At 35.7% G+C, this 72,089-nt stretch overlaps 1 protein-coding gene and 1 pseudogene across 1 annotated transcript; one reads left to right on the top strand and one right to left on the bottom strand.

The window, feature by feature from the left end:
* Positions 1-27,375: 27,375 nt before the first annotated feature.
* Positions 27,376-61,233, bottom strand: LOC149528225 (uncharacterized). Its single transcript, XM_089808572.1, has 2 exons — positions 61,040-61,233; positions 27,376-27,750 (listed from the first exon to the last, which is right to left on the bottom strand). Exon 2 carries the CDS (start codon positions 27,713-27,715, stop codon positions 27,542-27,544), a length of 174 nt encoding a protein of 57 aa, XP_089664698.1. The 5' UTR covers positions 27,716-27,750; positions 61,040-61,233; the 3' UTR covers positions 27,376-27,541.
* On the top strand, positions 51,983-53,277 carry LOC149528226 (prolycopene isomerase, chloroplastic pseudogene; annotated as a pseudogene).
* Positions 61,234-72,089: the final 10,856 nt, after the last annotated feature.

Below are 72,089 nucleotides of genomic sequence, written 5' to 3'. Positions count from 1 at the left end.
GACCACCTATTATTTCGGGAATTCTTTTTTAATATTTAATTTGGAAGTTTGTAACCGCTCCCAATTCTTTTTTATTGACGGAGAATCTTTTTTGACATATTGTCGTGCTGGGTATTTGTGCTGTGATTGTATAGAACGCCTTTCAGCGTAATAAAAAAAATGGTCATAAGACAGTAGATTGTAAGATGAGAAAAGAGAAAAAGATTCAATGGTTTAATTGTCATAACAATGGTCATAAAGCTAGTCAGTGCAAGAATTTAATTGTCTTAGCAATGTTCATAAAGCAAGTCAGTGCAAGAATCAAATTTCAGATCAAGATCAAAAGAATGTTATGGTTAATATCTTTTATGGAACTTGTCAATGTGGATCACACTTTTGATCATTAAACTAGTCAATGCAAACCTAGAGCTTTTTTTAGGGTCTGTTTAGATGCAGGACTAAGAATATGGAATAGGAATACATATTTTGGAATTGTTATTCTAGAATAGAAAATATGTACTCCTATTCTTGTTTGGTTTAGTCAGAATTTCATGGGGAATTCACGGACCCAAAAATTTATGTTTTCTAAACTAAATAAAACTGGAATAGGAATATGTATTTCAATACCACCTATTTAGGTGGAATTGCAAATGCTCATTTTTGGACCAAAATTGAAATACGTATTCCTATTCACAATTCTGATTTGGTGCACCCAAACGAAGAATTTGAGATTTTAAAAATTTACATATGCCTATTCCACTCATATTCCCACTGCCAAACGTACCCCTAGTGAGATCTAGAAAAAAAAGTCTGACTTGTTTCAAATGTGGATAGATTGGTCATTATGCAAAATCATGTAGATTTGGCAATGCTCTGGTAAATACTGGAAATGATAGTCATGTTGTAGAATTTGACAAAGCTCATAAGTACAAAACATAATGGAGGAAGAATTTAAATAGTGGGGAAACTTCGGTGGTACGAGATCCTCGTGCTAGTTCTACCAACAACTGAGCTAAATGCTTGGGCTCAAGGGGAGTATTTGACATGTTAATCACTCATTCCCTTTCTCTAAGGTGATACCATTCGAGCGCTTGTGTGGCTCGAATATGATTATTAGGCCGTTACTCAATTCAGTTGTTGATTGATTGATGTGATGTGCACAAAGCCGATGAATTGCATCAATGATGTTTTTCAAATTTTTGATGGGAAGATCAATTGTGCTATTTTATGGTTTTGAAGGTGGATTGTCTTTTTTGGTATTGTAGCTTAAGCGAAAATTCGTGGAGGAGTCATGGCCCCTAAGTTGGCTGGTCTTGGTGTGTTGATAGAAAGTTTATCTTGTTTGTGTTGTGTCAGTTTAATGGTGAAACCTTGATGCTGGACAAGCCCTTATACGTTGTAACAAAGGAACTAACTGAAATTTTTACCAGATTACGTAGCTTTGGTGAACTTCCTCGAAAGAAGACAACTATCAAGAGGTAGATCTTATTGATATTGGTAGCGATCAACGTGCATTCCTTATAGATACCATTGAAGATCCAATTATAAGATTTACAGATATCTAGATTTCTTGGAACATTGTGGCCGATGAATATATGTTTTGGTTTGGTCGTTTCTAATGTTGTGGCTATGTTGGGGACGGTTCCTCCTTTGGTCAGAAGTATTTAGAAGAGTGAAGTTGGTGCTTCATCTCTTGAACCAGAAGAGAAGAGAAAGATAGATAAGAAAGGAAAAGAAATAGTTATTGATGACGGGAGTGAGGGGGACGAAATTGAAGTTGAAAAAGAGAAAGCATATATGGAGAGATTTTTCAGAACCTAGTTTGAAAGTGATGAGTATTGTAAGCTTGATGTTCTTCAGAGATAAGAAAATGGTAATTGGTCACCTAATCAATAAAAAGGTTACGACCTCTAGTGTACCCGGTATGTTACCAGCTAAGTTAATCATGAATGTTGTTTGGAGCAGTTTACTTTACAGTGGATGAATGCATAGTGAAGAAAGGTAAAAATGCAAAAGAGACTCTTTGGAGTTATTGGTGAGATGAAGAATTGTTTACAGGTATTGTCGTCGGTGGTTTGCTATTGTAGACAATCTCAAAGGTCAAAGCGAAGTTATTGAGAAGAAATTGAATTAGCTAGGCAAGCTGTATGATGTTTTCAAGGATAAAGCTAGAAAACAGAGAACTAGAGTTAGTGAACCTCAAACATAGTGGTTGTTATTTCAAAGACAATGAGAAGATCTAATAAAAACATTTTGCAGTTCCGTTAGAATTTTCTTCTGGCATACTAACTAATGCAAAAAACTTTGTGCAACGGTTTTAGTCCTTGGATTAGACAAAATCATTTGATAGGTTCGTGGAATTTGTCGATTTGTGTGCTTGAATGGAGGAAAAAATTTCTAGGTGGAAGAAAAAGCTTTTTATGATCAAGGAGAGGTATAATAAGGTATTTTCAATTAATACGGATATATTACTTAGAGGTTGTTTTGTTTAAATTTTTGGCCCTTTGCTATTATGAAAAAAAGAGGAAGACTAAAGGAGAACTCATGTAGCATTTCCTTAAAGGGGGTCTTGACTTTTTGAGATTTTGATGTTGATGTTTTCCCATCAATGTCAAAGGGGGAATTGCTATACCCTATTATTATAGTTCACGTGTTCCAGTTAATGTTCCAGGATTAGTTAGTGTTCCTACTATTGAGGCTCCAGCACATAGAATTGATAGGGACGAAAGTTCCGACAGACCCAACCATTTTTATAGCATTCTTCTCACTTTGCAATTGCCATTTATCTCAAAACATTGCTAGACTCTCTAGCAACATTGGTTGGTTATTGGTAGTATATCTTGCTATTCATTGATATGTGAACAAGAATTTAGGTTGAGGACCTCTTTTGTTTAAGGGCTTCAGGGACAAATGTATTGTAGTATATCAGTGTTTCACACCCATCTGTACTCTTGTATGGTTTCAATGTTTGGTTGTTCCTATCGATTTCTGGTGATTGTTGATGTGTTGTTCATCAGACAAATTTGGTGCTTTAGCACAATGTATTGTGGACATATTCTAGTTGGTGGCAACATTATTCATTTGTTGGTCTTGGTTGTGGTATATAGATGGCTTCAATGAAATAAATTGTACTACCTTATGCATGACCTTTATGTGGGTTGTATTTTAGTGTGCTCTTAAGTATATCCTATATTTAAGATTGATGTTTTGCATTAAATGTAAATGTAATATTTGTTGCATCAATGTTTACACATTTGGTGTGAAGCCGACATATGTAAGATTAGATACTGATATAAATAAAGAACAAGCTCTTTGTATTGTAGTAATGGAAGTGATATAGTTAATGTGGCAATAAGTAGCTTATGTGGGTTGTATGCAAAGTGACTATGAATCTATGTCAAGGAGATTCATGTTCATGTTGAGCAACCTGTTAATCTCAATAGTGGATTCTATCTCCTTCCATGTCTACCAATAGTTAGCCTTATGACCTATTGGTAGTGAGCCTTAATATTCTAATAGTGACCCTTATTGCGTCTGTCATAAGCAATACCAGTAGTGAGCCTTTGTAAAACAACACCATACTAGTGTCACCTTAATAGGTAATTTACACTTCATGAGAGTTAACTTCTCTATAGTTTTTTCCTATTTGGGTTTTGTACATAAATCATAGTGTTTCCCGTGTTAGCATTTTTTCTCTAAATATTAATATTTTATGTTAATTTTTTATGTATCTAAAGTTGTTAATATTCTTGTTTGTAAGTTAACCGATGGAGAAATTTTTTTATAAGTTGTGTGGGTGTAACCAAGTTCCAATTTTTGGCCCTTTGCGATTGTGGCAAAAAGGGGGAGAGAAAAGGAGATTACATGTTGCATTTACTCAATGAGAGTTTTTGAATTTTTTATGCTTTGATGTTTTGCCATCAATGTCGAAGGGGAAGATTGTTGGACTTGTTGAGTTATTGCGAACATTTATTATCATTGATGTTAAAACCTCAATAGACTCTAACAATATCAATTGGTTCTTGGTAGTATATCCTATTATTCATTAGTATTTGAATAAGAATTTAGATTGAGAATCTCTTGTGTTTGAAGGCTTCAAGGACAAACATATTGCACTCTATCAATGCTTCATATGCATTAGTACTCATGTATGGTTTCAATGTTTGGCTATTCCTATCGATTTTTGGTGATTATTTATGTGTCGTTCATTAGATAGTTTTGGTGCTTTGGTTATAGTGTATTGTGGGCATCTTTCAGTTTGTGGCAACGTTATTCATTTGTTGGTCTTAGTTGTGGTATTTAGATGGCTTCAATAAAATTACTACCTTAGGCTAACTTTATTGTGGGTTGTATTATAGTGTGTTCTTAAGTGTATCCTAAATTTAAGATTAACACTTTGCATTAAATGTAGATGTAATATTTTTTGCATCAATGTTGTTACACATTTGGTGTGAAGACAACTTATGTAAGATCAAACATTGATAAATAAAGATCAACAACCTTGTATTTGTAGTTATGGAAGTGGTATAGTTGGTGTGGTAGTAAGTGGCTTATGTGGGTTTTTTATGTCCAAAATTTCAGGATAAAACACAACTACAATTTTTTTTTTGAAAGGTAAGCTTAGGGTAATCATACATTGATATAAAAAATCACATTTAGGTTGTCGATATATTGATTATAGAATGGTTTGGTGATTACACCTAAATAGGAGTGTTAAAGGTTTACTAACTTATCCAATAATTGTGATTCAGATGATGTGCTAGGATATGTTTGGTAATGGTTGTCCTAGTCTCTCAATTACATTGACAAGACATGTATGAACTAATTTTGTTTTTTCTCTATTGTCTTCATTCCTAATAGTAGGTAACCTTCTTCATTGGTTGAATTAGAATGGATTAACATACTTAGCCATATTCAATGTCATGTTTGCATTAACATATTCAACTAAGCTGCTAGGTACTATGGTTTAAATAATTGTGATTAAGGTGCCTATAGGACATGTTATGATTGAATAGATAATCCTAGTTAGATGGTAGGGTTAGATGAACAATATCACTAGAATAATGGGAGATCTATGTATGCAATAATTCATCAACACTTGCATTTTATTAGGAGTTTCAAGTATTAACCTATTTGTTAGGTGTTGGATTCTAGAAAGGGTATGTTTGTCCACCAGACCTAAGCCATGCAACGGTAGATATAAGATGTCAATTTGGTTCTACTACCTATCCATGTAAGTGAGTGTTTGCATTTATCAATGAACTTATTATGAAATCTTTGTTGAATATAGGTTCACAAAATGAGTTGGATTACTAAAATGGATATATATATATCACTAATATCCTTTAATTACATTTTATATTATATCATATATCTATAGTATTTTACATACATAATAAGGTCACAACATATAACAACCTCACTTCATTCCTTTTCTATTCCAATTTCCATATTTCAAAATACAAGATAATTAAATAGATAAATTCTGACATATTCAAATTGCCTCTTTATATAAGTATGCAATTGTATGCTATTGACATATATTGCATTTTCATACACTCAAATACTATGACATATGTATATATTAATTTTTACTAATATAAATACATAATATAAACTATGCTCTATTACATTTACACCGCATTAGGAATGTAGTATAATATGATTACTAATTAACCAATCTATAATACATATCCTAACAAAATTCCTATTCATCACTTCATTGTTATATAACCACTACCTAGTGAACAAAATATAATAATTTACTTACTAATTAATAGGTGCTTTCTACTAAGGTAAGTGCAAGAAGTTGGGTCACAATTCCACGAAAGCCTATTCTATAGAATGAGACCTCTTTACAAACAAACACCCAATTTTTTAAAACTAGGTACCCGTTATGATTCGAGTGCCCGATCTATGTTCAAAAATTGGGGGACCAAACAAATTGGGTTCCCGATTTGTAAACACATAAAACCCTTTTTTTTTTTTGGGGGGGGGGGGGGGGGTGGTTTTGTCATTTTCACTATTGATTATTGTTTGGAGATGGGAGCCCGATTTGTGCTTGGAAATGGGAGCCCATTTTTAGCTTTCTACTGACCCCTCAACTATTTTTTTCACTCTCACAGGTATTTTTATTTGTTTTATATTATCTTATTTCATTTTTTTTAGTTTTTTTCTTTATAATTTCATCAATTTTTTACTTTTTTCACAATTAATAGTTTTATATATGTAAAATTATAGATTTTCCTTGTAAATTATTGTTTTGTATGAATTATTATTCAAATTATATTTAGATAATATTTAAATTATTGTTAATTAAAAATCTCCACATGGTAAGAGTTTGTGCATGAATCTTGGAGTGAGTGGGCTTTGTGTTACCCCAACTCATGGTGAGGAGATGGCAGTGAGTGTGATCTGGTTGAAGTGTTACTTCAGTTTGTTAGTGCTCGTGAGGGAGTAGGCAGTGAAGTGTTGATCTTTGGCAGATAGGCTTGTGTTTTCATTTACTCATGGAGTTGGCATCAAGATATAGAGATGGTCAAACTGATATGCAGCTTGTGGAGAGTTGATATCAACATTGTTGGAAGTGGTTTCAATAGTGGAACTTGGCGTGGGTCAAGATGTGGCCTAGGGTCACAAGGCCATAATGCAGTAAGATGGACGTAGTACAACATGGTGTTGTGAGTTCGTTGGAGTGCAACTTGAGTTTTCCAGCATGGTGCTAAGGGGATGTTGAGTCAAGGGGGCAGATCTATGTCAAGTATCTGAAGGGGTAGTCGTTGGGCATGGCTCAGGGAGGTGATTCATGATGGAAGGCTAGGAACCAAGGCTTGTGGTGCATGAGTGAAATGGGTGAAGCAGATGAATGAAGTGGTTCAGAGGTGTTAACCGAGTTGGCTTGAGAAGTCCAACATTCAACAGGGTTGGGTGGATCATGGAGCTAGGGTGTGGAGCTCAAGTAGGTTGTGCAATGCAAAGGGATCCGTGGATTGAGTATGAGATGGCGTGGATGCATGAAGGGGTTGGTTCGAGTGCACCAGGCGCACAAGAACCTAGTGTTCACCAACGAGGGCATGTAGACATAGACTTGGGTGTCGAAGCAGTTAGGGCTCAGTGTGAGGATCCAGAGTTTGGCTAGGGTAGTCAGTAGTGCCATGGAGGCATAGTCATGTTAGGGTAGCATGCAGGATTGGACTGGAGGACTCTTGGAAGTTCAAAGAGGTACCATAAGGGTGTCGAGTATATCATGTAGGTGTGTGCATGAGCTAGGAAGTTCAGAGAGGTACCGTGAAGGTATCGAGTATACTCTGGGAGTATGCGTATTGAGCTAGAAGGTTCAAAGAGTGCCATGGTGGTGTTGAGTATGCTTTGGAAGTATGCGCATGAGCTAGGGAGTACTCATGGGGTCTAAGTCAGCTAGTGTGGATGCAATGTTCAGTAAGGGAGTCTAGGTGGTTCTCGGTGCAAGGTTGCAGTGGTGCAGCGTTGGGCTCAGGGAGTCAAGCAGAGTTCAAAAAGGGGAGCTATGGGGGCTCGGTGCATTCCAAGAGTGGTGAAGGTGATCATGGAGGATCAAGACGCGGTCAAGAGACTTGAGGAGTTCAGATCTGATGCAGGCAAGGGATGAATAACTAGGGCCAAAGGCACACCCAGCTATCCAAACCACCCTGCAAGAGTTAACACAATGGAAGCAAACACAAGGAATAGCACCAAGGAAAGAGAGAACAAGAATATATTTATTGATTCATCAAATATTCAGCATGCATGCCCAGCTATAAGGCCTTCTGGGTTATGGCCAATTACAAATATACAACTTCCAGATCTCCAAATCAGCTTTTTAAATCCACATGTATCTCTTTTCTTTTGAACTCTCCCCAAAAAATTGCCCTAACCCTAAACCTAAACACCCTACTTATACTTGCCAAAATGGCTTACGGATAATTCTAGAACATAGAGAAATCCCAAGTCGGCCCTCATCAAATATAATTACCATACCAAAACTAAATGTGAGCAAAGTCGGCCCAATTGGAACTAGGCAGAATGAACTAATGTGTAGGATTACAAAGAAACCCAGGATGCTCCTGCATCAAAAAACCAGGGTTGGGAAAAAAATGATTCTCTTGAATCATGCAAGTGTCACACCCTGAGCTGAATCCAACTCAGACTGAGAAATCCATGTAGCATCTTTAACTGGTCTATTCTTCCACTTCACCAAATATTCATAGTAATCTTTTCCTCTTGTGCTCTTACCAACTCTTTGATCCAATATTTGTTCAACCTCTTCGATTTGCTTCTTAGGATAATCATCAGGTACAACAATTTCATCCTCTGACTCATGATACTTATACAAATCAGCAATATTGAATATAGGAGATATATCCATGTCATTAGGTAACTCAAATTCATAAGCATTACCATTATCAATCTTCTTCAAGATCTTACAAGGTCCAAATTTCTTCATCTTCAGCTTATTGTATGTTCTAGCTGGGAATCTTCCTTTCTTCAGATGAACCATCACCTCATCACCAACCTGAAAATCATGGTGTCTTCTAGACTGATCAGCATTCTCTTTATACTTATGATTACTTTGTTCCAATCTCAACTTCACTTCCTTATGCGAAGACTCCATAAAATCAACAAATTCTTCTCCTGCAGCGCTTCTCTTTTCTTCACCAACAACATCTCTCAAATCTAATATGCCTCTAGGATGCATTCCAGTAACAATCTCAAAAGGTGTCTTCCCTATACTCCTATTCACAGAATTTTTATATGCAAATTCAGCTTGTGCCAATACCATCTCCCAACTACTTGGCTTATTCCCAACCAAACATCTTAGCAAATTACCCAAGCTTCTATTCACAGCCTCTATCTATCCATCTGTTTGTGGATGGAATGTAGAAGTAAACTTCAACTTAGTACCCATCTTATTCCACAAAGTCTTCCAATAATATCCAACAAACTTACTGTCTCTGTCAGAAATAATACTTCTTGGTAATCCATGCAATCTCACAATCTCTTTAAAAAAAAGTTCAACAACATGCTCAGCATCTGATGTCTTCTTACATGGTATAAAATAAGCCATCTTAGAAAATTTGTCCACTACCACAAATATGGAATCATACCCTTTCATTGTCTTAGGCAATCCAAGAACAAAATCCATACTAATGCCAGTCCAAGGTTTCTCAGGAACAGTAATAGGTGTATACAAACCATTATTTTGACTCACTCCTTTTGCAACTCGACAAACTCCACAACTCTTTACAAATTTTTGAACATCCTTATACATTTGTGGCCAATAATATTTTTCTTTCAGCAAACCTGATGTCTTATCAATTCCAAAATGTCCAACTAATCCACCACAATGCTTTTCCTTAATTAGATTCAACCTCATAGAACTTCTAGGAATACACAATTGAATGCCTTTGAACAACATACCTTCTTGAATGAAATACTCATCATACTTACTTATGTGATCTTTCAGATTTGGTGCTCTGCACTCTCTCCATGCCTCAGAAAAATCAGGATCAGCATCATATAACTCTTTCATCTCATCAAAACCAAGAACTTCAACATTCATTTTAGTCAACAAAGAATGTCTTCTACTCAATACATCAACAACTTTGTTAGTAACTCCACTCTTATGTTTAATCACAAATGTAAAACTCTGCAAATATTCAACCCACTTTATATGTCTTTGATCCAATTTATGTTGACTTCCCAAGTATTCTAAAGCTTTATGATCAGTATACAACACAAACTCCTTAGGCATCAAATAATGTCTCCACTTCTTCAATGCTTGAACAATAGCATAAAAATCTTGATCATACACAGAATATTTCCTTCTAGAATCATTCAACTTTTCACTAAAGAAAGCAACAGGCTTACCTTCTTGACTTAATACAGCTCCTATTGCATTACCAATTGCATCACATTCAACTTGAAATACTTTGTTGAAATCAGGCAAAGCCAATACCGGTAATTATGCAACCTTTTGTTTCATAGTCTCAAAACTCTTATCAGCTCCATGTGTCCACTTGAATTCCTTTTTATCTCCCCTCATTGTCTCAGTCATAGCATTGCAAACAGCACTGAAATTCTTTATAAACTTTCTATAAAAACTAGCTAAACCATGAAATGATCTTACCTCACTCACATTCTCAGGTGTAGGCCATTGCAAAATTGCTTTAACCTTCTCAGGATCCATCTTCAAACCATCAGCTGAAATCACAAATCCCAGATACACAATCTCCTCTTGCATAAAAGAACACTTTTTTAGATTAATCAGCAACTTTTCCTCTTTCAACCTCTGCAATACTTGTCTAATATGTTCAAGATGTTCTTCCTTAGTCTTACTGAATATCTGAATATCATCCAAATAAACAATCACAAACTTACCCAAAAATCTTTTTAGAACTTCATTCATTAACCTCATGAAAGTACTAGGTGCATTAGTCAAACCAAAAGGCATAACCAACCATTCATACAAACCATCTTTTGTCTTAAAAGCAGTCTTCCATTCATCACCTTCTCTGATATTGATCTGATGATAGCCACTCTTCAAATCAATCTTGGTAAAATACTTTGCTCCACTTAAACAATCCATTATGTCATCCATCCTTGGCATAGGAAACCTATATTCATTGTTATCTTGTTAATGGCTCTGGAATCAGTACACATTCTCCATTCTCCAATCTTTTTAGGTGCTAATACAGCAAGTACAACACATGGACTCAAGCTTTCTTTGATCAAACCTTTCTGCAACAACTCATGCACTTGTCTGGTAAGTTCTTCATTCTCTGTAGGTGTCAATCTATATAGTGCTTTGTTTGGCAAACTTGCTCCAGGAATCAAATCCATACAATGACTTATACTTCTTACTGGAGGTAATCCATCAGGAAGATCATCAACAATAATGTCTTTATATTCATTGAGAAATTTTGTAATTTATTTTGGCACTTGGTCAATACTACCATCTGTCACTCGGTCACCACTATCTAGCACTCGGTTAGCATTATTCTCTTACACTTGGCCTTCATTGACAAAACTTGGTTTTCTTGAAATTATGGCAAAACAAACTTGATTCTTCTTCACTTCCTTTTCAAATTGTTTCCCATTAACCATACAAATCTTTACAGTAGTACAATTAACCTCATCTGGAACTTCAATCAAAGGAAACAATGTTTGTTTCTTCCCATTCACCCAAAGAGTATATTGATTCAATCTTCCATCATGTACAGCATGTCTATCATATTGCCAAGGTCTACCCAACAAAATATGACAACAATCCATGGGCATAATATCACACAAAACTTCATCAACATAATGTCCAATTTTAAATTTCACAAGGCATTGCTCACTTACCAATATCTTATGCTCATCTTTGATCCATGAAACATGATAAGGTTTGGGATGTTTCAGCCTCTCTAACTGCAACTTGGAAACCAGCTCTTCTGATGCCAAATTTGTAGAACTCCCACTGTCGATGATCACTTTGCAACATTTTTCAGCCATCTTACATCTTGTCTTGAAAAGACTTCTCCTTAAAACAGGTTCCTCATCACTTCTTTTATTACATAAGGTTCTTCTCACCATCATATTTTCTCCAACCTCAGGTCCACTTGGTGAACTTTCAATGTCTTCTTGAATCACAGCATTTCTATTATTCTGTCCACTTTCAAAGGATCTGCATTCAAAAGATTTATGCCCTTCTTTGCCACATCTAAAACAATTACCATGAAATCCACTTCTAGAATAGGAATTACCTCTTCCTCGATAAGAATTAGTGCCTCCTTGGTAAGAATTACCACCTTTCCATTCAGTCTTTTCTTTATCATCACTCTTCCATTCAGATTTGCCTTTATCTTGCATAGAATTGTCAGATCTACTACTTTCTCCATAAGATCTACCTCTACCTCTTTGGAATCTACCACCTCTACTTATTTGTCTTTGTTCATGCTTCTTTGTCAAGATCTCCTCAGTTCTTCCACACTTTCCAACTTCACAAAACTTATCTCATCTTGAATTCCAGATCTCAATCCATTAATGTACCTTGCAATTTTCTCAACATCATCATCCACATGTCTAGATTTGATGTCCAATCTATAGAATTCCTCGGTATATTCTTTCACAGTCATGTCCCTTTGTTTCAAATTTTGCATCTTTCTCAATAAGCTAACTTGGTAATCAGTAGGAAGGAATTTGTTCTTTACCTTGTTCACCATCTTTGGCCAAGTTCTTATCTTCTCCTTTCCTCTCCTTTGTCTATTAGTTTGCAAGTGCTCCCACCATAATGATGCATGACCTTTCAGCCTAGTGACTGCAATCTTCACCTTTCTGTTATCAGGAGTGTTTTCATACTCAAAGAACTTCTCCATATTAGAGATCCAATCCAGCACAGTATTTGTATCCAATTTTCCATCATAAGGGACAACTTCTACAACAGGCTTTGAATTTTCCCTAGACAATAATCGCAACAATCTTTCCTCATCTCGATCTTCTTCAGGTTCTAGATTATGGTTTAATGCTGCTACTCCATCATCACTTACATCTTCAAGATGTGCTCCTCTCCTTTGGGTTGTCTCCATAGCATCTAATCTAGCTGCAATTTGTCTTAACTGATCCAATATAGCGTTATCAACATTATTTCCTCTACCACGAACCATCTTTACAAATCAAGTTCCTGCAAGATCGTAACCCTCTGCAAGTTATAGGTCAAATTCATAGATCTGCCACCCTACAACCAGATCCAAATCAGGGTTCTACACGATCCAATCTCCACAAGGATGAACTTCGAGCTCTGATACCAACTGATGTGAGCAAGGGATGAATAACTAGGGCCAAAGGCACACCCAGCTATCCAAACCACCCTGCAAGAGTTAACACAATGGAAGCAAACACGAGGAATAGCGCCAAGGAAAGAGAGAACAAGGATATATTTATTGATTCATCAAATATTCAGCATGCATGCCCAGTTGTAAGGCCTTCTGGGTTACGGCCAATTACAAATGTACAACTTCCAGATCTCCAAATCAGCTTTTTAAATCCACATATCTCTTTTCTTTTGAACTCTCCCCAAAAAATCTGCCCTAACCCTAAACCTAAACACCCTACTTATACTTTCCAAAATGGCTTACGGATAATTCTAGAACATAGAGAAACCACAAGTTGGCCCTCATCAAATATAATTAACTATACCAAAATTAAATGTGAGCAAAGTCGGCCCAATTGGAACTAGGCAGAATGAACTAATGTGCAGGATTACAAAGAAACCCAGGATGCTCCTGCATCAAGATCACATATGGTCGATGTCGGAGTAAAGTGGGCTTATGGGGGACACTGAAGTGAAGATATCACAAGGGCTAGGAAGGGGTTCAATGTGGAGGTTGAACAAGGGTAGAGCTAGAAGCTCGAGGATGCGTGCATGGAGCACCAAAGGAAGAGAACCAGGAGTAAAGGTGGTTCGGCATGCGCTTATATTCCACAGGAGTGTATGTTTAGGCAGTCAGGTGTGGAGGCATTTAATGAAGAAAGGGGAGGCATAGTCTGGGTGAATGAAAATGGTCGCATCTTACGGTGGATTAGAAGTAGGGATCGCCAGTGCCGTGCAAAATCCTCCCTTTTTATAGTTAGATGTTCATTTAAATTTTTTTTCTGTAGATGTTCATTTAAAAATTATTAATTTAGATGTTTGGATGTATTTAATTTATATGACACATAATTAAAGTTAAAGTGATGGATGATTAGATAGATGCATTAGACATTTAGATTGTTTAAACATGTATTTACATTGATGTTTTAGATTTATTTCAACTCAATAGTAATTGTAAATTAGTTTGTTGTACATATTAAATATTAACCAAACTTTATGGTTAGGATTTGTATAAACCCTATACTTGAACCTACACTTTACACTTAAATATATGTTTATGAAATATTTATCTAACTCTAATATATTAACTCATTACCATATTTGTATTCCTAATTCAACTATATAATCCAAATCTTAGGTAACTATAATCCCTAAAATTGAACTCTAATCCTAATTCAACTCTAACCATAATCTTGAACCATAACTATTTAATTCAACTTTTTGACCTTAAATATAACTAGTTCATATTTCGCTCTACTTGAACCATAACCCTATTCTATCCTTAAGTCTAGTAAAAAATATGCTTCAACCATGAGAGAAATTGAACTATATAAATCTATCCTAATTTGAATGCTAACCATAATCCAATCTTAGCTAGAGCCATAGTAACACTGACCGTAATATGTACATCCTAATTGAACCTTACGTAATGCATAATCTAAAACCCTTGCTTCAATCCTAAATCTAACTCTAAACTTTAAATGCCTAGCTCTAGATAATAAGTTAAGTTTCAAACCTTATATTCCTAACCCTACCATATAGACACTAAATTCTAAACCTAAATGTAAACCATGATGTTAGCTACCCATATACATACCCTAACACTAAACCTAAGTAAGTTTTATGAACTCATACAACAAAATGTTATTTGTAAAGCTTAACCATGTAACCCTAATCTTGTAGTTTAAGGTGATGCATGTATGTTTGAATTGAATGTAAGTTTAATATTTTATGTCTGTATTAAATTTACAAATTGGTAAGTATTGCACTTTATCAATTATTCACATATGTTCACATGTATGAATTGATAACATTATATGAAAAAATCAAGTTAGCATTTATTTTAATTTTTAAATAATAAATAATTAATCTCTATGTATTAAAATAAATTCTAAATGATATATCAAATAATAGATTAAGTAATACCTTTATATCAAATGATCTAGAGTTGTGTATATGTATATGTATATGTATATCACAACAACAACTTGGTTCATATTCAATATATTAAACTTAAAAATTTCCTCTATCATGTTGAATAGGCCCCTAGGACTTGGTAAGACAATATAGATCCATTCCTTTAAAAAAAATAGTTTTTTGCTAATGTCACAAGTTGATTTTATTTTCTATATTTTATGTGTTCCATAATAATGAAAATTTTCTTTTTAGCTTATATATATACTAAATATGTAACATGAAAGTTTTACTCAAATGTAGAATTAATTTAATTGGGGATAGGATAATGTCAATCATAAATTTAATTGAATAAATAAAGTGTTCTCATAATTATTATGATTGAATTATTAAATCTTTGATTTATACTTATCAAGTATGAGGTCATCTTCCTCTTGATTCCATGGAAAACATCATCAATCTTACCATAAGATCTTGTCCATGTGAATACTACCCTAGATGGAGGTACAGACATCATCCTTTCGGGTCGATATTGTTATTTATACATAGTTCATTATGATCGTTATCAAATTTTTAAAATTTATGGATTCTATTATAGGACCTCGTCACTGCCACATTTAGTAGCTTTGACAATGCACCTCCTCCTGTTATAGAGGGACACCTATCTCACGTGGTATTATTTTAAATAAGTACTAAATATTTAAATTTATTTACAAGTTAGATTTTGAAATCCATTTCAATTAAGCATGTACATATTGTCTTCTCAGGATGTGACACATGATGCCTCATAGGATGTCCCACATGATGAGACACATCATATTACACAAGATGAGACATCTGAGTCATCTTCATGTGGAGTAAAAAGTACTACAGATCAGATAGATTAGGTCTTTTCGCAACTTTAGATTGTGTTTTTATGACACGTATTGTTTATTATGATACACTTTGTATTAGGACAGTTAACTATATTTTATTTTATTTTGACTTCATAGATCATGTTATGACATGTTAGACCATGTTATATATTTTTATGACTTCTTATCATGCTAGTTTATCTAGTGTAGATTATTATGTTATCATGTTGTAAGTATGAACCATTTTGTTTATAGTGACATGTTTTATTCATGTTATGACACATTTTGTTAGTATATGGTACATGAACAATAATTTTAATAATTTTAATTAAATATAGGAACATTAATTTAAACATGTTTGAATGTAAAAGTAATAGAAAAATATAGGAGGTCATTACTTGAATTGACAAAGAATTTAATATCAAGTGCCACCTTTAACTTTCAAATGGAAGTGAACTCCTATATTTTACACAACTGAACTCATATTATTAAAAAAGTGAAGTCGTATAAATTTAAAACAAGTGAAGTCATATATAACACAATGAGAAGTACATAACTAGAAGTGAACTCTTGTTTTTAAATGTTTAGAACATGTTTCGATTTCAAAATAAAAATTTGGTTCAACAAATTTCTTCAAATGAGGTCCTACAAAATAAAATTTTGAAGAAAAAAAAACACAATTTGAAATGTTAACAAAAGCATAAATTAATAAGACCTATCTGTATTATGTAAATATGTGTAATGGATGTACTCACTATGTGTAATTACACAAGATGTTGATGTTGAATCCACCTTAAACATTTAAATTTGCATCAATTGTACTTGAGACCTCAATAAGAGGTATATAAGTTCTCTAATTTTCTATAGACAACGCATACATACATTTAAATTATATAAGTACATATATAAAAAGAGGACAACAAAGAGAAAACTTACATATGTGTATTTTGTAGTCATCCCACTGTACCATATGCATCCTCTCTCTTTTGCAATGCATCTATGATTGCCTCGTGCTCATCCATTGAAATTGTCCATAATACCTTATTGGAGGGTCTCCCTTTGTGTCTTTCTAATTTGATATTTATTGTCACAACCAAATTAGAATAGTGTAAAATCTTCTTTTCTGATTGATAGTCTTCAAATGTTGGTAAACCATTTCTTCTTGTTAGGTATGTACGTAGTCAGGTGCCAATTGCAACAACAGACCCAATTGGACACTCAAAACCATCATCATCTACTTGATGACATCAATTTTTTCTTAGGTTCCACACATCTAACTAGCCAATACTTAGTCTGTTCATCATTATCATTAGGTGCAATAACAGCATAAACATGTCCTACAAGATAAAGTACATAAACAATTTAATCACATGTGTACATAAATAAATAATATATTAATGACATGTACATAAATAAATAATATAAAATGAAGCATGGTCACAATAGAATTCAACTAGCCAATAGTGGCATGTTGTGATGGTTAATTTGTTGTGTTGTTATCCTTGCCATCAAGGTTCAAATCTCATGGGGATGAGGTCCCCCGTTTGTGGCCTCACTGGTTCATAGCTCCAGGTCAAAGCGTTTACCCTTCTTTTATAAAAAAAAAAAAAAAAAAAACAATAGAATTCAATTAAATTATGCATCCCAGGTTGTATGAGGTCTGAAATATGACCATAGTCTTCTGATGCAAATGTAACATTTGGGCCTTCATTTACTATATCATCTTCAAAATGTGTTTCAGTAGGTGCTAATAATTTTTGTTGCCAATCTTCAACCCATTCTATATTCCCGCATTCTTCCCATTCACCTGCAAGACAAAACTGACAAAAACAAGCAAACTCCCTAGTCCATATAGTCCAAGTGTTAGAATTTGAACCCATAAATGAATGTCATTTAGCTGACCTGCTAATCGTCTCACAGTCATATCTTAAAAGGATATTCTTCTCTTCAACTAGGTAGAAGAAACGCCTGATTGTAGAGTTTTGACTTGATCCTGTGTATAAATATTTGTTGTACATCATTCCACAATCTCATGTGCATTTTTGAATTTGGCTTTTTCCTCAAATTTTAATTGCTCTCTACAAAGGGCTCTCTTCACACATGCACCTGCACCATCATGTTCTCCTTTACCATGTCTAGCCTCAAAAAAACTCCACACATGTTGGATATTAGTTTGCCTGTGTCTTACTCAACCAATAGAACATTCTAGAATTCTTGAATTGTCCTATACAATTATCTGACCATAGCTAATGTTGTGTAATTTGAATTTGTGTCTCTTAAATTATCATAAAAGACCTTGAAACAATATTGGACAAACTCGAATGAATGAAATTTATTATCACTCATATAGACATGGTACTCTCTTAATATTTTTCGATCCTCCTATGTACTATCAGGTGCATGCCTATAAACTATATGAACAAAAATTACTACTTGACTGAATTGTAATATTGTGCTTGCACTTCATCTTGGGGTCCAAGTGTGTAGTTCTCTACAAAGTCAACAACTAAAAGTATAGTACCAATTGAAAACGTATTCTTACATATGTGAAATTGTCCATCAAGTCATCTAGCATATTGAGAGTGTTTAACATATTTTGGTATGATCACACTTTTAAACTCATCCATAAATGCATGACAACTAATTTTATCTGTAACTAGATCACACATTCTCCCAATCTTCCCATCCTTCAATGGATATTCAATAGTTTTTAATCTATTTACATCAACTAATTGTTGTCCAAAAGTAGTCAAAGAATTTTCATGCAAACATTCATCTAACAAAGAAAGATTGCCACACATATCACATGTCCCTGAAAGACATGCATTGAAAAGAAAATATTGGTCATTAAGTGACTTATAAAAGAAACTTGATATAAAATCTTTTATAGTTTGAGGTACTATTTGTATACCACATTTCTGCAACATTTCTTTACTATGCATGGTACCACATATAGATTGAAATACATCATAATGGTAATGAAATTGAACATAAGTTTTACAACATGTGATTCTTTCCTTGTTGATCCTTACATACCATGGTTTACACTTTTCAAAAGATCTTTAATTAATGGTAATAGTTTTAGATTAAGGTAAAAGTAGGTTTTGAAGGGGCCTCGAAACCCATTACATCAAAGAGAAAGATAAACCATTAAGCACAACCAAGTTTTAAAAGGACCTAAAACCAGCCAAACAACTAAACCAGGTTATGTAGGAACCTGAAACCAGCAGATATTTATTTAACGGTAATAGTTAACACCTTATCATTTTTTATTTTTTTTAACAATTCAGTGAAAGTCATGTCCAAAAAGTGTTTAGGATGTGGATCACGTATTTTTGAGTCAACTCTCAATTTAAGAACATCTCTTGAATTAGGTTATAATATTGTATTATTATGCTAAAAATTGTCAACCAAAATTTTGACTTCACTAGTAAGTTTCATATCGGGTCTTGAGAGTCTACCACTAGAAGTCCACAAACTATTTGTTGGATCACATTCAAAGTTAACCCTTCTCTTTACAACTCTTTTTTAAGTTTTACAACTCACACTAAGATATGCACTTATGTTACTAATCAATCTTTTGTCAGTAGTTGATCTGTTAACTAAAGTTGTTATTGCTCGTCGTGCTACATTCTTATCTTTAGAGCGACTTCTCTTTTCAATAACATTGAAGGCACTAGCAATAGTAGATACAACTTGTTTTAAAGACTCATTTTTATTCTTGGGTTTTGCATACATTCCTAACATTTTCATTACTTTTCACATTTTAGACATTTTAATTAGTTGCAACATCAAATGACATTGAAACCCAAATTTCTTATTATTAAAAAAAAAGTCTATATAATCTATTAGCATGTGTCATAATCTATCTCCACAAAACCAATCCACGAAGATTATTTAGCACATCATTAAAAATGAAAATTATGCTCACGCACTTCAATATCATTGAAACATGTTTGTTCAGTACTTGGTGTTTCCATGTCTACATTCATATAATTGTTATTTGCAATGTTATTAGTTCCCATCTTTGGCAGGAAACTAATGGAATCATGAGGTTCAATATTAGTTACATAATCTAAAAATTTCAACATATACTAATGTTTGTAAAAGCTATATTAATTTGCATTTTTTTTTTAATTAAAAAATGCAATTTTTAAAAAATTGTATCGGCTCATGATGAAAAAAGCAATGAAAAATTCAATTTTCTTCAACAAAAATACAAATATTTTTTCTAACACCTCTATTAACGAATGCATTAATTGCAATTTTATCTTTTCCATATTTGTGACAAGTGGATAAACTTTCAAAAAATCAATTATTTTTCTAACAACTTTATTAATGAATGCATTAATTGCAACTTTATCTTTTCCACATTTGTGACAAGTGGATAGACTTTTTTTTTAAATAATTATTTTTATCTTCCACCTCACAAATATGTCTAATCAATATTAATTATTCCTATCTATTTTCCTTACCAAGTTCACATATAGACTTCAATGTTTTACATTTCTTATTTTAAATATATTTATTACTAGTTTTACATTGATGTTTATTTTTATAATTTGGAAAATGTTATTCAAATATACATATTTTAATCAAATATAAAGTTAAATATATTTCTTATTTTAAACACATTTACTATCTTCTACTATTTTACAATTTCGCTCAATTTTTTTTTTGTACCATTAATACTACCCCTCAAACTTACTACATATCTTGGTACTTTGATTTAAGTAATCAACAATTTTTTAAAAAAATTAAATATTTCAACTTATTATTGAATTGGTTGAAATGAGTAATTCATTCATATAATATAATTTTTATTATTATTTATATATTTCTTAAAATAATAAAATTATTAATATTTTTCAAATTCTCTTCAACTCTCTATTATTCTACCTTTACTTGTATTTATAATAACATATCATTCTCTCTTTTAGCTCTCTCTTCATATAACATTATATCCCATGGGCCATAGGCATCCTTGATATCAACATTAGCTTAGTTGTATATATACCGAAAAATGTTATGAACGTTTCCATTTTAAAAGACACTTCAACATTTTCCATTAGATTCTTTTGTAAAATTGACCAAAATCTACGCCATAATAATTAGAAACAAGATAGAGATCATTGCAAAAGCTACTTCATTCAACCATAAAAACATGAAGGCAGGAACTTTGGTGCATGCGCCCCTTGTTTGGAATTTGAATCTCATTTTCATTTTTTCTTGGCATTTGAATCTCATTTTTCATTTTTTCTTGGTATTTATTTTGGGGCTTGCATTTCCATTGGAGTATGTTGCATGATCATTTGACAATCTATTCTCATGAAAAAACCTAAATCATTTAAATCATAACCTACTTCTACAAAATCACCAATTTCATGATGAGCAAAAGCTCAAGGGTTTAGAGACACGCCTGTATTGAATGTTTGATTAGAATGTGCACATAAAACTCTTTGTATTGGGTTCTCTTCTTCAGCCTCTTCATCCATCATTGTATCTTCAATGTTTTTCTCTTCTGAAATAATATTTGAAATTGAAGGCCCAATATTGCTCAACTCTCTAATTTTGTGTCTTCTCTCTCATTGATGTTGTGCTTCATTCTCTTTGTTTGTTGCAATCTCCTCATTTTTTAGAACTTCTATTTTCTTCTTTTTTTGTTGTTTTGATCTCATGTTTGCACCAATTTTGAATTCAAATCAATAGCTTGCAAATTGTAAAAGATGACAAGAAAACATGATAATTGTGATAGAAATTCAATGTTGCAACTCAAAACTATCAATCAATCATTGCAATATTTGATAAGTGCTTTGTGGGTCATCTTTTGGGGCCCAACACGCACTTAAGAATCGGGCACTCGATTTTTAAACAATCGGGTAGCCAATTCTAAATCGGGCACCCAACATTTAAATAATACCCGATTCTAATTCGGGTACCCGATTACTTAAATATTGGGTGTCTGATTCGTACAATGGCTAAATTAGAATCGAGTGTCCAATTTTTTTTTGAATTGAAAATCGGGTGCTTGATTCTAATGCTATGGATGCGAATTTCCTTGTGGCAGTGCGTTTTGCCTTGGGGAAAGGCATGGTATAGGCTTGGTGGGACCAACCTTGTGCCTTTATGTAGCAAATTTTGACTAAGGCAATTATTCGACAATTTCAAGGATCATTGTAATTTTTATACGATCTTCCCCATTGAATTTTTTGACATAAGGAAAACCCACTATAGGTTATGAGTTCATTTGCTATTTTTGCACTATTTATTAATCAAAAGTGCCTCTAAAATAGTGAGATTCACTAAAACTTTAATTAACTTTTTTAATCTTTCATATTTCTTAAATTAATTTTTTATTAAATTATGGTGTAAATTAATCGTCAATTAAAAATTATTCATTAAATAATTTTAAAAAAATTATTCGCATCAATCTTTGGTGTGTAGTTAACTACTTTTAGAAGGATTCACAAAAATTCATTTGGTTGTGTCAAATTATGGTGTTCGTACATGAGTGTAGTATGGTCTTGAAACAAGCATTTTGAAAAAGTGGCTTTTAAAGATCCATGCCAAAATAATAATCTATCATATGGGTATACAAATAAATTACATACTAAAAAGGAGATTCCTAGCACTACAATTTTTATTTCTAAAAATTTTCAATATTTAATCTCTAAATGCCTCAAATTTTGGCATCAATTGACAATATATTTCAAAATATACTAATGACTTGCTAACAGATCAATTAACATGTAAGTTACTCCTAATAAATTCATTATGCTAACCACTAACTAATTTATACTAGACCATTTACTAACTAAACTATGTATACCTTCTACAAACTACACTTAATAACATTAATACTATCTAGTCTGAATATTAACTACTACTAATCTACTAACATTAACTAATTACTACCCTTTTTCCCATCTAATTTCTTCCTAACTTCTTTTCCCACTGCCCTCATGTGCTTACCTAGTTGATCCCCTTGTTAATATACCCTGTGCACTTGGAAGGCGGCCACCATAGGCAAGAGAAGGCGTGATGGAGGTGGTCCCCCTCCACACCATGTCTGAAATGACAAGGGGTATAGGGCGACAGTCAGAGACAAGGGTGATGAGAGGGCCACTAACCCAAGGGCCCCTCTCCCGTGTGTGTGTGTGTGTGTGTGTGTGTGTGTATTTATTATTTATTTATTATTATTAAATAATGTGTATTTCCCCCTTTGACTTCGATGGGTGTCTAGGTAAATAGGATGTGTGCTATATGTTTTAGTATAAGTATTTAATTTTTTTATTAAATTTCTATCATTTAAAAGGTCCCTATCGTCCATTATACAATGGGTAATTAGGGAAAATTGTGAATTGTTTAGGCAACATATAATTCACATGTTTCCCTATATATATATAATTTTATCTATTTTGTAGGAGTCTAAATAAATGTCCACATAAGGTCACATGAATCCCTTATAGGTTCTTTATATACTATGTTATATTATTATGGCATTACATCCTATATAATAGGATCTTTAAGAATATGAGTTATTTAGCTCATCTCCATACAAAATCCAACAAAATCCAAAGAATAAAATGCACACTACCAAATTTTGTTTGCTTATGTATGCTTACAAAATGGTGGCTTACACCTAGTTTATTTTCCTCTAATTATTGCATTAGGATCATGAGATTGATTTATAATGTTTTGAGTTTAGATTTAGAGCTAACATTCCTATAGTGTGGTTTAGATAATGTGAATAAGATGGGGAATTCTCCATTTCAAGTGCATTACACAATGACAACTTTCATCTTCATACTACATCAACATAATGATGAAACCAAACTTCTCCTATTGAATTTCTTGAGCACAAAACCTGCATTTACATTTAAAACAAGAACCATGGAGGCTCAACTCCCAACGTAGGCCTCATTGAGGCCACCCACTTGAGCTAGGAAAACCAATCACAACCATACAATCTCACAATTACAACATTGAACTTCCCTAACCATGGCTTCACAATGATTCACAAATGGAATCATAAACATAGGGTTAAGGTGGGCTCTTCAAGAGGAGAATTGCCACAGCTTTACAAGTTACATAACATGAAGATTACCATACCTCTAGAAGGCTTTCACAATACATTATTATCTCCACAAAACTTTCCTTATCACCCCCAAAACTCAATATCAATAACTATGACTTCAATGGAGCCCATACTCCATGAAATTCCTCTCTTCTCCATGAGAAGAGGCTCTCAACTACATTGTCAAGCCCAACTAACCCCTTCACCCAAGACTCCTCTTCCCTCCCAAGGGTGAGTGAAGCCTTCACACCCAAAACAACACTTGAAACCAAAACCAAAGAAATCAAGAAGGAAACAAAATGCAACAAATCCTCATACTCACTTCAAACACAACACGATAACAACCTATTTACAATATGCATTCACATTCCAAAATGATCATACCTGCAACAGTATCTTTTCAAGAATCAAAGGAAGAACAAACTCATGGCATGAAGCACCAACCTTGGTCCAATGCAAATGGCAATGAAAATTGAGAAGAGCTCCCTTTTCCCTTAGCCTCCAATTCTTCAAAGCCCTAAGTGTCTCTAAAATTAGAGAGTGGTTGAACATTCAACTAGTTTGCCCAAAGCCCTCTAAAAAGGCCTCCAAAAAACCCTACCACTATCTAAAAAATGGCGAAGACACTCCTTTCTCTTACACTATTGTCCCTTCCAAAAATTTAAGCTTGGCCAAGTATGAGGGTGAGGAAAGTGCTATGAGATAACTCCATTTTCGAATTGCTTAAAAATGGCTTGTTTAGAGGGTCTCTAAAGTTATCTAGACCTTTAAATGGTGAATTTTAGACCCCTAACATGCAACACTATCATGTGGGTACCCTAATTTCCACTAAAATGGCACCTTGGGACCACTTTTTAAGTCCTCTAAAATCACTAAGTTTGAATTTGAATTTCAACATGATGGTAACTTCTCCTAACAACTCTTTCAAGTGGGGTTAACTTGAGTACTTCATTGGGACTAATTTTGGGCTAAGTGATTTCTTGCCAAAAACCCTAATTTGACATGTCATCCACAAATGGACAATACAAGTGTCAAGTGACACCTTAAGGCACATTACACATCACAATGACATGTCTCTAGTTACAACATGGATTTAAATCTATTACAAACATAAAATTCACATTTACAAAATAAAACACATAACGAGGTTTGAATCTTTCCAATAGATTCAACCTTGGCTAAACCGAGGAAAAATCATGTGTGTTTGTGTGTGTTTGTGTGTGTGTGTGTATTACATAATGGCATTCAACATTAGACATGCATATTAATTCATTCCAATTAACTTTTCTGTTCTAAACAATATCATATGAAATACTTGCAACATTAAAATATCATGATCTACTCATCCACAAAAATTCCTACTTTAAACATAACCAATTTAACATTCAGGGTATCATCATGATTCAGTTTCTATCATAACAGTGGACACTTTAACATATCCATCAAATCATTAAAACATGTAAAATAGATATGGAAGCTACCAGTCCCAGGGACTTCAGTCACTTGGCTACTGGGGATAGGTCCATATTGAGCAGATGATTCAGGAGCAGTAGCAGTTGCTTCTGCTCCAGCAGTCTTCTGATGCATTGATTCAGCATTTTTCGTCCATGGAGCGTTTCAGCCCCTCTCAAGATTCAGCTTTTCATCGGGATAGGTATGAAGGTGCTCGAGAGCTGGCCTGGTGAGGCACGAGCATACCACCTGCCTCTGCGGAATCTGTGACTGGGTGAATCAGCAGATAGATAATACCCTCTGCCATTAATCAGCAGATAGATAATACCCTCTGCCTGTTCACTGGAATAAGAGGCAATACAACTCCCCAACCCCCCCCCCATATGGCATTGCCCTACCATTCTAAGGGGGTCCCACACATGCCCCCCACCCTGCTTTAGTTCACAACATGAGTAAAGATCACCATAATGCAGACATCAAAGGTAAAGGATAATGGAAGTCTCTTTCTAACAAACCAAAAGTCTGTCAAAACATCAAGTCATAAGGTATCAAAACATGAGTAAATCATCTATACTATGATGGGTCGGGGTGAGGCCTCACAGGGTTGCATGCAAAGTAACTACAAATCTATGTCAAGGGGATTCATTCATATTGAGCAGCCTATTGATTTCAGTGGTGGATTATATCTCTTTTCGTATCTACTGGCAGTGAGCCTTGTTATATCAGCAGTAAGCCCTATTGGTTGTGAGCCTTAATATTCTGACAATGACCCTTACTTTACCTGAAGTAAACAATACCAGTAGTGAGTTTTTGTTAAAAATACCATACCAGTGTCACCTTAATGGGTGTGTCACACTTCATGCAAATTAACTTCTCTGTGACTTTTTCCAATTTGGGTTTAGTGTCACCTTAATAGGTGTGTCACACTTCATGCAAATTAACTTCTCTGTGACTTTTTCCTTGTTATATCAGCAGTGAGCCCTATTGGTTGTGAGCCTTAATATTCTGACAATGACCCTTACTTTACCTGCAGTAAACAATACCAGTAGTGAGTTTTTGTTAAAAATACCATACCAGTGGCACCTTAATAGGTGTGTCACACTTATGCAAATTAACTTCTCTGTGACTTTTTCCAATTTGGGTTTTCTAGGTAAATCCTAGTGTTCTCTGTGTCGATATTTTCTCTCTAAATGTTTACATTTTATGTGAATGTCTGATGTATCTAAAGTTGTTAATATTGTTGTTTGTGAGTTAACTGACAGAGGAAAAGTTTTAAACTGCAGCTCTACACTCATTAGCAATTATCGATTCTTACATTCTCTCCCACGAGCTGTTCAGCCACTTTTGAGGTGAGCTACTAGCTTTCCTGTTAATGGGCCATTTATGTCCTTTGTAATAATCAATACCTTGTATTTTTGTGTTGTGATCTCTATTGATGCCTCTGGGTTGTGGATGTGTAAGGGTCAGCACCCTTGTTTCATGATTATATCATGATTTTTTTAGGATACCATCATCTATGGTACATCATCTTAACAAAACCATGAGATATAAGCCAATCTCCCACTCCTTAAAGGACAAATGCACAGTGGTCATGTATGAAAATGGTGAAAGAAGCAAATTGAAAAGCAGTTGTTTAACTCCCATTTGCATTTTCAAGCAGCACTTTACTGTAGATGAATGGAATGCTAAAAGGTCGATGACACCTACTAGGCATTAAAAATTATCAATTTTTCTATCAAACAATTCGATTCTACAATAAGTTAAACTAGATGATGCTATCAAACCTATAAAATTTACAATGGATCCCACAACATTAAAGATTGGATGCAACTGTAACAAATACAATATCTATAATGTCACTCTAAACTAGTTCTCTATCAATACATAAGCATCTTAAGCCATTACAAATTGGATAGAACTATGATGGTCTAAAGTGATGGTCTAAAATGCATCGGAAACAATTGATGTCTCTGAAATAGTTGAATATCAATATCCGACACATCCTGAACCATTTTAAAGTATATGATTAACTTTTAATTTATCATGATTCTATACAAACAAACAGATGATACGGGAATTCATAATCATGTCAGTAAAGGCAAAACTATTTATTTATAATCTTCCCACAAATCTAACATAGAAGCAATATATTTTAAAATTTTCACCATTTAAAAATGTGGAAACTACAGTGAAGCAGGTTTATTGATCCAAAAATGACAGCAGAGAGATCATTGCCGAAAAGCTTATAAAAATATATTTATAATTTGCAAAAACTAATTCCCATCAACTGCATTGCTGATTAAGATCCAGTAAAACATTGACTTGGATAGGAATCTAACATAATTTATAATATGCAGTTTAATAATAAGTTGAAAAAACAAATTTACAAATGAAATTTCATTTCATCTTAGCCTCAGTGAATAAAACATGGCGATTCACCCTAGGATCATACTTGCGAAACTCTAACTTTCCGGGAAGCTTTCGAGGATTTTTCCGCTTGACATAAAAGAATCCAGTGCCTGCTGCTGAGATCAGTCTAATAAAAATAGAACCACCCTTTGCCTTCGCCATATGACTGGGTCCACTCACCTCCTGCCTGCTATTTACTGCGACCCAATAACCATTAGCTTTGTAATGACAAATATGAAATATTTAACATTATCTCATTTTAAATCACATTGAAAATTTTAAAGGAACATCCAGTGATTGTGGTGTTGAAGTTAAATATTGTTTCAACAGTTCAACTATCAATTTTACTGCAAAGAACTCCATATGAGGTAGTCCAATAACAACAACCATGATATATAATATGCAGGATGCATAAATGCAAAACTAAAATAACCCCTCATCATATTCAAATCTGCAAAAACACATATAGCCACCATAATGTCCAAGCAACTCGATCATATTTGGTCTCCGAACAAACAAATAAAACATGCATTTCTGTATGTCCGTCAGGACTGAACCACATCACAAGCTCATACACAGAAACAGGAAAACCACAAATTCTAGAAACCAAAACCGAAATCTACATCTCATATAAACTTCAAAATGGTCTTTGGAAGACAAACACACCAAACCCAAACAATATGGTAATGTCTTCATTCTAGATTCTTATCTTTCAAGGCAAATATAAGAAAAACACTGAAATTGGAGGGGCAATATATGCATTCTATAAAACAGAAAAAATTACAACATTTAAAAGCCATCCAACAAAAAGATCCCCTTTCACTATAAAAGAAAACTTAACCCAAGAGACAAAGTAGCAAATTTTAGAAAACCTAAGCCTCATTTAGGTTTCGACCTTGCAGTCAGCATCCCAGAGGTTAAAACCAAAAAGAATCATAAAAGAAGGTTTGAAAATTGTTTTAAAAGTTAAAACCCTTGTAGCCTACATCTGCCACACTCTCATACAAAAATATTTGAACACGAACTACAGAAAAACAGAGAAGAAAACAAATCCAGCAACTCACCTGAAAAAACTTGCTATGTAAAAACCACAAACTTACAGAAAAATTACTGATTTGTGAACAGAAATTGCCATTTTGGGCAAAGGCAAAAAGGGTATGCCAAAAATCACATAGCCATATTAATTCCAGGCAATCGGCACAATGGAATCTGAACCCTTTTTTGCTTCTATTCAGATCACGACTAGCTTGAATAATGCCTGTCCATACAAACCAATCAAGTGTCTCTCAAGTGTTTCAAAGTGGCCCTAATTAGATGAAACTATAAAATAGCACTTACACCAAGGAGATGCAATGGTTAGTACTTCCAATTTATATAGAATGTCCAGCGAAGAATTTTATTAAAAATATTTAAAAATTGTTTATGAGAAGCTTCAGCCTATCACACGAGATGATAGTACACCTTTACATATGCAACTTAAATGTCATGTTTCCTTTGTATAGTCTATAAATGCTCGTCCACACATTGTGTACAATCACATTGGGATATATTACCATTATGACTGCTTGTCAAATGGGTCTGATTCTTGCAATTGGATTAAAAACTAATGTACATCTTATTAAAAAATTATCATAATTGAGATTCTTTGTTAACTTTGAAGAAGGCTAATCTTAATGAAAATGAAAACAAATAATCAAACAGTCAGATGATCAAGAGTAACTTCCTGTCATGCCCCAGACTAATTTTATCTTTTGATCCAGAGCCAACTAGGGGAAAATAAGCAGAAGCAAAAAACACTTAATAAATATTAATTGCCAAATGCTACTCGGCCATCCTTGCATGCTACCGGTAAGCTGGTAACTAATAAACTGTGACCAGACCAATTTGAGATAATGGCATACGCAGGAGCAGCTGATCAGTATAAGAAAAATAGCGCTTTGATTAGGGCAAGGATCGTGATCATTCTGAATAAACAAAGGAAGATAGTATTTTAACTTTTTTATGCCAGTGGTTAAGAGGAAGAGTAATGATTCTTTCAAAGGGGTAGACATATTGAAGAGGCATGACTTCTCCCTCATACTAGAGGGTATAAAAAGAAGAAGAATTCATTCATAGGGGTATCCAAGAAAGGATTGTGATTAGGGATCAAAGAAGAAAGGATTTGCGTGCACATATATATCCATGCAGAAGATCAGATTGATCAGATTGACATAAGGAAAAACAGCAGATCTGTGCATTAATATTTCGTATGCAATAGGGATGATGATATTATGCATCTATATTAATATATCTTCTACCAAGATGTAATAATCTTTCTAAACTTTTTATGTTTCTTTAACTAACATAATTCTTTATTCCCACAAGCAATCATATGGGAATGGAAGGAAATATGTTAGGGAGAGGCAGTAGACAAGTTCTCTCAAATTAAGTAGGCCACCCCAAGTGGATGGAGTTGCCTTGGTTGGATGTTCCTGCTATTTATGGACAAGAGGCAGGCTATCTAAGTTGGATGCTCCACACTCTTAAGCTTAATTGAGCTGAACAATATTCCTCAACAGCCTGCAGTAGACCAGTTCCGTTGAATTAAGTAGGCCACCCAAAGTGGATGGAATCGCCTTGGTTGGATGATCCTGCCATTTGTGGGCCAAGGGTGAGCTATCTTGGATGCTCCGCGCTCTTGGGCCTAATTGTGCCGAACAGTATTCCTCAACAACCTGCAGTAGACCAGTTCCCTCGAATTAAGTAGGCCACCAAGTGGATGGAGTTGGCATTCGTTGGAACTTCCTGCCATTTGTGGGCCAAGGGATGAGCTGTCTTAGTTGGATGCTCCACATTCTTGGGCTTAATTGGACTGAACAGTTTTCCTCAACAACCCGGATTCCCTCAGATTAAGTAGGCCACCAATGGTGGAATTGGCATAGGTAGTTATTACTGCCATTTATGGGCCAAGGGGCAAGTTGTCTTGGATGCCATGTACTCTTGGGCAATTGAGTTGAGCAGACTCCATGTACCCTTTTTGGTTTTTCCTTTCCAAACCCTACTATGGTTGATTATGGGAAATAGAACTATTGATGGCTTGGTTCCTAAAGTTCAAAAGCTATTGCATATTGGCACGCATATTTGTCCTAACCCTGATACAAATAATTGATCTTATGAGTTATATTTAATATTGTCTATAATGGAATTAATCTTGATGAAGACCTTTTCTCAGAAAAATTATAATTCTAATTATATTGTTTTTCTTATTTTAATTGAACTTATGATTTTAGGGTAAGATTTAGGATCACTAAAAGGGGACATGGCACTTACTTTATTTGAATCAGTTGATGCTGGCATTATAATTAGAGAAACAGCATTAGACAGAGACCTGTCCTTAATAATCAGATGGCATTAGATTTGAGCTGTATTTTTCTAAAATGAAATTCATGTGTCAAAATAAAAATCTGTATGGCATGGTACTTAACTTCGATGGAGTAGACGAGTAATTTTCTTGAATGAAGAAAAGTAATTATCAATCGTTTTCTTTCTTACAACAGTCATTGAACATCAAACAGTATAAAACAAAAGCAAGACTGAATTACTGGATTTTGCTTATTTCCAATTCGGAAATCATATACATGTGTAGAAAAAAGCAGGTGGACTTAAATACTGGATATGCTAGGATGAGATGCTAATGGTATTGGAGCGTTCTTTCATATCTATAGAATTTCAACTACGAGAATAAATACTTTTCATGGAAGCTGAAAGAATTAATCTGAGGGTTTAATGAATAACTAAGTCTGATAAGCAAGTAATAACAAAGTCAAATACTGGTGCAGGCTCTATGCACAGATTTTAAAATTTAGTTTTGTAATTTAGAAATACCTCTTCTCCTGCGACAATGTCTTCTCCCGCGACCTGTGACCTTTTCTCCCACTACGACTTCTCTCTTGCTTGAGCTCTTCTCTCTTGCGATGATGGTTTCCATGGCCGTCGTTAGGATTCCTACTACATTGTTTCTGGTGTTCGTGTGTTCCTTGCTGGTGGTCGTGTGTGTGTTTGCCCTCTGCTCGAGCTTTGTTACCGGTTATGCTTCAGGTGTGATCGTCTGCGATTTGTCTTGGGTGTTTACGACTGTGATCAACTCGGGTTTCTTATTCACTTCCTCCTCCTTTCTCAAGAGTTGTGGATACTGTCGCGGGTGTTAGTTTGTGGAGTGACGCGAGTGTTTGAGCGACAAACCTGAGCTTGAATACCCTTTAACAGGTGACGCGAGTGTTTGTCTGTGGGCGCGGGTGGATTATTTCATTCACGCCAGGTTACAGTTTACGGGTTTGGCTATTGAAAGCCGTGGGGAAGGTTTCTGCGAGCTTACGCTACTGGAGGAGGCAGGGATTAACGGTGGGAAGGAAGTTGTATCAGTTTCGGGTCTACAGCACGTTAGGGAGTTTATACAGTCGACTCCATACAACCAAGTCTTCACTAGCAAGCTCGACTTAACATGAGTGACATTTTTCATTGATGGATGTCATTACAAATTCACAGGAGGTGTTGGGAAAGGGCATTTAAATCCATCGGGAGCTGGTTACTGAGCTTATATACCAAGTCTGAGTTGAATATTGAGGACGTCGGGTCTGCATACATCTAGTTCATACCACTTCAGCATTCAACGCACATTTCCAGAATACTAGCAATTGGCTGTGATTCTGCTCCCTGTCTGTTATGGCAGATTGTATGGAATCAGACTCAACTCAGAGCCAACAAATCAACACTTACCAAAGAAGGTTGTGTGACAGAATTGCAAAACTTGAATACGACAATGTTCAGTTGAGAGAACAGGTTTCCTCCCTTAGTATTACCATTTCCGAACTTAAGGGTGACACCACCTCTAATACGGCTCGGTTTCAATGTTTCTCAGATACTTTTGCTAAGGAGACAGCAGGTTTGTAAGTTAATATCAGTTCTATCATCGCACAATTGGAGGGTCTTGATGCCATTAAAGAACAACAATCCATCATAGCAGCTAAACACTCCTCTCTTATTTCTGATACGGAACAGAAAGTCAAGACATGGGCCTCTCTTTGTAGTAACACAACTTCTCAACCTCTGGCCAATATTGATAAAATGGTGCAAGGTAGGATTGAGGATGAGCGTGTGAGGCGGGTCCATGAGCTCAATCTACGGGTTCGTGGACTCCCCTCTACCCATGATCCTCTCACAACGGGACGCTCTTTCCTCTGTGATCAACTTGGTCTTACCGAGATTACGTTGGATAGGTGTTGGTTTGGACAGGGGGAGGTCCTTTTTATCAGATTCTTTTCACTTGCAGACAAGCTTCAGGCTCTCCGTGTTAAGAGGAAGTTGTTTTCCCTTCCTTCGAAGATCTTCTTGGATGAAGATCTCACGAAGTCCCAGGTTGCGGAGCTCAAACATGCTCGTGGTATTGTTGCTAAAGCTAGGCAGGATGGTAAATGGGCTATTATCAGAAATCTGAGAGCTGTTATTAGAGATTCCCCCCCAAGCGGTTGGGAAAAGAGGCAGGCCCCCAAGGCCAAATGACGGTCCCACTAGCAGTCGGACAAGAGGGAGGCCCCCACTTGCTCCCTTCTTGTTAACTGCTGGAATGGTAATGGATCTTTATGGTCCTTACCTGGTCTTCTTCTTGATGCTGTGGGTTCCGCCGATATTCTTGTCATTTCAGAGACTCACGAGAGTCCTGTGCGTCCTCTGCCAGGTGTCACAGGTTTCCAATGGTTATCCGTTTTTAGGGAGGAGGTTCGCGTTTCGGGTGGTGTGCGAGGTTCAGGGGGTGTGGCCTGTTTGATTAAGGATGATATTTTCAGTAGCACTTCTATCGTACACTCAGATCTGTTTGCCAGATTTATGTGGGTCCGTATTGATCGTAAGTGTTATCATCAGAGGGATATCTACTTGGCTGCTTGCTACTTTCCACCGGCTGTATCTCACTATGCTATTCATGGTACCGATGACAGTGATCCTTTTATTGATCTTTGCAAGACTATCTCTCAGTTTACTGCTTTAGGGGACATTATTATTCTTGGGGATTTCAATGCGAGAACCAAAGCACTACAGACTCCACTTTATGATCGTCACTCTAACCCCTTGTGCTCCACCAAGATTGATCCTACTTCTTTAGGGCTTCATAGACTTTCTGAGGATGCTCTTGGGCCGTTATCCATGTATGGTAGACATTTGCTGCGATTTTGTGAGTCTTCTGGTTTGGTGATCCTAAATGGCCTCTCTTGCTTCCCTGGTTCTGAGATCTTCACTTGTTGGCCTCATGGTGGTGGTGCTAGTGTCGTAGATTATGTTCTTGCCTATCCCTCCTTCATCCCGTGTTTTCGCAGTTTCACCATCTTGCGCCTTCCTCTTGCGGATCACTTTCCTCAGCATTCATTGTAGCCTCTCCCCTTTTTCTGCGCCCTCACTCATGTCACCTCATCATTCTTCTATTACTGCTCACTTGCCCATTCGCTTCCATTTCATTGATGGTGACTATGAGCTCTTCTCCGCTCATCTTTCCAAACTCCTCAGCCCTTCGGGGTTCTTTGACTCATTCGAGGCCACCCCCATGTTTGACTTACTCGCATCGGCTATTCTTAAGTCTGCCACCCTTTCCATCCCTCACCACCCTCCCTTGCTCCTTCGCAGCAAGCGTCGTAATACTTGCCCCATGAACCAGTGGTTTGATTCATACTGCAAATCCTTTCATCGTGCTATGCACTCTGCTTTTGAGGCTCACTCCACTGACTTGGCCAGTATTCGCTCGTCTTATCTCCGCTTGCTTCGAAGTAAGAAGCGTAACTTCACTGCCTCAAAGTGTAAGTCACTTTGTTCCACACTGGTTAGCAATCCCCAGCTCTTTTGGCGTACTCTTTTCCCCCGTCATCCCCCTCCGCCTTCCACCCTTGACTTTCACTCCCTAGCGTTGCATACCATGGCTCTTTATGATATTCCTGGGCAGCTTTCCATTCACCCCCCCTCGCCTCCTTTCGTTCGCCTTTTCACCCCTTCCCACATTTATGAGGCTATCAGATCCATGAAATGTAGTAGAGCTGCTGATGAGGAAGGTTTTCAAGCTGAGCTTTTCAAGTTCGGTGCCTCAGTTCTGGGTCCCTATCTCTCTATTCTTTTTAATAGAGTGATTCACACTGCGTTTCCGACTTCCTAGTCTAGGCACTTGATTCATCCCATTCACAAGACTGGGCTTGTCTCTGATCCGGGGAACTACAGAACCATCATGATTGGGCACACTTTTGCCAAACTGCATGCTACTGCTCTTAATACTATGCTATCAGCGGAGCTCAAAAAGATTGGTTGTAGGGCTAGAGGACAGGCGGGCTTTCGGACGAATTATCAGACTATGGACCACATCTTCACGCTACGGGCTATTATTGAGGAGGCCAGACACAGATCGGAAAAGGTATATTGTTGCTTTGTTGATTTTCGCAAAGCTTTTGATTCTGTTCCTAGGGTGGCTCTGTTTGAGAGACTTAGGGAGATCGGTATTTTCGAGATGCTAGGTATTGCTATTATGAGATTATATGAGACTATGGTCGACAAACTTCGGACTCCTATTGGCTTCTCAGATCCAATCCATTGTACTATTGGGGTTAAGCAGGGTTGTCCTCTCTCTCCTACTTTATTTGGGTTATATATTGATGAGCTGGAGGACTTCCTCTTGGAGTCTTCGCTCCCAAGTGACAGTTGTTATCTTCATCAGGTTCTGATCTCGATCCTTCTCTTTGCGGATGATATTGTTCTCCTTGCTTCCTCTCCTGACAGGTTACAGAGACTTCTTGATAGATTGGCTTTATTTTGTGATCAGAGACAGCTGGTGGTTAACTTGGGTAAGACTCGGATCATGGTCTTTAATTGTTTAAAGAACTCTCATCTTCACTTCACATTTCGGGCCCAGGAGATTGAGATTACTTCATCCTATTTGTATCTAGGTGTTATGTTTTCCGGACCGCATTTTAGCATGAGACTTGCTATTCAACCCAGAGTGAATAAGAGCATGGGTTCTCTTGCTTTGCTTGAGAAACAGTGCTTCAGACATCATTTTCAGGATACCTCGTCTAAGCTCTCTCTCCTAGATTCTCTTGTTCGACCGACTGTTCTTTATGGTTCTGTGGTTTGGGGTCCTTCTCTCCTTAGCTCTGATTGGGCCTCGATTGAGCGGGTCCAAACTTTGTTCTTGCGGCACATTATCAGATGTCATAGATCTACTCCTCATGGTATCATTCTTGCTGAGTTCGGGGCTCATCCTTTCAGACTTGCAGCCATTTTTGACTTAGTTTGGTTTCTTCATCGCCTTCGTGGGTTTGTTGATATGGTTGGAGACCGTGATCGTTACTCCTATTTAGCTTATTGCTCTTCGGTTTCCATGGCGGCTGCTGAGTCTAGTGCTCGTGCGCGGTGTTGGTATGCACAAGTCTCTTCTTTGCTGAGTTCGATTGGGATTGATATTGATCGTCTCCCCCCTTTTCAGTTTTCTTTGGATGCCCCTGCTCATCTTCTCCCTTCTCGGCAAGAGTTGAATGAGCATGTTCGTCTTGATATTTATAGATGTTACATTACTGCTACGTGGGTTAACCATCCTGGTGGATTACGCCCACGGATGTCGTTTTATGTGACACTTTTTGGAGATCTCAAATGGGATTATTGCCCGACCTAGCTATCTTTCACGGCGCTGGTCTCATGCCCTGCGGATCTCTTTAGGTTCTTTCAGAGTTGGTTCCCACCGTCTTCGAGCTCAATTGGATCATCATATTGACAGGGAGGAGTGGACTTGTTTGTTCTATTCTTTAGGGGAGGTGGAGGATGAGGCTCACTTTCTTTTTCGATGCCCTATTTATTATGAGATCAGAAGGAGGTTCTTTTGTTTGTTCAGAGAGTGCTTCTCTCTCTATGATTTCTTCAGCTATTATGATCAAAGATGCCTTGCACTGTATCTGCGTGAGGCCACTATGCTCCGAGATAACATGATTCAGACTCTACTTCCACACCGGCACTCATCTACTCAGCTCATTACTGCCTTTTTTACACCTTTGCGTGGTGTGAAAAGGCCCTCTAGCTCTATTCGGCCTAGTGATCTTTCTAGATGCGTCAAATCCCGTTCTGCTTATAGGCACCAACGACACTCTTATGGGACAGGTCGGAGACAGTGTAGTACCTCTACGCATCGACACGTGTATTATTCTATGACTGATTTCTTCTCACCCAAGAAAGACTCCTAGTGCTTTTTGTTGCTTGTATTTGTTTGTTGTTGTTGCTTTTCTTCGGACACCTTTGTGTGCTCCTGTTGGCTTCGGCCCTGCTTTGTTGTAATCTTTCAATCCCATAGACCTCTTTTTGGTCTTTTGTTGGACATTAATATCAGTATCTTATCTTATCTTATCTTTACCAAAGAAAAGGAGCCACCTTGATAATCATAAAGCTCAGCCTCTCTTACATACATCTCCATCACAAATAACTCCTAATGGCTTTCAGTCATCATTAGCAATTTCATCTTCGTTTTGTTGCTTATTATTGCTAGCAAGCCATTGCTGATTCTATAATGCCTTCTCTCACAAACAAAAGAGCCAGTCAGAGACCTGCTGTTAGGTTTTCACACCATCACCTCATTGCAAATGGGGACTCCCTTATTTTGCTTTAGAAGTACGAGTAGATGCTTTGAGGTGGTGTTAGGTGGCCTTGGTAGCAATTTTCAAGTCTCCTTGGCAAAAGGGTGAGCTTGGGCAATTTGGCCTGCTATAAAGTCAAGTCTGTCTGGAATGTGAGCAACAGTTGAGCTAAGTCTGTCAGGAATATTGGGTAGATACTAAGTGATTTGTGACAAAATGAGTCAAAACCTTTTGAAACTCCTTGTTCTGCCTTCAATTTGACCTTAGAAAGCCAAGATGGGTTAGCAAAGGTTAGAATGTTGAAGACATGCTGAATCCTGAAATTTGGCTGAAGTCTAAAAAAATTCGAAAACCCCAAAAATCTGGTATCTTTATTATAACTCCTATGAGGCTGAAACCTAGCTCAAACATCCTGACAGTATTTATATAGATATAACTTAACTATTGTATTTATATAAATACTCTTGCAGCTAAACACCAAACCAGACATTTGCTATGCAACAAGTGCACTCAACCAATTTATGTGTGAACCTAGAAAAATACACCTTGTTGCAGCAAAACATATTATGAGATACCTATGAGGGAATACTGGATATAGAATAAAATATGATAGTGTAGTTCTAAATCTACATGGATATTCAGACTCGGATAGGGCTGGAAGTGTTGTTGATTGCAAAAGTACCTTTGGATGTTGTCTCAATTTGGGACCAACCATGATCTCTTGGTTAGCAGAAAACAATCCTCACTACACAAAGCTCTACCAAAGTTGAGTACATTGTAGCATCCATGGGGGATCGGGAAGCCGTGTGTTTGAGAAAACTATTGGTGGGGTTGTTGGGACAAACCATGGATTCTACAATTATACACTGCGATAACCATAGTTGTATAAAGTTTTTTGTGAACCCTGTATTTTTATGATAGATTCAAGCACATTGAGATTCCCTACCATTATATTAGAGACATGGTGGAGAGAAATGTTATACAACTGAGATACATTAGCATTGATGAGAAAACTGCAGATATTCTAACCAAGCCCTCTCTTTAAGATAAAAGAAAATCATCTTAGAGGTAAACTTGGTATGATAAAATTTTAAATTTTATTTGATGTTGCGTCTCAATAAATCTATTGTACAAATATGTTTTATACTTACAAACTCTATTATCATGTGCGTTATTACATGATCTTGTAGAATTATTATGAAAGGTGACAATCTTTCTTCAATGTTTATTTGTGGTTAATATTGTAAAGTGAGACTTTAACAATAGCTTAACCTACTATCACGATGGATATCATATGGTTGATATATGTGAATATATCATGATAGTTCATCTCTCTTACTTAATATTAACTTAGTAGTGTGCAACTACAACAGGTTGTATTTTTGAGATAGGGTGGATGTTATGAGATGTAGCATCCGTGAATATGCCATGGACAAATATCTTCTTCAGTAGGCATCATGAGATTTTATGTCAGTGCACATACTGGAAAAGGTATGAGTATGGTGGAATATCATATTGTTGGTATTCATGTTCATACCATACTCCTGATGATACTGTGAGGTAACATCAAATATGATAGATGTCATGTTGATGTCCTTGAATATAGTGTTGAGATGATATTCTTTTCTCATAGTACACGAGTATAAGCTTCTGCTTGTCTAGATAGAAACTATCCTCCCTAGCTAAGAGGGAGTGTTATTGATTTATAGCTTTGATCGGATAAGTACAATCAATATAATCAAATTGTTAAAATGATCTATTGCACTTATGCATTTGATGTCTATCCTCTCTGTACTATTGTTTGTGAATATTATTTATAATTAATGCTTATTGGACTGATGTGTGTGTGTGTGTGTGCGCGTGCGTGTGCATGTTGTAAACATGTGTTATTATTAATCCAATAAATACTAATTATGTAATAATACCATTGATAAATGAGATCATCAAAATCATATTAAACACAGAATATTGACCTGAATTATCAATAATGATCAACTGTTTTAGAAGTTGATACCATATGTTCGAGCATATAATAGTTTCCGCTGCTGTTATCGCCATCTTAGCAGAACATATATATTTGTTAACAACTGTAAGTGGGCTGTTAAATATGAAACGATATAGTTATATATAATTAGCGCAAGTCTCATGTAGAGAGATGTCTCTTCATAGAAGTATATATATACTGATCTAAATTGGTTCTTGGAATACGCATACAATACACACTAAGTGCCAGTACAAGTTACACAAAAGATCTATATATATATATATATATATATATATATATATATATATATATATATATATATATATATATATATATATATATATATATATCAGATCTACAAAAATAAAATATACTTACAGATCTGCAATCTCATCCTCTTATATATTTCTGCAAAGAAAGAATCATACCAGATTGAAAAGAGATCAAACAGAGTTTGTTCAGATATATCATATTGAAAAATAATTAAAATACCTCTATCTACAACCTGATCCAAATATTGACATTGTTCAATGACCTCAATCCATTTTGGGTACTATAAAGAGGGCGAAGATATCGAGATTTGGAAAATTTGAGGGCAGAATTCCTCTGATTAGAGGAATTCTGCCACCTTGAGGCTCGTCTCCTTTCCCTTTACACCTCAAAAAACTTGCTCTTTGTATAGGGATTTTCTTATGTATCTTGCAGCCTTCTATCTCTGGATCATTTTCAAACAGTGGATATTCCCAATGGGGAGGAATCTAAGGGCAGAATTTTCAAGACTTAAGGATTTGTATGGTGGAAATCTTGAGATGAGAGGGATTCCGCCACCTCTTGTTCCCCTTTTCCAGACTTTGTCAATTTTTAACTCAGGGGGCAAGACTTAGAACAATACCCGACAGGATAAATTAACAAATTTTTGGACTTAGACGAATTTTGAAAATTGGATATAATTGTATAATCTTGAACATTTTCAAAATGAATTTTTTTTTAGATTTTATCGTTTTGGAAACTCTTGATTTTTTTTGGTGAAAAAGGAAATTTTGTGATAGTGAAATTAAATTGAAAAAATTGATTTTGAATGCTAGAAAATGATTTATTTTGGTTAAAAATTAAAATTGCATTGCAAAATTGAAGGTGGGCTAAATTGCAAAATTTTGCATTAAATTGGTTAAAATCGCCTAGAAGTTTTTTTTTTTTAAATGTTGAAAGAAATTGGTGAAGTAAAATTGAAAATCGATTTTGGCTTGCTAGAGTTGATTTTAATGATATTTTAATTATAATTTTTGCTTCTGGATTTGATTGTGTCAATTTTTTTAGCATCAACGTTTCGGATCACACTCTGTGATCCATCATCAGAATGAGAGAATGCAAGAATGAAAAAGTGTGATCCGAAACGTTGATGCTAAAAAAATTGACACAATCAAATCCAGAAGCAAAAATTATACTCTAATGGATTGTGGAAATCTAATAAGATTGATATTTTAATTGCTAAAACACTTTTATATGATAATTTTGGCATCTCCTAGGCTCTCCTAATTTTATTTTGCAATTTTTGGTCCTAACCGGCAATTAAATGTGCAAATTTCACTATGGGCAAAATTAATTTTAGCATAGCATTTAAATTTGGACAACCAATAAAGATCTAATTTAATTTTTTTTTCTCCTCCAGGGCTAGTCAGCCAGCTTGAGGGAGTGAAGGGAGTGTGGTATAAGAGGGCTCCTCCCACTCTCATTTCTTCATTCCATCATAGCCTTCTTCTTTGTTTGGCAATTTTGCAAGGAGCAGCTTTCTTCTTTGTTTGGCAATTTCTCTTGCAAAGAGCATCTTCTATACTTGGCGATTTTTCTCTTGGAGGACAATTTCAGACTTGGTGATTTCTATTGGAGCAGATTTTTATTGCTTGGCGGCATTCTCCTTCCTTTGATTTGGACGAATTTCTGCCCTAGACAAGTCGAGGAGCAGATCTGAATACTTCCCTTTTGCTTGGCAATTTTAAGAAGTCTGATTTTTCTTGCTAAGGCTGTGATTTCAATTTCAGATCTGGGCAATTTCTTTTGGTAGAGGATACATGATTGGAGGTTTGATTTTTGGGCAAATTTGGGCAATTTCAAAGAGATCAAAATTCTCATTTTTTTTGAAAGGAGGCTTGAATTTTCTGAGGACTAACCCAAATTCAAAAAGAGCCCAGCTATTGGTAAAGACAAAATTAAGGTAAATTCAATTCATTTTAGTGCTGAAGATTGGTCTAAAAGCGGATTTTACTCCTTGCTTGGTTTTGTTTCCCTTATATTCTTCTTGCATTCATCATCCACCACTTCATCATCCCATTGATAGGTTAAAGTTTGGAGAGATAAGTGTAGATTTCATGATAGGACACTTGGCGAGGCAGAAATAAGCTAAACCACCCTAGGTTGAAGTTAGGAAATATAAGTGTAATCCATCCTAAAGTAACGAGGAGACAGAAATAAGTGGTAGTTTCATCCCTGCGTTGAAGGTTGGAGATTGATAAGTGTAGAGATAAAACTTGGCGAAACAGAAATAAGCTAAATTCCATCAATAGAAAGAAAGTTGGAGATTGATAAGGGCAGTCCATATCACTTAGAACGAAGAGGCAAAAATAAGTGTTTAGGTTGGTAGATGATAGTGCAAGCAAGAACCCAAAGGGAACGAACATCAAAAAAGAGAAGGAAGACATGATGCCTAAGACCACCTTCTTCTCGAAATTGAGGAGAATAAGTGATACCAATATCGGCACAGTGAACATGGTACAGTTAAAGGACAAATTGAAGAAAGGACAATCCCCCATGACAAAGAAAATCTACAAGAGCGGAATTGTACACATGATAGCTTTTCCTCCTACCTTGCCTTGTCCAAATTTGGTAATGGAGTGTGCATCCCGATTTGATATTGTTACCAAGTCCATCATTTTTGATGAAAGGAAGTGTCGGCCAACATCGGCAGACAAGTGATCGAAGAAACATTTAATATCCTCTAGTACAAAGGCATGACATTGGTAATGATGGATAAGGCAGCTAAGTTATTCCAAGACAACCAAGAGGCTTATTTCATTCATCTAAAGCAGGATTGGTTGCACGGAAGCAAAAAGGGAGTTACCAGATCATCAAGGCTCATCGTGTCAGATTTCAGATCAGAATATGGCAATCTCATTGTGCTTCTCAGCCGGATCATGGGCCTAGCTCAAGCTATGCAATTCGAAAACTGGATGTACTTCTTTATTAATGAAATTGAAATTGGAAAGAGAAGATTTGATTGGGCTAGGATTATAAGCCAGAATTTAGAGTTGCAACTTAGGACCATGCAAAATCAAAAGCAATTCTATATGGGGTCCTACCTCTTTTATTTCATTTAGAGGCAATGAAAATTGAAAAGTGAATCTCAAAGAAGAGTGAATTTCAAGGAAGAGCAAATTTGGAGGAAGTGATTTGAAAAATATTTGAGGCTAGAGACCAAAGGGATAATTCAAGTGGACAAGAGGAGAACGTCAATGAGACAGAATTTGGATCAAGATTGGATGAGTTGGGGAAGGTCGTCATCAAGAAGAAACATTTGAGCACCCTTGCCTCCCTCAATGCCTTTATCAGATATGCAAAAGAATATGAGAAGGATCACGAGAAAACAATACAAACAGCAAGCAACATGATGAATTCAGTAAAGCTCAAGATGAAACATACACTTTGCCCTCCCATGAAGGAAGTCAACAACAAGCTAGCCAAGTTCATTACTTTGGCTAAAAAGATGAAAGAAAGGGGTAGAACTATATTAGAAGATCATTTGATGTAAGCGCAAGTGGCAAACTCTCCTTCTTCTTGGGTAGGATAGGTGTTTGATTTTGATTGGTTATCATTTTAGTGTCTTCTCATTGGTTGCCAATTTTTTTTATTTTTCATTGGTCCATTGATGAGGTGGCGTCTTCTCGATGGCCAATGAGGTGGTAACCCTAATTAGGGTTTCTAGGATCCAATCTGGATTGTTGGTTTTGCCTCTTAATGTCTAGCATTGGTTGTAATTTTGGCCTCTATATAAGGCCATTTGCTCTCATTTGTAAAAGGTCGGAGAAAATTGTCGCTAAGATAATGCCAAAATCGCTTTTCTTTCTCATTGTTGTGACTTGCATGGTGATTAAGAACTTTTCGTATTGTTGCATGGTTTCTACTTCCAAATAGTTAAAGTTAGATTTCCTTTGAAGTTGTAAAAGTAGATTTCACTTCAAGAAGCTTGTTAAGTAAAGAGTAGATGGATAGTTGCATGGCAGTATTTGTGGATGTTTGATAGGGATCTATAACTAGGCCACTAGCATCCTAGCGGCTTGTTAGGAAGCCTTGTGTGGTAATCTAGTCATTTTCCCTTGAATCATTGCATCGATGGAGGTAGAGCCACTGGTTAGCTTTCATTAGATTCAATCCCTATCCATTTGCTAATCTTTCCATTCATAGGAGTAGAAGTAGAGCAATGAGTAGTTTAGTATTTGGAGCTTTGAGAAAGTAAGGAAAGGCATCATTGGTAGACACACCACCCCCATCACCACCACCATCAACATCATCTGGCACTCGTACAAAATCATCACCATCATCCCAAAACCTAAATTATCCTTGAATGAACAACGTAAGGCTGCCTACGTGATTACCATCAAATCACATCGATAACTGAGTTAGTATCCGCAAGTGTAAGGAACATTGGAGTTTTTCTCATGTTTTCATGAGTATTAACTTTTCAAGAGAGGAACTGAGTGTTTGATATCCCATATCAAGTGTTCAATTGCTATATGTTATGTAGTGGTACAAAACTGACCTCAACAATATTCTCTTGGAGAAAATGATTGAGTTGCAAGAGTCATTGCAACTCATGGTTATGACACAAAAATGGAATCGATGGTCTAAGTCTAAACTAGAGCAGGAGAAGAGGGCGAAGGAGACAGTGAAGAGTGATCAATTTTGGAGTGATGCAAATTACATAGTTTCCATCATTACTCATGTGTTTCAGGTGATTAGATATGGATATGCAGATTCACCTAGCCTTGGAGAGGTTTATGAGTGCATTGATTCCATGATTGGGCAGACAAGGGTTGTTGTGCGTGGGAGAGACCCCACTCTAGCATTCCATACGAAACACATTGAAACTATCATTCACTGTAGGTGGGAGAAGCTGAAAACTCATTTGCACATGGCTGCCTATGCATTGAACCCGAAGTGGTACATGCCTAGGCCTAGTAGAGTCACACCACTTCAAGATGATGAGGTGAAGAATGGGTTCTTTCGGTGCATTGCTAGGATGTATGATACTGAGACTGCTAGTGAGATTCGTATCGAGTGGTCGAAGGTAATCCTTAATTCTTGATCCAGTGCTCGAAGCTCTTTATAATTATAAGTTCTTTTAATTATTACTTATAAGTTATAACTTATTTTAATATTATGTTGTAAACTTGTAACTTCTAGGATACTTGGATATTGCAAACGTGGATCTCAAAACTATGGCACAAAAGAATCCCATTTTGTGGTGGAAATGTCATGAGTCATAGAAGTCAAAGATCACTTCACTAGCCATTCGACTACTTTCTAATATTTGTAGATCCACCCCTTTATAATCTTAACTTAAAGAGTTTTACTTTACTGATTTATGATTCATTGATTTATCATTTATCATTTGTCACAAATTGTATGAACATTTGTTTGTAAGTTGTAACTTTCAACTTTATTATCTCAGGTTTCTAGCTCCTTGTTACAAGATTCAAGAAGAGTTGGCAGATTAACGGATTTCTGGATGATTGATTGATTAACAGAGGAACAAATGTGTTCCTTATAAAGAATTACAAGGACGTTGTTTCTTTAAAAGAAACAACCTAGACTGAAGACGGAATTAGAAACAAAACTAAAGACAGGATAGGAAACATTCCTATCTGGACTGAAGAAAAAAGAGACAGGATAGGAAACATTCCTATCTAGACTGAAAGACAGACTACAGACAAGTAGTTGACTATTATAGAAAGTATAAGATATTATCTTAATACCCTCCCTTAATGGTCAACGTGCGGATGTCGGAACATTCTGTGATAATTGAGCCCCTCCCTGGATCTACAAAATGCTGAAACCAAGAAGCTTCGCCAGAAGAGTGCTATGACTCAAAATAAGTTGCATTTACAAAACTTCGTTTTTGTGGGAAAAACGGTAAAACCCAGAATCTCACACAACCTTGCGTATTACAGACAACTTGAAATGATTTTTGAGGAGAAAATCAACAAACCCAAAAAAACAGAAACAAATTCAGAAGGCGAAAAATGCAGCTTCGCTGTGATCAGGAAGCTCGACAACTTGTGTTGTTGGCCGGGAAGCATTTTGCCTTGCTTGGGCAGCCAAACGTTTTCAGCACTCGAATTTCATATGGCCGAACTTGTGACAGTAATTACACTGTACATTTTGCTTCGTAGAGCCATCCAAGGATTGAGCAGAAGGTTGATGCTGGGAAGGCTGAGAAGACTGATGGTTGCCAATGTTCTGTTGAAAGGATTTTGCAGCAAAGGCTTGCTCAGTGGACGTGGAACTGGAGCTGCTACCAAACTGTTGTTTCTACCGATCTTGCTGAAGCAGTAGGGTGCAGAGATCAGTGACCTTTAGATCAACACCAGTAGATGTGATGTTGAGAGTCTCGATAAAATGCTCATAGGATTTTGGTAAACTCCGAAGAGTGATTACCACAATATCCTCTTCCTCCATCTTGCGACCGATGGCAAGTAACTGATCACGGATTTCCTGAATCCGATTCAGGTGTGCCTGGAGCGAGGTGCGCTCATCCATGACAATAGAAAACATAGTGTTTTTCAGAAAGAAGGCTCTGTTCTTGTTGGAAGTCTCATGAAGACCTTTTAGATGTGTCCAGATTTAGGCAGTTGTCTTGCCGGATGGAATTTGAGAAAGCTGGTATTCAGCTACGGATAGTTTGAGAAGCATTACTGCCTCTCGATTGTTCAAATCCCATGTATCTTGATCAGGACCCGAAGTAGTCGGACGCTGCCTAACACCCAGAACAAGTTGATCGGTGTTTAGATATTTGAAGACTGCGATGATGCGCTGCTTCTAGGTTCCATAATTGTGACCATTGAATTTGGAATTATGCTCGAGCAAAATATTTGTCAGAGATGCCATGGCACGTTTTTCAATGAAAACTGTGAAAATTTGTGAAGGCACGTTCTTCAAGGCAAAAATACGGAAGACCCAAAGAATCAGAGAATGACCCAGAAGAGAGCTCGAAAAACCCAGAAGGAATCTGCTGTCTTCTTTGGATCCGCTGGCTCGAAAATTGAGGCACTCAAAAAAAAACGGACGACAACCAAGTTGAGCTCTCGAAAAACCCACCAAGAATTTGCAAAGAAAATATTTTTTCAACCCCAAAAATTAGGGTTTCAAACAAAACCCTAACCGTCAGATTGGAGATCAAAAAAATGGCAAATTTCTTGAAAAAAATGGTCGAATCTACTTCCCAGAGCACGATGACAGACTGAGACGGAGCTAAAAAAGTCGTGTTTGACCGCCAAACGATTGGCAGATTTTGTCAGACGCGAACTGCGCAGGTGCAAGCTTAAAGATGCGATTTCTCTTTTTTTTATTAATTGCGAGTTGGAAAAAAAAAATCTTTGGCCAGAGTCGCAGAGGAACAGAACTGGAAATGGAGGTCGCAGCTAGGGCTACCGTTCCAGTGACGCAGAACAGGTGCTCTGAAATCCGTTTTCTTACCTCACAAGGGCCCCCAAATGGACGCGATTTTGAGAGCAGAGAGATCGCCAAAAAATGGACGCGATTTTGAGAGATGATTTGTAGACAAACCCGAATTTGGGATTTTTCCTATAGACCGAAAACCCTAGGCGGGTTTCTAAGAACGAGCACCAAGAAATGCACCAAAAAAAAATTCGAAAAATTATGCACTGATAATTTCAAAAGAAATTATAAGTTTTCGAAATAATGTACTAGCTCTGATACCATGTTACAAGATTCAAGAAGAGTTGGCAGATTAACGGATTTCCGGATGATTGATTGATTAACAGAGGAACAAATGTGTTCCTTATAAAGAATTACAAGGACGTTGTTTCTAAAAGAAACAACGTAGACTGAAGACGGAATTAGAAACAAAACTAGAGACAGGATAGGAAACATTCCTATCTGGATTGAAGAAAAAAGAGACGGAATAGGAAACATTCCTATCTAGACTGAAAGACGGACTACAGACAAGTAGTTGACTATTATAGAAAGTATAAGATATTATCTTAATACTCCTCAAATGCAAAGAGGAACTGGTCCACCTATAGCTTCATCCTCTCTATTAAGAAGAACAAACTTACCTCTAAGAGAGCAGAGAAGTTGGTTGTTGTACATGGTTTCTTGCGACTCAAAGATTGCAAGACATACGAGCACAAAGAGAGCCCAACAACACAATGGGATGTAGAGCCAAAGGATCCAACTCAAATTGATGAGGATGGCGATGCAGTAGAAGTCAATGTAGGGCTAGTTTGTGTTCATTTGGAGGATCAGGGTCTTACCCATGAGGAGCCTAGTAGTTCTAGTGATGAGGACTTCAGTATAGGGGATGATTAGAGAGCTCCCACCCTTACATTCTCATTATTGACATTTTGTTGATTATACTCACTTTGATATGGCCATGATACATTATTTCATTTCACTGTTTCATGCTACTCAACTCATTGTCATCATGATCATCTTTATGATATATGATATTCATATTTGAACAATGAATTTTGAATCTTTCATCTTTGTCATTTGATAAATTGATAGTAAATGGTTGACTTACATGGTACTATGTATGGTTTAATTTTTCATTTATCATTATCATTATTATGTTTAAAAGTTTTAGTATTTTACTATGAGTATGTTACTAAGTTCAATGGTCATTGGTAATGGTTATAAAGTTTCAAGTTTCAAGTTTGAACTTATAGTTCGTGAATCGCATTTCAATTTTCTATATTCAACTATATTTGTAATGTTATATTGAAGTATCATTTCATAATTAACATTTCCAGTCATATATGCATACTACACAACCTCCCACTCTCCCCCACTACACCGCCGCACCCACGCCATACCCAAATTGAGGCCCTTTTTTCCCGCACCCAAAACTCATTTCCCGATGTCCCCTTGCACCCCCACGCCAGTGTAACACTGAAGATATGTTAACATGGGAAACCCTTGATCAGAGGGAAAACCCCAATGCAAATGATGCCCACAAGATGATGTACTAATATAAAAGTTTCTTGAAAAAGGACGTGACCCTGTTAGGAGCCAAATAAATACAATCGGTATATATGAGTCCCTGTTAGAAGACTTTGAATCTCTGTTAGAAGATTCCAACCCTGTTAGGAGTTGAAAAGAAGACAATTGAACTCACTATCCAAATTGCTCCATAACAATACCAAGACAAATGAACCCACAGTCCAAATTGCCTCAAACAATTATTCAAGATAATAGATCTAACAGATGAACTGACCAAACAGCAACTTCTTTGCCAATATAGTTCATTTGAAGTCCACACTGATCCTCATCATCAAACACTTCTCTAATCTTCACACACTCGCATTCAAAGCTCACGTAACATTACATCAATAACATATGACCACATATGATCTCGCTAACTAAAAACAATACTTACAACCTGTTGGTTCCAAAAACCGCAGATTGGAATCCTACGAGCCTTGTCTGCTCGATGCTGGGATATCCAACTAGTTAAGGCCAACTTGATGGGATTGATCGATGCGATCTAAATCCCCTACACTTTCGGCTCTGCAAGACCGAGGTGGGTGTACCTAATCCTAGACGAAACACTTAGAGCCAAGACACTTAAAACAGATCGATTAGAATGCGATTGCGACAAAAGCTTTCAAAATGGCAAGAATTATTGAAAACTTCAAACTTTGCAATTTGTGAATAAATGGTTGTATAAATGTGATAATGTTTTAAATAAAGAACAATTATAAATTAATGCAACAAATGAATATATTATTTCTTCAATGGAAAGAAATGAAACAATTGCCAGCATATGAATTATGAATTAAGAGTGAAAGACCAGTGCTTAATTAAATGGGCAATCAGAGTCTATTATAAGTTGAAACGTACAACTTTATAAAGTTTAATATATTAAACTATAAACAATTTTAATAATTCAAACGCGACGGATCAATTATATAAATGCAATTTAAATTAGTCTAAGATGCACTTTAACTCTTGCGGAGACAAATTAAACATAAATATGAAAATAATTAAATATTTCACAATATTTATGTTTATCTAATTTAAAATGCAATAACGACCCAGTCCACTTATCTGAATATTATAATATTTATAAAAAATAATAAAACATTTATAAAGGACATAACTTATTAATAATTTAAAACTCCGAAATTTAAAATAAATAAATTTGCCAAAAATAAAATCGCAATAAAGACACTCCTCACAGATGATCTATTTACTGCGAATCTATCCAGACCGCATAAAAATTTGCTCGCAATCCAAAATCCAAGAGCTTGGTTCAAAAATTCATTCCATTTCTAATCGAATAATAATACATCATGGGTGCATCAATATAGAATTTTAAAATATGCAAATGAATATGTATATAGTCTCGTCCGAATTTTACATCTCCAATTTATATAGTCTCAAGGGGTATCGGTTACTTTCTCAAGCGTCGTAACTCTTCCAAATAAATAACTGAAAATTAAATCAAAACAATTGTAACATGGTGCGTAATATAAGTTTACTATTTAGCTCTAAAAACCACGATATCAAAGATGATGAATGGAATGACGTGACTTTAAAGGTTAACAACTGCTTGGAGATTTTGAACATTCCATATGACTTTGTCCCATCCGACTGTAATGATCTCACGAGCTTCTGCCTTCCTCCAATCAGCGTTGTTTAATTTGAAGATGGTGATTGTAATGTTCTAACCTTTATGCCACATCGTTCCCTTATTACCACCGTGATTGGTGATATCGCAAAAGAGAAACACTTCATCATTTGCTGTGAATGGTCAAGCAGCTCACTATTTTTTATGCTTAAATATCCTTCAACATCGCCACTCTTGGTTCAGTCTTTATTCCAAAACTTTGTGTTCACTGTGTTTCCATCATTCAACTCATTCTGCCTGTCTCAGAGCATCCGTAGGTTCTGCTTCCTGAACACTGAATAGATGTTTCATACGCATACAAATCTGGAGATGAAGGATAAATAAAATTTCTCTGTCTGGATAAACAACCATGGTGTATGTGCAGGGATTTCACATGTGTTTTATATGTTGGAAATGTTTCATTGATTTCTTCCTATCCGTTTCCATGGTGGTGCTTCAATGTCTGCAAACAGAGAACAAAAGAATAATTAGATATTGATGAACTCAGTTCAAAATTTTGAACACCTTGTGCAAGACCACCAACAGTGTTAAGGAAAGCCCCAGGTAACTTTAGGTCCTCTCTCCAAAATCAATGCCGCCTTCAATAGCACTCTGTGCCAAACTAAGTAGTTCATATATCAGAACTCGTGGGTATGGGCTCATTCCTTCTCAAAACTCTGAGTTCAGACCAGGCTACGAAATCTCTTTGAAAAATGAATTACATTATGGGATTGAAGATTAATTCTGTGCTGTATTTGGAGAATTCTAATGGCATCTTGATAATAACTTTATATTGTTTTGACACTGCCTCCGTAATTTCATCGTATCTTTTAATTACTGCATATATTTGCCCTGAGAACATTTCATTTTCATGTATATCTGTATCAAATATATCAGATTTGTGGATTGTTGATATGCTGTTAGTGTACAAATTTCTGAAGCAAAGATCAGTAGACCTGTTGCTACATGAGGCTTGAATTAATACAAAGCTTGGAAACATCTGTGTCTTCATACTTCTAGTCACAAAATATGCTCAAATGGATACCTAAAACTTTGAATTTTTAGGCTCCATCACAACCAAGGAAACATCTTTCCTTTATACCAAGTCCTACTAACTAATTGAGTTGGCCTTAAGGCTTTCCCAGTGTACAAAGAATAATATAGGACCATCATAAAATATTACATCTAGATTCCACAAGTTACAATATAATTTACATCAAATACAAAACTCAATCGGCCTCCAAGGAATAATCCGCACATTATCCTTCACAAGTCTTTACAGAATGAAAACTAAATTTCACCATCTTGAACACAGCTTCACCAACATGTCTCTAACCAGTGTCCAAGCATGCTGAACAAGCTTTAACCTCGCCAAAAAGACACAACACAAACAATGGCATATAGTTGCTTGTAAACTGTCCTGTAACCAGTCCTCTGAAAATCTTCCATAACTCACTGAAAACTTCATAACTTTTTCCACACACTTAACCATAGCATCTATATGTAGCCAAGAATACACTGTCACCCGTACTCAAAAAAACTCAGCAACCAAAAGCCTCGCCGAACAAAACTATCTCTGCTACTATGCCAAAACTGTCCAAAAAGTTGATATATTGACATCAATGACAAACCAAGTCATGAATGTAACACATAAGCACTCAATCATATCCCAAAGCATACTGGCAATCTCCATAAGGCATTCATGTCGACAAGGAGGCACTACATGATGTTTTTCACCTTCCAACTATAGCTATGCTTCTATATGTTCCAAATAATTTTCTTTGCAACTAAAGACTCATTCTCCTTAGATGCACGAAATTCCAATACTCGCTATCATTACAAATATCTTCCTCATATTATTTACAATAGAACGCCTTAATTTCTAAGTGGAGCATTACATTCAAGAATCCATTGGTATGCTGAACTCTTGTCTTTGCTTGCCACAAAATGTCGGCGACATAGCCTAGAAGTATATTACAGATCCAGTTTTACTCAATTTCATTGATGATGAGTCCTTCATTGTGAGCACGATAAAGGCTTTGACAACACCAATGATAAATGGTAAGTACGGTTCTATGTGATAAACATTTTGGAGGGATAAATTACCATGTTGGTGGTGTGGGTGGAATTGCCACAAATCTAGCTAAAGGGCGTACTCGGTAACTATGGTATGATTCTAGACAAGAAAAATAGCACAAACATTAAACTGGAAAATGGAAAGGTTGTAGGAGTAAGGCTCTTTCGTGGAGAAGAGTCTTATGCCAAGAAGATCATTTCAAATGGAACACTTTTGGATGACTTTTTAAGATCAAGGGAACTTACTAAGAGGAGTTTATATGTGAAAGCACCCTTATTTTTTTCCATTCACTTAGGAGTGAAAGAGAGTACTTTGCCACTCGGTACAAATTGCCATCAATTTATTCTTGAGGATGACTGGGGTAAACTCCAGGAACCAAATTAAAGCAGCTTTCTCAGTATTCCAACTATCACTGGCTCCTAAGAGTTTCCATACTCTTCCTATCTTTATTACTTCTTGGATTGACGATCGGAAGGACCTATCATTTGCAAATTATAATGCTAAGAACAAAGTTGCTGCTGATGAAATTATTAGAAGGTTGGAGTACACACATTTTCCAGGCTTGAAAGAAGCATTAACTTTTAAAGAGGTTGGTAACTAATACACTTAGACATTTCCTCGCTCATGAGGATGGAACTTATTGATCTATACCTTACAAAAATCCGAAAGGGCTACTTGGGATGCCATTTAACACAACAGGTCTAGATGGATTATATTGTGTTAGGAATATAACTATGTTCATCAACTTATTCAATTGGATTTATGGAAAACTGGTTGAATCAAATACTCATTGTAGAGATGTTGGTGATGGATGTGGAAGATGTGAATGTACTCATGATTCTGTTTTAGGAGAGTTTTATGAGAGTGAAATGGAAGCAATGGCTCATGAGTATAATAAGCTTTTGACAAGCCAATTAGAAAATCAGTGTCGGTATTATGATTCATTAATTGTTGAGGCCAAGCAGCAGAGAGAAACTGTCATTTATGAAGCTATAAAGAACAATAAAAACACGGAAGTGTAGAAATAGCAAGCCAAGCTTGACAAATGCACAAAGGGCAATGAATCCTTGGTGAAGCCAACAAGAACTTGATTGCTCAACAGGAATTACGGAAGAAAATTGTGGTGGAACTTGATAAAAGTGATGAAAATGCCTTACAGTTTGACAAAAGATTGAAAATGCTTGTTCTAGTAGCAAAACACAAAAAGCAATTACTAACCCAAGAACCACCATGGTATTAAAGCCTTAGTAATCATACAACTATGCATTTATAAAATATGTTAGACGAATCTATTGACGATGCAAATGGGAAGAAGAGGAGATTCTTTGTGCAGATTCACAGGTATGTTAGATGAATCTATTGAGGCTAAAAATGGGAAGAGGAGATATTTAAGCGTTCTAGCTATGTTAACAGATTCATGCATTTGGTCTATGGAACACGAGTCCATATCGGGTCCAAATTCTCAAACTGATCTGCATTGGATTAAGGTCATTTATGGACCTTGCGCAAATCCAGCACGGACCTGGATAGATACCACACAAACTCATGCAAATCCACAAGGACCCACAGGCCAAAAAAGGTTAGTAGACCCAAAACAACTTTAAGAAACATTTTTAGTTATTGTTTTTTGCATGAACCCTAAACAACCTCTTTTACTTGTTTTAGAACTCATTTTACACTCATTTGCTCTCTCATTTTGCTTTCTCATTCTTGCAAGTTTGAAGTCAAGTGATTGAGATCCAAGGAGATTGATTGTGGAGTTGCAAATTCTTTCCTAAAGGCAGATTTGAGTGTTGAAGGTATGCATTTGAACTATTTTTGTTAGTTTTTTTACATTGTTTAAAGTTTTTGTAAAGTTTCTAATATATTCTGAATTTTGTAGAAGATTTGAAAGTTTTTTTTCATTTTTGTTATAGATTGCAAATGCAACAATGAGCAGTCAAAGCTCAGTGGGTGGGGAGTGATCTCAATTTAAAATTGATAAAGGGACTCCTTTATGGTGACATAAAACAAGAATTTCACAATGTAGTGGAGTTGGGGATTCATTTGGAAATGTAATTTCTACAAAACACAATATAGAAGCTCCTACTCTAGAGTCAAACTTCATTTATTCAGACCTAGGGGTAAAGGGATTAATACGTGTGTGGGCCCAAATAAGAAAGGGTTGTCACCTAGGCAAATAGAAACCTTTGCAAAAGAACAAGAAAATGTTGACAAAATTTCAGAAGGGAAACAGGGTGCTTATAGTGGGAAACAAAAATCAGTAGCACCACCCATTCACCAAGCCTCTAGACATTCTTTCCTCCCTATGCCTTCTAGGGAGGATGATGATGTAGAAGAACCACAAATCGCCACCCGCACGAGAGGCCCATTAGAAAGGCATTTCAAAATGAGTTGAAAGATATAGCTGATAAAAAAGTTGAACGTTGCCTCTTTGTGAATGGTGTTTCATTCAACTTATTTAGATCATCTTATTGGAGGGAGATGGTGGAAGGAATAAATAATGCACCTTCTAGTTACCATGGCCTTGAATATGAAGAAAGTGCACCACCTTATTGCACAATAAAAACCAACTAAAACCTATAAGAGATTCTTGGGTTCAAACATGTGTGTTTATTGTCTCAGATGCATGGAAAGATTGCAAAATCTGTCCTTTGATAAATGTTATTGTTGTGTCCCCCAAAGGAGCAATGTTTTTGAAGGCATTTAATCGTGAGGGGCGAGTAAAAGGTGTTGTTTATTGCTTAGATTCTCATTGATTCCATAGAGGTAGTGGGTAGTGATAATGTTGTCCGAGTTATTACGGACTATGCAAAAGTTTGCAAGGTTGCAAGTGCATTTGTAGAGGCTAGATATTATCACATCTTTTAGACACCATGCACCGTCCATTCCCTCAATTTGGTGATGCAAGCTATTGGTAACCAAATAGATTAGGTGAAGTGAATATATGAGGGTGAGGAGATTAAAAATTTTGTGACAAACAACCATATGTCACAAGCAATTTTCAGAACTTTCTCCAAATTGGTATTATCGAAAGTAAATTTAAAATTTTTATTGATTTAGTTTCATTTATAAAATATCATTTTATGTTGCATTTTACATAATTAAATGTGTTACTCACTCTTAACATGTTTTTAGGTGGTTGAAGCCCAGTTTGCATCACGCACAGATCGTCCTTAGACGACTTTTGAGGGTGAAGGAAGCATTGTCACAAATGATGATTAGCAACCAATGGGTCATTTGGAAACAATCCAATACAACAAGTGAAGGCAATGATATTGAACGATGATTGGTGGGCTCGGGTGGATAACATATTAGAATTCACTAAACCTATGCTTAGGTTTGACACGGATCAGCCATGCCAAGATGACATCTATGATGCCATGATCACCATGTTGGACAAAGTCAAATTGGTGAGTTATAATACAATCCTCTATCCTAGTTTATTATTATTTCACATTAAGAGATAGCTAAATTTTTTTAAAGTTTTAATTTACATAACTTAAATCAAGATTACTTATACGAACATCATTTGTTATTTATATCCTAGATCATTCAAAGGAGAGAGAATGACCTTGCTGACACCTTATACAAAAAGGTGGAAGAAATTGTTCTTCACTGCTGGAAAAAGATCACTAGACCTTTGAGAAGCTATGCTCTCTCCCCCAACTATTATAGCCTAGAGGTATTTTCTGGGTATAGTGGCACCTTATAGAGATGTTGAGGTTGCTAGTGGGTATAAGAGGGCATTTGGTAGGATCTTTAGCAATCTAGAGGTGGGGGCTAATGTTAGGACAAAATTTGGATTATTCATCTTCAGAAAAGATGCAAACCCTAATGTTGTGAACGATCAAAGCAAAATGGATGCTATTACATGGTGGCACCTCCACGAGCAAGATTATATGCACCTCCAATCACAAGTAAGTTTTTAATTTCAAATTTAAGTGTTTTTTATTTTATTTTTTGGCCACTTGCAACATATGTTCTAACACTTAATTTTGTTTGTTTTCTCTCCAGTTTGCAAGCTCTTTTTCTACTTAGTGGAATTGGAGTAGATACTTCTTTATCCAGTTAGTGAAGCATAACAGATTGAGCTCCAAAAAAGAAGATTTGGTATTTGTTTACAACAACTTGCACCTCATATCATGTAAGGATCCAAAATACAAGAAGGGAGAAAAGACGCTTTGGGATGTCGCACTCGAGTCTTCTAACTTGGATATGATGATTCAAGATCTTGCTAGAGCCACACTCCCTAATGTAGATAAGGAGGATGACACAACACCCTCTATTGCTAGTGGAACCGATTTTGGTTCGAATGATGATGAAGATCTATTACTTGCAACCACTGAAGACCCAATGATCCACATTTTTTAGATAATCCATTTGATGATTGAAAACACTTTCATGATTATTGAATCATGTTTCAAACATTATTGAACTATAAGACCTAAGTCTATGTTAATTTATGAATTCGATGTGATGATTTTATGTTGAATCAGAATGTTTATCTTTGACATTTGGCATTGATGAATGGCCAAGCATCATAGATTCATAGCATGAAATGATTTAGTTTTAGAATGATGCATATTCTCTTTTTTTTTTACTATACACACACAGACACTCACAAATCCTTACAAATCATAATGGGAAAAATATCACAAATCCACAAATCTGCTTCTCGAACCCAAATCATAAAAATGCTGAGGAAAAGCATTCCTTGTGGACTATGTTGTTCCCAACTCAAGCCATGAGACTTAACAATGCATTGAATGTGCTTTCCTTGTTTTAGCCAAGGGGAAGAAGACTTAGAACATTATTGGGTAATTGCGGAGTCTTCGGCTTGTTTTCTATTCTATTATGTTCTTAAGTTGTGTGCACACCTTTTTATTCAACATGAGTTATTCCTATCCAAAAGACATGAGTTTCCCCCATTTTATTACTTTAAGTGATTTTATAAAATCATGTGAAAAAAAGGCAAAGGGGTGTGGGTTTTCAAGGAACCAATTGGCTCATTTATAGGGTTTTAATGTGGAGCATTGGATTAAAAAGTGGTGAACCAAGGGTTGAGATTAGTTAATCTCTTTGGGAGTTATCATATAACCATCTAGGGTTCTTTTACTGCTCTTATGTTGTGAGTTTTCTATCTAATGCTGCTGAAATCTTGGCTTAAGGTCTGAAACTCTTGTATATCACTAGTTTCAAGGAGGCATATTCACCACCGTAGTCAAAAGAGTGTGTTTAACCCTAACACATCATCTTTTTTGGGGCTATAATTGTTTATTAGGTTTGGCGGTTGATTTAGAGGTGAAAGTCAGAGTTAAAGGTCCAAACTTGAGTTAACTACAACATGGCATCTTCATATATTCTTATCATTCTTGGGAACAGCAACAGAATGCATGAATCAATCAGACCTAGTGCTACCTTTCTTGGGAGTTTGATGCCAAATATGAGGGTGGCAAGGGTTTAAACAAGTATGAGGGATTTTGGTATTTAAATCTGCATACTTATTTCGTATTTAACTCAAAAAAGAAAATATCATTGTAATGCATCTCTGAAAATTTTGGGCAGAAATAGAATGATTTTCCTAAGTTTTGTAATACAAGTTAACAGAAAGATCACTAATTTGATCATAATTCAGAGTTTAATGAGGAATTTCTTCTATGCGAACAATATTCCAGATTTTTCTGTGCCCTAGTTTTGAAAATACTGTTGTTCTTCTGTTGTGTCTATTTGGAAATATTACAAGTGGAGCCAAGATAACCAGTTTTGTCTGAGATGCTGCTTATAAGAGTTATAGACGAAAGCTTGAACTCATTTTTATTAGCATAAAGCACTAATAAAAAATTTAGTTTTTATTTTGTCTGTTGATTCTGTAGATTGGAATGATTTGAAGCCACCTAGACTGCTAGAAGGCTTCCATATGTAGAAGCTAAATGTATGACATCCCTATCAATGTTCCTATTTGTGTTTTTTATAGGATAAATGTTGGAAAGAGAATAGAATGCAACGCAAAATGATCCGGCCACATACAAATTCCCAAACAAAAAAACTCGCCGAAACCATGACAAGGGACTAAACTAAAGATTTTGCAGAATGGGCCATGCTACCAACAATGACGATGAAAAAAAAGACATGGTTTGAAAGAGAAGTTTACAATATCCCATCAAATAAGAAATTTGTTTACATGAACTCAACGAAAATCAAATGAAAATGTCAAGGTTTTAAAACTACTCTATTAAAAAAAATGCAGCTTTTTAAAGTTAGTTATCAATTGGGAGTAAGAATTTGTTTTCAGGCAAAGGCCAAGGATTGTTTCAACAGCCTGACTGTTGTCTTTCCTAGCGTAAAAGTTGGAAAACGTCTACCTGAAGAACCAATGCCCTCATTTAACAATTAAAATAAGAACAATTGTAGAATAAGTAAAAACACAAAAAATATGATCCCGCTGTGTACATTTCAGAAAAAGAAAATGTCACTGAAACCATGGCAAGCAACTTACCTCAAGATTCTGCACAAAATTGAATCTTGTGGTCGACAATGCCGATGAGAAAAAATGGACACGATGGACAGGAACAAACTAAGAACCATTTCCTAATATAAAATATGCCACATCACATAAGAACGATAAATGTGGAAAAGAAACCAATTGCAATCGGAGTTGAAAAGTCAAGATCTCAATCGTTAACCATTATCTAATAAAATAATACAATTAGTTTATCAATGAATTCAGCATAACACTAAGGTGCTGATTTATATCGCTTGAACATTACATCACATGAACTATGGTGTTGAATTACAATGTATGCCCATCTTATACATAAAAGAAAGTACATCTCAATCTTTTAGGATTACATTATCCGATTATCAAAAAGATTACATCAATTGAATGTTACCGTACATCATCACCAAGATGAAAGTACAAGATCATGAGAAAAGTTACTAAAACTCATCATGTGTCCTTCAGTGTATCCGGTCTCCAAAGCCATCAGACATCATCCATCTGCTATTTGAGACGAGAGTGTGGCCCAGGCACTTTTACCTCGCCAACCATGAAGTGTTTACTCCCCCGGGATTCTTCCTGACATGAAGAATACCCTGACCCTGGCACGAAAAGCCTAGCTTTTCGGAACAAGATGGATCGGATGGATCTAATGCAGCCGTGAAACATACTACATACATCCATGTGCCTAGCAGCCTAATCATGGAATGTGGTAGAGAAAAGAAAAGAACACTACACATTCTACTCATATGCAGTGAAAGAAAAACTGTAACATATCTACCCACATGTACATTTCTTTAAATTAAAGCATATCTACTCATATGCACGATGAAATAAGCATAGTCACACACATATGCTACATGTCAGTAAACAGCATACTTAAATGCATTGAATAAATGGCTTGGCCAAACACTAAATTCACCAGCATTACTGAAAAAGAGAGATAAAACTTAATGAATCCTACTTTTCAAAATCTGACAAGTTGAGAAAAGCAAAAACTAAATGCAACCATCTCCATCCTCCCTTATGCCACATTACACCCACCCATGAAAGCGATAAACATTTAACAGACCGACTGCCTATCAGATTTCAACAGTATCAACTTGATAAAAGTTTACCTATCCTAAGTAATGAAGTAAATCACTTGAATTCAGCAAGTAAATATATGAGAACTTCATAGTTCCAGAGCATTAGTTTCTAATTATCAAAGGAAGAATTAAGACATAGTTTCCTTTTAACAAGAAATTGCAGAAAGAGATTTCGCTGCTGGTAAGAGAACCAAAATGGTGTTTCTGTCCATAGTTTTCTTCTTTTCACCCAAGATGTAAGTCTTACATTCTTCTGAACAGTGAAGAGTTTATCTGTTAATGTACAAATCTGTACAACTTCAGAACAGTTTTCAGAATGTAAGGAAAAGTAAACAGTCAAGATTATGTATTCATAAGAACAATTTATTGTTCCTAGCCATAAATTCAAAAAGAAGAATTCTCTATGAGGTTTCTCCTTCAGAAATGTGAGTTCATATCCTAATTAGAACAGGGAGAGCAACTTCATCCCTAACAATGTATTCTAAAATCACACAAGAACGGTCTAACAATTTTATGCTTGTTTTCAATTCGGTAGAGTTTTACATCTGCTATTCAGTTTTCCAGCTGTTGAACAGTAAAACGACAGCACAATTTCTTAATATCACCAGATTCATTTCCCATGTTTCCAGCACAAGACTACACGGTTGCCTGCTTGTTGTCAACACCCCATCCCGTTTAGGCATCGAAACACATCTTTAGTTGCAGTATGAACAATACTAATTGTTGCGGTATCTTCCAAATTTAATCAAACATCCAACACAAAAGGAATACCACCCTCCAAGTTTATACAGGCTTAAGGAGTTATAACGTAGTAATGTGCAAATTTTAACTTAAGGACAACTATACGAGTTGCAATTTGGGAAGCAGATGTATTCAAATTTACAGTGGAGGGCCTCCTAAATTTACAAGCCATGCAACATAGTCGTGCCCGTCAGCTAATTCAGTCCAAACACTAGCATAGTTCATCCTATGCTAAGCAGCTAAGAGATCTCTGCGGTTAGACCTACAAAATTATTCAGAACTGGTTCTATATCTTGCTAAGGAATTTAATGGTGTAAAATTGGAGGATTTAGATATTACGCAAAACGTAGAGACTGGATTTGTTCTTCCAAACAGCAGATTTTCGAGTGTTCATAAATATATAAAAGAAAAACTTAACACAACATAGAGAGGGTCAGATATACTAGAAATTAACGTGGCCGATACCTAAGTAACTCGTTTCAGATATCTGAAAAAGCACAATATGCACAAATGATACGAAGTGTACAATAAACCATCTTAGTTTAAGCATGGAAGAAAATTATGGAACCTGGTTGATTGCTGGTTCAAAACCCTTCCTCTACGCAGCTGCTCTGCTTCTCTTTTCCGTCCTCTCTCCCTAGGCACTGCCGTACTTCCCTAAAGAAAAACCTTCCAGCGGCCGCTATTCCCCCAAAATGCCCGACTGATTGTCTTTATAAAAATTCTCCCCCAACTCGTAACTGACCCAATTATTTGAGCTTTAGGCCTCTTCCTCCCCCATTTTCGAATTCCTTTCCTTTTGAAATTAAATTGCCAATAAAACAATACAAATCAAGTGAAGCGTTCTTACATCTATTAAATATGTAAAATTGATTTCAAGAAAACTAGTAACAAGCGCGCACTCTAATATTTGAATTGTTTCCAAAATTATATTCTAATAGGCAACTCATTAGTGTTGCATTTAGGAAATTAGGAAAGAAATAAAAGAAAAATATATATTATTTCTATGTGGTTATGTGTGTGGCTACACTCGATGATTTGTCCATCCCTTTATGAGAGGCTAACCCTCTCTACCTCAACTATACCCTCGTCTCAACACCTGCAATCACTCAAATACTCGCAACCAAATAGAAGTCAATATCCATCAAAATAAATAACTGAATCGACATCATGAATTTCATAACATCGAGGTATTAACACATGCATCAATATCCATAATTTGCATCATCATCATCATCATGTAACATAACTCATTACATCATCGTCTTAAAATAAAAGCCATTCATCATAAAAATAACTTCATTAACATAATCACGTTTAACATAAAAATGATGTAACCAAGACTTTTCATTGCATTAATTGTCCATTTAATGATACCAATTAACACATCTTAATGCAATAATTAACTTAACCATCAGTTAATCTGTTTTCAAAATCAAGGGTTGACCTTGTTGAAATCGATAGGGTCACCACATAAGCAAGGACAAGGAAAGTCGCAAGACAGGACATGACAGAATCCTCCCACAAATGATTCTTTTCAAAATGACACAAACCAAAACCAATCTTACTACAGCTACAGTTGCTTATTCGATCGATATCGGACAATATCAAGGGTTAGTAGCTACTTGGACTCTTTATTAGGAGCCATTAGTATAGCACTTGCACCAAGATAGCAGAAATATGGACTAAAAAAAAGATTGTCACATGTGGATCTTTATGGCTGCGAGGTTGGGGAAGCATGTCAAAATGTTGATGGAGACAAATAGAGAATTCAGAGATAGTCCTCCCTGCTATATCTGATATCCTAAGACTTTTGATTTTTTAAAGAAATGTATAACACAAATTGAACTACCTACAACTAAGGGTTGAATATGTGATTCATCACATAGCGTACCTAATGAAATGTGTCCCAAAAAATGACTTTTTAAAAATTCGACCAAAGTTTATCTAAAAGCCTATAATAATTGAATTTAAAAGTATAATTTGTTGTTAATAGAATATTGTATAACTATATGAAATATAACATATATGTAACTTTGATCTATATGGAATCTCATTCTTTTAATTCATAAGCTCCATATCTTTAACAATCACTTGTGCAAACATTGCATGGCAGCTAGGGTTTTTGCTAGTGTTGCAGCACCTAGTGAAGTGATGCCTGATGGGGCTTCTTCTAGTTTTTTGGATTTTGTTATTGTTGGGTGGTCTGTTGAGATTCATTATGATTTGGCAAGGGTTTCTCTTCTTGCTAGCATTGTGTTAAAGGTTGGGGGTCTAGCTAGGGTTGTTGTCTTGACTAGTGTAAAGTCGTTTGTTGAGGCTGCACCTAGGGCTTCGTTTTCTTCTAATCATGCACTGTCCTCTTTGGCTGATGGCAAGGTTTCTCTTCCTACTAGCACTGTCTTAAAGGTTGGGGGGCAGTTGGGGTTGTTGTCACAATTGGTGTAAATTTGTCTACTAAAGTTGCACCTGGGGCTTCATTTTCTTCCAATCATGTGTTGTCCTCTTTGGTTGATGGTGCCTTTTAGGGTTGCTTACCTGTCGGTGCATCTATGGGCGCGACGACTAGGATTTTATCGACTGTTGAAGCTTCAAAGTTCTTTGGGGCTTTACATGCTTTTAAATCTAGATTTTCAATTAGGGCCTCTTTGGTTGATGGAGCTTCTATGTTTGCTAGTGTTGACTTACATTATGGGGGGCTTCTGCCTGGCTCCATTCCTTCGCTTAGTGTTGTTGCAACTTTATCATATGATGGCATGGTCTCACCAAGTGTTATGACCAGTCTTTCTGAGGAGGCTAGGTTTAGTGGTGGATCGAGTTTGAATGCCAAGAGGTCATTTCTAGTTGCTAGTCTTGTTTGAATTTCTTTGGACAAGGAAGTGTTGATAGAAATTAAGGAAGCTTCTTCTAAGTTTTCTTCTCGTGGGGTTATCTATCGCTTCATGGGTCTATGGCCAAGTTTTCCTGACTTGAATCAATAGATCTCCACTCATTGGGAACCTCTTATTTTAGGTACGGTTCACATTTTCCCCATGGCTAAGGGTTTTTTTGTTGCTAAATTTGAAAATGTTGAAGATAGGAATTTGATTTTATGCAATTCCTCTTTCATGTGGGAAAACCATTTTATGTTGGTTGTGAAATATTGGTCCCCAAAATTTTCCCCCACTTCGAAAATCTTCAACAAGATCCTGATCTAGGTTAGGCTTCTCTATCTTCCTCTTCATCTTTAGGTTGATACGCTTTTGGATGTTGTGAGAAAGGGTCGTGGAAAAAAACTTATGGTGGATGAGTTGTTTGATGATATGATGCACTCCACTTATGCGCACATCTTTGTAGGAATAGATATCTCAAAAGGGTTACCGAAGTGATTAGGTTAGAACATTCAGAAGTATCTTGGATTTAGACTCTAGACTATGAAGGGATTCCCTTCAGGTGTAGGAAGTGATTTAAAATAGGTCACTTAGCTGTTCAATGTGTATTATAGAGGGTTAGGAGTAATAAGTCTACCTCTTGGTGGAAGGGTGCTTTTGTTGAACACTACAATGTTTATAAGAGATAAGAAGTCGCTTGTGAGGTTAATGGTATTGATCCTAACCCTATCTCTAATATGAGGCAACCTATTGTTGTCACCCTAGATGTTGGTATTTCTATTGTTGGTTAGCCCATCGTTGTCCTCACTGCTGGAACTGGTCTCGCTTATGATCAGGATGGTATTTCTTTTATTATTGGCTCTTCCAGACCTAGGACTTTAAAAGTTGGTTTTTTTTAGTCTTCTCTTTCCTATCCTACACAGAATATGCTTGTTAGCTTTTTTGTTGGTTCTATTATAGGTTCTCTTGGTTCAACTAAAGGTTCTATTGGTGTTGTTGATTCTTCTATACCTGGCTCTTCTACATTGACAATTAGTTCTGGGACTACTGGTTCTATTTCTGAATCTATGGTTGTTGTTGTTGTTATCGGATCTGTTGTCATTGTTGGTCCTTCTACAGTAGGTTCTTCTCCTATTATCTTGGGGTCTCAAGACTTGGTTTCCCAAGATTGGCAGAAGAAGGCCTCTATGGTGGAGGAGGGGTGGACCCCTATAATTGGAAAATGTCATTAAAAGACCCCCCTACAATTTGATATGACATTACACTCCCAAAAGAAGGGAGCTAAAGGTAAAGGTTAATCGTTTATGTATTTCATCTAGGTTGTGGGCAATATGAGCTTCATGTGTTGCACCTTCCTTACTACCAATTTATTCTTTTATAATCTATGGGATTTCAGGGTCCTTCCAAAACCTATGGTTTGTTGAGGATGTGTTCTTGTTGTATCTCTTTTCTTTGTTTTTGTCTCGTCTTGTTTGTGTCCTATTTCGCTTGGTAGAGCTTATTGAATATCTTTAGTGAGGATTTTAGGTCACTTTTTCTAAAACTTGCTTTATGAGTTTCAGGGTCCCTTCAAAACTTGTTTTCCTAATCAAAAACATATATGCAACTTTAATGGACCAAATAGTTATTACTAATCATAAATATTTGTTATATATAAAATTTATATTAAACATAGAGGGACAAGTAGTTGAACACTAAAAGTTTTTGACAATCTCACACATTTCATGAGAAAATACAAGGCATTTATTAGTATTCACCTTTTATATTTGTGATGAGACATTATTGATATGATTTACTCTATGCATATACATTTCTACCCCAATAGTTGTTCACATAAGAATAGTAAATGTACACTAAGATATCAGTGTTTATTTAAGTAAGCATCTTATTTTATTAAGTAAGCATATTGTTTTTTAAGTGGTACACATATATTAGATAGCTATGATATTTTGTTTGAGACAAAAAGTTATTTATTTCACTTATTAATGAATTTATTTATTCACTTACTGTATGGAATTCTTTTGGCAGAGGCTGGAACTTTTTCATTAGAAGGTTTAGTGATAATTCAATTACTTAGCTACTTAAAGAAGATTGAAAACATGCATGACCATCGCTATCAAAAAATTGTGAAAAGGAGAGGTTCTTAAACGTAGGAAGAAAACCTACTTGGATGAAGCAAAACATTAAATGGGTAGATAAATGGAACATCAATGTACAAGAGTATCTGAACACAAATGTGGGCATAAAAGAGTTTGTCAAAGAGAAGTTTCAAAGTGTCATGTGGAATAATAATAATGGTAGAAGGTAGACTTATTATATTATAGAATTTGACCCAACTGGAGAATATGGAGAGAAAGTGTATCTTAGGGAATTGGAACTGAATATGAAAGTAGAGCATAAAATGTGGAATTGGAATTGAATTAAAGGAAGTTGAAGTCATATTAAATTAAGAGAGGAGTACAATATTTTTTTAAATAGTAGCAATTGTAAATTATACATAGTAAAAGTATCTTGTAGCATGGATATTATAAATGTGAACAATATTTATTAATGTGGCATATGAAGAATCTTAGGTATTTGTAGAATTGATAAATATAAAGAATTATAAAAATGGACTAATTTTCTACCTATCTAATGTTTAAAAAGTGTCATTTTTTATAATGGACAATGTCATCAAAGTAGAGTCATACTTGTAAATACCAAAAACTTGTAGAAATCCATATAATGCGATGCAATGCAAGGCTGGGTGTAGAAATAACATGAATATTTATATCAAAAACAATATATACTCTCATAATATTATAATAAGATTTACATCCAACATGCCTAGTTGCAAGGCCTTATGGGTTACGACCAATACAAAGAAGACTACAACTCAATCCTCACATGTGAAGATCCACCTCCTAGCTATCATCCCTCAAGATGCTCCTAGCTACTCCATGGTCAACTAAATAATGACTCTAGACATCACAAGACCCTTTACTTATACCAAACCAAGCCACAAGTTGGTTTGACAAATAACATTAAATAAACTCTCAAGCCACAATTCGATCTAGAAGATTAAATAACACGTAGGACAAGCCCCAAGTTTACAATCATAACTAACACATAAGACAAAATAAAATTATGTGGTCTTAAACATAGGCCCACATGCCATCCAATGATCGACATCTAAGATTTCATAAGCTAACTCCTACCGATCAAAGCTTGTGGAAATAATCTTCAAAGTTTGTCCAAGAAATAAGGAACACATCTAGCAGCCACCAAAAGAGCTTTACCTCCAATACAATCAATCCAATCATCATGCCCACATAGGACAAGGTCCATAGATATGCCTTGAACATAACCTTAATCATGCATAACATAGGGTCCAAAAAATCCAAGCTCAATGCTCCTGCATCAGACTCTGAGGTAAATAGAAAAGTATGTCCCATATTTTGATGCCAAAGGAAACATCTGCACTCAACTTCATCTTCACCAAAGGCTTCCAATCCATCAAGGATGAGAACAAATATAAAAATCCAAAAGCTCTACTCCATCCATTAAAACATCAAAATATTTATGTGTCATAGCTACCTAATCAATATGCTCACTCACTAAGACAAATTGAACAACGTAATGCTTCACCAACAATTCTTGTAATAGATCACAACCAACAATAGTAGCATCCTCAAACATGAAATTGATGTTAGTAACATCATGTAACTCCAAAACCAAATTTTTAATAACATGTCAACCCAAATCCACTATAGTAGCAATAAGCAAATTCTTAGCCATGTCAATTATAGGCAAATCCACATCAATAACATGTAGATCTTCAACTACATTAGCAATAAGTGAATCCACATCAGCAACAATATGTAATTCAAGCTCCATGTCAATAGTAACATCCATATCATCTACATGTAGATCCATGTCCATATCAGCAACAATAGAATCCCATATCCAAAACTACATTCACATCAGCAACAATATGGAAATCCAAATCAGCCATATTAGAAGTAACTTGTACATCCTTAATCATTTTAGTAGCAACATATGAATTTAGATCCATATCAGCAACCATGTGCAAATCCTCATCCATATGTAAATCCTCATTACCACAAATGCAAATCTCATTGCTCACAATAAGATGCTCTGCAATTTTCATGTCAAGTCCTATAACGCCCCGCTCTAGAACCCAAAAGAAATAAACCTAATATGTTACAAAGTTTACTGAACTATTTTTTTAAAAAGTTTAAACAACTTCAAATTAATAATAATGCAGAAGTAATATATACATACACATCAAGAACACATAATTACAAATAGAGTTTCAATTCCTCAAGGATTCATTTACGTTGAGTCACATTTAAGAAATTTTTATTAATAAGTTTAAGTCTCAATTACAATGTCCATAATCATAAAATGAATAAACACATACATAATCATATAAGTAAATGCATAAGTACAACTAATAATATGAAAGCACATCTAATGAACATCATCCACTGCACATGTCACATGGTATGTGAAAATAGATAAAAGTACATCAATATACAATACAGTATCTCGTAGGATCTCAAAACACATGATACATAGATACATCAAATGAATATAAGTCTTCAAGATAAGAGGAAGAATGATAATGGTACCACTGTATCAATGAGCATCCAACAACTATCAATCTGAGGGGGACCCAAATGGTAAGAATGCACTACCTCCCTACCACGTGGTCACCTAATTAGGCTCCCACTCCCACTATGTAGGAAAGATAATGTATGATCCACACACATAATCAAATCATAAAATAATCCTAGGCAAGGAATCCTAGTAGCCAAAACTACCTCAAGGGTAAGACAAACTACTCAAGAAGAAGAGATAATCAAAATCAAAAGGACACTCATTCCAATACTAACATCTCATACCAAGTCAACATACAAATATCAAGATAAAAAATATACAACCACCTCAAAATCAATGTCAAGTGTCACAAGCACAATGACCAACAGATAACAACTATCATCAATAAAAGTAAACTACCAATCACTAACTCCAACAATAAAAAACACCACCTATGAATAACTTATCATTCATTAACAAAATTCAACTATCAACAATAAATTACATCCAATCAATGAGTAACAACACACAATAAATGCACCATCAAAAGTAATATCCAACAAGCACACCATTAGAGGCAAATATTAAAAAAACCATGAAGGAGACTCAAGCTACATACTATGGAGTGTCATCACATGAGCCAACTCTAAGGTTACCTTAGCAGTCTTTCAAGACCCTGGCCCCCTAGTGACTTTATGCGGAACCAAAATACCCTCTCATGAAGATGAGAAAACTAGTCATAGCTCTCAAGGTATCATCTCCATCTCATCTGTAGTCTATACAAGCACTCAAGGCATGGATGAGGAAAAATGGTAAAAAGGTTAATTTTTTTTCTTTTTTTTTTTCTTTTTTTTAAACAAATAGATATAATAAAAAATGTTATAAAAAAAAATTCAAAAAAAAAAGTTTAAATTTTTTTTTTTTTAATTTAATTTTTTTAAAAAAATTGAAAAAAAAAATCAGATTGGGAATAGGAATGGCCTATTCCAATAATGCAATTTTTTTGGCATAAACATATGCTCATTTTAGGGGCAAAATTGAAATATGTCTTCCTATTCCCAATTCTGATTGAGCGTACCAAACATTGAATATAAAACATATTCTAATTTTCTCTTCCTATTCTTGTCTTATTCCAGCAACCAAATGGGCCCTAAAGTGAGATCTGATTATGAGAATAGAAGGAGCAAGGTTAAATAGGTTGTATAGGAAAAATGAAAGTTTTCTTCTATTATAGTATCCTAAGTTTGATTGAGCCTACTACTTAGTGTGGGATTAAATTGTTGAAATCTGATTGAAAAGATCATTGAAAAAGAGATTGTTAAGAAGGAGATTGTTGAAGAAGATTATGTGTTTCAATCATTGTTTTGTCACTGATGTCAAACTTGCTATTTGCTAGTGAGACAATTGCTTTTAAGATTCAAGTACTATCACTTAGTTGATTGATGAGGAACATTTGATCAACAAGATGTAACAAAAGCACATAGAGGAAAAGGTTGAGTTACGATTATGTAATGAAGTACAAGAATCAGTTAAGATAATGATGACATGATGTATTGATGATCTACTTAAGGTTACAAATACTTAGAAAGTTTAAAAGAACAAGTTAAACAAAGTTTGTCTACCAAGCTTGACCAAGTGGATAGTAGGTGCCGAGAAAAGTCAGTGCAAGCCGAGCAGAAAGTTAGTTGGAGTCGAGTAAAAGCAAAATCTAGTGGATGCCGAGCAAGACAATTGATGTTGAGTAAAGTTTAGTTGATGCCAGGCACCAGTAAACTTTAGTTGATGCCAAGTGATTTTAGAGTTGATGCCGAGCAACGTGGTATGTGTCAAGCATCAGAAGGTTGATAATGTCAAGTTGTTGCATTATGATAAAGATCAAAGATTCACTGAATCTATGCCAACAAGTTTGTTTTCTTGAAACCTATGAACCAGGAGGAAGATAAGATTGATGAGTTGGTGGCACAAAATTTGATGTAAACCATTTTTAGGTGAATTCAAATGAATTCTAGGAGAAGTTTCTAGAAAAGACAAGATATGGGGTAGATACATTGTATCCTACCTAATCCATCCAAAACCCTAATTTGGACGATGGATAATAAGCGAAAAAAATTCTAATTTCCTATTTATAAGAATGTTTGGTCATGAAGCAAAAGAGGTTGGTGTTATGTGCGAGAACCTAAGGAGGAGAAGGAATTAAGGGTTTTGCTTCATCAAGTGACTCAAGAGAAGAGTTTGCAATGGCATGTTAAGCAAGAAGGCTTAAGGATATGAATGCTTGAAGGGTGAACAAGTTGTCATAGTTGCAAAGTATGAAAGCCAAGTAGAATTGAGGACTAAACAAAGATCTGTAATCTACAAGTGAAGTTGTAAGTTGTATCAGATCAAAGCTCTATTGTTACTCTCTAACAATTGTATCAATATAGGGTAAATCCTTTGGAGTAAGGTTGACCTAACAGCCATTAGAAAATCCTTTAATAGGGTGTCATTCCAAGTGAATGGCCTAAAGTCCTCTAAAAAGGCTCACTTTTAACAGGGTGTATGAAATCCCTTAACCAGATCACATTTAACAGTGCATATTGTAACCTGTAACAGGGCATCACTTCATAAGAGTGAAAAGGAGTAGCATGATACTGGTGGTTTTTCCCAAATTGGGTTTTCACATAAATCATCATGTCAAGTGTGCTGATGAATGTGTTGTGTTTCATGCTTTACATTTCTATAAATTGATTTGACAATAACATACAAAGTTTTAGTAAATACACAATGGATACATGCATGGGTATGAATGTTTTATGGGTTCACTGAATTGTGAAAAGTTTTATTTATACATATGGACCTTGAATAACTAATTCGCCCCCCCTCTCAATTATTCTAAAGTAATTCCAACAACTGGTATCAGAGCCATCTACTTAAGAAGACTAGTTTTAAGGTACTAGAAGCACAAAGATCGAGATGTCTAAAAGAGAAGTACCCAAGCTCAACAAAGATAACTTTCTTGCATGGCAAAGTTTGATGAAGCTATAACTTGAGGACTTGGAGATCATGCACAATCTACCATTACAGTGGAACAAGTTGATCTAGCTAGAGCCCTAACTACTAAATATATGAAGAAGAAAAAGGAACACAATCAAGCGATGTTGGAGATTGCCTCTACCCTAAGCTATGCTAAATTTGATGATATCAAAGGCTAATGACACTACAAATAAAATGTGGGATGCCTTGAACACCATCTATGGAGGAGACAAAAATGTTCAAAGAGCCAAATTTGAGAGTCTCAAAGGTAAGTTTGATGATATGAGAATGGAAGAAGGTGAAAATATTGCTCAATATGTTGCTAGGATAAAAGAAGTTGTTGGTGCAATAAGAGGAGCTGCTGGCCATATAGACAATGATACTATGTTAAGTAAAGTCCTAAGAGCATTATTGCCTATTTATGTGATTAAAGTTCCTATAGTCCAAGAATTGAGATGTATTCCAGGAAATGATCTAATCCTTGAAGGTTTGGTAGGTAGACTCACTACTTTTGAGCTATCTAACTTTGATAATTACAAACCTGAGAGTCTTGAATCTACTTTCAAAGCTAAGTTGTTATTGAAGGATTCTGATGAGGTGAAGGAGAAGAAGAAGAAAAGAAAGACAAGATATGTATCCAGTGACATTGATACAGATGAGGAAGATGTTGAACAATTGGAAGCACTACTAGCTAGAAGATTTCATAGAGGTAAAGGCAAGTTCAAAGGTAAGTTACCTATCATTTGTTTCAATTGCAATGAAGTTGGTCATATTGTTGCAAGATGTACACAAAAGAAGAACTATAGAGAAGGAAACAAGTATAAAAATAGAAGAGAAGATGACAACAAAGATTACAAAGACAAAGGCAATAAGTCATCTACATTGTTGATGAACATGATTCTAATGAACATGATGATGAAGTGGTATATGTTGCAATGAAGGACGAATCTGATGAAGATGAGGCAACTGCACTTGCGACTTGTGTGAACAAAAATGATAAATAGATCATTGATAGTGGGTGCTCACATCACATGACTGGAGACAAAAGTAAATTCATTATCCTAACTTGTTATGATGGAAATAGTGTAAGATTTGGTAACGATGCACCATGTTTGATAAAAGAAAAAGACTCTA

This window comes from Cupressus sempervirens, chromosome 11 (assembly GCF_028749045.1).
Source record: "Cupressus sempervirens isolate cs-2001-9-10 chromosome 11, ASM2874904v1, whole genome shotgun sequence".
Lineage (NCBI taxonomy): Eukaryota > Viridiplantae > Streptophyta > Pinopsida > Cupressales > Cupressaceae > Cupressus > Cupressus sempervirens.
The sequence above is the reverse complement of the archived record's forward strand: the minus strand, read 5'-3'. Positions and strand labels throughout refer to the sequence as shown.

What these genes read in the sequence shown, in the direction of transcription:
- LOC149528225 (XM_089808572.1), bottom strand. Translation starts at nt 27,715, where the DNA reads ATGGCGAAGGCAAAGGGTGGTTCTATTTTTATTAGACTGATCTCAGCA.